This window comes from Lithobates pipiens, unplaced genomic scaffold (assembly GCF_037356315.1).
Source record: "Lithobates pipiens isolate NorthernLeopardFrog02 unplaced genomic scaffold, aLitPip1_a1.2 Scaffold_13, whole genome shotgun sequence".
NCBI classification, from domain to species: Eukaryota; Metazoa; Chordata; class Amphibia; order Anura; family Ranidae; genus Lithobates; species Lithobates pipiens.
Window position 1 is genome coordinate 25,193,425 of NW_027507718.1, and position 72,089 is coordinate 25,265,513.

The window sequence follows — 72,089 nt, forward strand, 5'->3', positions numbered from 1 at the left end:
TCTACGCTGCATTCACACTACAGAGTTTGGAATCGCGGGCAGATTTGCTGCGAATTTTTCTGCGATTTGACAGCTGATATATGAATGACAAATCGTGGAACTCACATTTGAGATGCTATTCATTTGAATGACACCTCAAATCGTGGTGCGGATCTGTCGCGATTGATGCACGATAAAACATGCTGTAATCGCAGCAATCGGCAGTGCGGGGAGCATGTTGCCCAAAAGAAGCTCCAGAACTTTTTTTGGGTGACATGCTTCCTGCAATGCAGATTGCCACACGTCTTATCGCAAGAGTCAATTGGATGTTCCCTAGATCAACTTTATCTATAAATATTAGTATTCAGATTTATATTGTGTAATGTGTATGTGCTCTTGTCATTGTTGGCTCCAAAGGGGGGGCGTTGACATTGCCCTTCTCACTTCAACCAGTTGAGTATGCCCATAGAGACGCACTGTTTGTTTAAAAGTGGGAAGGGTGTTTGCATCTGGTTAGGAAAAAGGGAAAGACTCAAAATAAATGGAGCTAACAGATTGGATGAATGAGGTGTTGGATGTATTCCAAAGTGACTATACCCCCTCCTTTGCTTAGGCAGCACATTCCATTCATGGGGTTATCACTTTTTAGGGTTTTGTCACACCACCATGTAATTAAATCACTAAATATCTACAATACATTTTTGCCAACCTGTTTGTATTGTTTTGTAGTAGTGAAGGATTAGGCCAGCCTTTCTCAACCTCTTCAGCACAGAGGAACTCTTGAAATAACTTTCCAGTCTCAGGGAACATCTGCTAAATATATATATATATATCTCTATATATCTATATCTGCATCTTATGATGATGCGATGGTCAGTGGGATAAATGCTCCTTACACTTGTGGTCATGGTGAAGAACTACCCACCTTACAGATAGCTAAAAAGGTCAATGGGCTTAGTGGGAACTTATCTGAGAGACAGAAATCACTCTTTGCTCAATAAATCCCTAGCAACCTCTGGAGAAACAGAGTTCCATGGAACCCTGGCTGAAAAACCCCAGATTAAACCCTCCATCAAATTCCTATTGCTGTGAATAAATAATTCTGCACAACAGCCCCAAAAATCAACACGCTGTATGCATCATGTGACCAAAATCATGTGTGTGAATCAGAGCTGTCCTCAAACCACTTATTGAATTCTCAATTCAATACATAAAAACACCAGAAAATTACACAACAGTGTATATATTGCAACTACAATACATAAAGTGTTTACCTGTAAGTACTAAAAACATGGAAATATGTTTATAAACTCCATGAATCAAAAAGTGAAATAAACAGTGTACTATATCTAAACAGGGCAAAATCAAAAAGTCTGTGCTATATGTGTAAAGTCCAAACAATCCCAAACTCTGTTTCATGGTACCCTCCAGGTGAATAGTTGCCAACGCCCCCTTGAGGGTAAACATTCATGTTAAGATTTTGACCCTCTTTGCAAAGGTCAAAACGCCTCACTTTAATATACCAAGATCCAACAAGGTGCTTAGAAATGGACACAGAAATCACAACTCTCAGTCTGCTTCATCCAACATGTATTAACAGCATGACCCCATTAGGCCCACAAGGAACAGCTTCAGTAATTGTTCAGCCAGGTAAACCATCCAGGGAGAGACTCCCAGTAATAACGCTCAAAAAAGCAGGGGAGACATTAGGTATGTAATAGACCCCTGATGTATCCATAAAGAGGGTCTGTCACCTGCCCAATGCTAACACATAGAAGCTTGTTAGAGCCCTTTTGATAGCAATAATGTTAGTGTTCACTGCTTAAAAAAAATATTTTATTAAAAATGAATAAAAATACATGCACATTTAAAACAAGGAGAAACTGCTTTCATGAATTACAGACATAAGACAGAGGAACAGCGCTGTCTGGGAGAAGTACAGACCCAAACCACCATGCAGTGCTGCAGTCCTTCCAGCTCACATCCAGCTGATTTACTCCAGGATCACTAAGCTCCATCCTTTTATGAGCTGGAAGGACTGCAGCACTGCATGGTAGTTTGGCTCTGTACTTCACCTGGACAGCACTGTTCCTCTGCCTTGTGTCAGTAATTCATGAAAGTGGTTTCTCCATGTTTTAAATATGAGTGCACTTTTATAAATTTTTAATAACATTGTTTTTAAGCAGTAAAGACTATAGTCCTTTTTCTGCTTCTTTGAGCCATATCACTGGGGGTCTCTCCCTGGATGATTTACCCTTCTTTATAATTACTCAAGCCTAATGGAGGCATGCTGTTAGTACATGTTGGGTGAAGCAGACAGGGAGGTTGACATTTCTGTGTCCATTGCTAAGCATCTTGCCGGATCATGGTATAATAAAGATGTGTGTGTTGACCTTTGCAGAGAAGGTCAAATTTAACCTTGAGCGTTTACCCTCAAGGGGATGATGTTGACTATTCACCTGGAGTGCATCCATGACACAAGGTTTGGATATTTTGGATTTTTCACATATTGCACAGACTTTAATTTGCACCAATTTGATATTATAGTACACTGTTTATTTCACCTTTTCATTCATGGAGTTTATAAACATATTTCTTACATATTTATGTACTGTGTGGTGATTGCAATATTTAAACTTTTGTTACATTTGCATACACAAGTCCCAATTACTGTCTATTTCTCACCACAAATAAAACACCTCACATTGGTCCTGGTGAGTCATGTCTGCAAGAGAGAATGTTAGAGGAAATATAAACTTTTGAGTTGCCACATAAACAAGGGTTCTGGGTAAATCCTACAATGAAACACCCGTTCCTGTAACAAAACTCTAATGCCGCGTGCACACAATCGGAATTTTCGGCCAGAAAAAGACAGATGAGAGCTTTTCATCGGAAAATGCGTCCGTGTGTATGCTCCATCGGAATTTAGCTGGCTGAATTCCCGCCAGCAAAAATTTGAGAGCATGTTCTCAATTTTCCAGACGGAAAAACTCAGAGAAATTCAGATCATGTGTTCCGATCAAAAATTCACGCATGCTCAGATTCAACTACGAGACAGAAGCTATTGGCTACTGGCTATTGAGCTTCCTTTTTCTTGTCCTGTCGTACGTGTTGTACGTCACCACATTCTTGATGGTCGGAATTTGGTGTGACCGTGTGTAAGCAAGACAGCTTGAGCGGAATTCCATTGGGAAAACCATTAGACCTTTTTCCGACCATAATTCTGAGCGTGTGTACGTGGCATAAGATATAATTCCTTACTTTGGAGAGATTTCCTCTTATTTATCTCCCAGTGGGACACAGGGAGCAAAAAATAACCCTCTAGGGGTTATAATCCTGCTCTACAATTTAAGCTCAGAATTACAAAGTAAACATACAGTACATGGGGAAGAGACACATATTATCTATAGCTAGTTTTGAGTATTTATTTTATTTATTTTTCCTGTTACCAATAATACTTTTTTTTTGTGTAGCCAGGTGCTTGGCCAAGAATGGAGATGAGAGAAGCATTGTTTCTGTGTTTAATTAGTAGTGTTTTGATATGTACAGTTTTTATTGCTGTTTCTGAACATCATAATACCTACTCAGGCCAACACATCAGCATCTGTCTATATAGTCTACGCACATGTTCTGACTTATTCATACCTTCAGTAACTGAAGTTTGGACAATTTTGGTGATATTTGTAATAGGTTGGACCCACTGCAGACACAGCTTAGAGCCCTTAGCGTTTTCTCGACAGTAATACAAGCTTTCCTGCATAAAAGACATGCTGCATTTTTCTCTATGGATGGGTGAAGCTCCTTATTTATAATTTAGAATCGGTGTTCCCCAAACATTAGTGGTCATCAATAAAGCATACCTGTAATGTTAAAGCCTGTGCTAACCCCTGTTTGAATGTCCATTTTACTCCAAAGGAAGTATGGTGGAAAGATACAGCTTCTTTGAATGAGTACTGAAAGTTGAAAATGTGGCTGGGCAGGTGCAGCTGTTTGATTGGATAACACATTCCAATGTTCTTTGTTCAGATTCGAGAATAGGCATTTTTGTGCATACTGTGGGTTACAGAAGTTATAAATGCTGTTAGTTTTCTTGCAAGTAAAAAGATCATACATGATTGGACCACTACAGCTAAAAATCATTTTGCATGGAGACCATAGAGTATCTAGGTATTGGGTAAAAAAAAGTGTAATATATCAAATACTGTATATAATGAGAATGCTATAGATTTTAGTGAACAGTGTCACAGCCTCAACATAATTAGAAGCATATGATAACACTGGGAACAAAATATTTACATTTATATGTATTATCTTTGTTAGCCAGACCACACAAATATATTTATGTATTTAAATATTGCAGCATTGCATGTGGGTGTTACTACATGCCATCATAATCCGTATTTTATTTTCAAGCACCTTTAAGTGACTCATGTCATTCTGTTTACTATCCGATCTAACACTTTTTACTTACAATCACTTTTACTTCAGTTTCCTTAATCTCAGCAAAAACAACGGTAAAGCACTGCTAAATATAGCGCTGCTTTATCGCAGACTCTCCCGCGCTGGCAGTGTGAAGGGGCTCTAGGGCTCTATGCACACTATAAGCTAAAAAAAATGCCAGAAAAACGCTGGATGAAAAATGCTGATAACAGCATTTTTGTCCTAGCTTCTAGTAGCATTTTAGAAGCATTTCGAAGTTTTTAGGAGCCTTAGCATTTTATTGGTGTTTTATGCAGTACATAAAGAAAAAAATAAATAATAGTAGCATTTTAATAGGGTTTAGAAGCAGTTAGAAGCATTCAGCATATTTTTCTGCTGGAAAAATGCTCCAAGAACCTTTTTTTCTGCTCCTAGAAGCTGAAGCTAAAAACACGCTAATAGCCTAAAGTACGGTAGTGTGCATGGACACATAGGATAACACTATTTAGCTTCTAAGAGCAGAAAATGCTAACAGCTGCTTATAGGAACTTAAAAATATGCTAGTGTGCATGGAGCCTCGTGTCATGGCAGAAGTGCCAGCATTAGAAATCAGTCAGAATCTGCTATAGTGAATATGTGCTGTCAGTAAGTGTAAAGACAAAAGGAAAGAGGAGGTAGCAGAAGGATTATCTTATCAGTGTGCTGCTACTCCTTCTTTGTCCAGTCACTAACTTCAGCTGCACCGGAGGGTCAAAATATGGCTGTGCTGTACTCTAGATAAAAAAAACTGGAAGCACAAAATTACAAATCCTGGCAGGTAAACCGGTTTCAATGTCTGCATTTCAGAAGTGTCATAGCAGTATGCAAGGATTGCAGCTTCAAATTACATTGTGTTACTATATATGATTGCTGCACAAATCTTATTGAATTGCTTTTTAAAGTAGATATACAGTACATTCTAAGATAAAAAATAATAATAATAAGTTCAGTACAAAAACAAAAGCCCTTCCAGACAAATACTGTAGAGATTCATGCTACTCTTTGATAAAGTAACCTTCTTAATAGGTGTACCTTGTGAAAGGTTTTAACTAGGAGAACACGCTCCATATCTTTGTCCTCCCCTTGTCCCCATTGTGTCCACTTTTTTTTTTTGCCCTGCAACCATCATACTGTAAAATAAAATGGTTCTATACAATTACGTGTCAAGGGACAGAGCATGAGATGGGGAAGGAGAAGGGTAGGTGACATTGTGATTTAAAGTCAAGGGTACCATGTGCTTAATACTTAAAGGCTTCTCATAAGGGAAAAGGGTGGATAAATTGAACTAAACACCTGGAACCTTTCATTAGTTTACAATTCAATAAAATGTAGAACAAATTAAATTAAATAAAAATAACATACTAAGGGTGCATAGATATATGGAGTATATATATAGCGATAGATGGATAGATGGATAGAAGACAGATAATATTTCACATGTATACAAACTAGAGTTTGGAGGCCAGCATGCATTTGGTAAGGTTCTCTTACTTTTACTCTCTAAATGAGAGATAGGTAGAGGAGACTAATTTGGAGATCAGAGACCAGATCGACTGAAATTCACCCTCATTTGCAAGTGTACATGTTTTAAAGTTCAGTATAATTTTTCATCAAAGGCTGTGAGGGAAAGCATAACACATCTCAATAATCCAGTTCTGCTTTAAAACCTTTACTGGCAAATCCAGTGATGAGAGATAAGAAAATCGATTTTTAAAATCCCATGCACAGTTATGTATTTGCAGAATGTTCACTAAGTACGTAATCGTTGACACCTGGGGTATGATATAAATTGGATGTTACCTATACTGTATATCCTGTTCATGTGAACACCTGAATACACTACAAATGTTAAAAAGTCAAAGAAACCTTCACTGAATAACAGAGAATACTGCCTGTCCATCCATAAATGCAAATTTACATTTGTAACAAGATATAAAATTACTCATGGTTAAAATTTAACTAACTAAACACACTATAAATTAGGGGTCAATTCACACCACAAAAACACTGTCCGGGTGTGTTTTGGATGTGTTTCTCATGTGTGTTTTTTTATATGCATATTTTTTATGTGTCATTCCAGTGCAGTAAAAACAAAATGCAGCATGTTCTACTTTTGCTGACTTTCCTGTACTGCACTGCAATGGTGTGAACTATGCCATTGAATTACATGTAACCTACTGCCCATGTGTTTTTGATGCAAAAGAAAAATGCACTGGACTGCATGTGGTGTGAACCGGTCTTAAGTTAAGATGACAACAATGATTCCAACTTAACTTTTTATAAGTGAGATGGAGGAGGTGAGAGAAAGAAAAAGGGATGTGAGAGGTAAAGGGCAAAAGATTTTGTAATGTGGATGTTTATATACTTGATTCCCTAAATATCTTAATGAACACACACGCTAGTGAACCAATGGAAGTATTAATAATGATACGTCAATGAAAGGTGAATTCTAATTGGTTCTCATGAATCAGTGCACATTGCACATTATTCCTTGCTTAGCTTGAGTTTTCACGTGAATCAGTCAAATATTCATAGGGATTGAAGAATTGGGACTTTTAAGGCACAACTTTTTTATGCTTAAAATACAATGTTTATTAATTTCATATTAAAAATTGGAAAGATTTATATAAAAACATTTTCATATTGCAATAGATTGTTAGACATCGATCAACATTTAACAGTAGATGATATCTTTGTACATATCTGGTAATCATAAAGGCTATAGATATTTCCTGGACATGATCCACTTCCTCAGGAGCCAATGAAAATTGTTTTAAACAGCATACAATTGAGACGAAATTATAATTTATTTGTTAACTAAACATAGCTTATACAAATTTAATTTCAACACCATCACCCACTCACCCACTATAGAATCAAAGGTGTGTCCCAACAACTATGGGAACAAAAGTGGGTACATGTGAGTAGACCCTCTCGGGGGCAACCAAGGGGAAGGCCTCAGCCTGCTCATGGCCCTCAGCTGACCCTCCCATTCCCCCTGCCCACCCCAATAAAGGGGAACTACACAGAGGAAAAGCACTTATCCAGTCAAACATTACTTCCAACTGACACTTATTTCTTTCAAGTGTGCATAGACATACTACCTTGGTGATATATTGGGATCATTTTCATTCATAGAATTTTACCCCAGTTAGATGGCCCTTGCTTCATCCAATAAGGGGTGACACTCAGCATGCTCTAAAAGGGTAACACAAGACATGCTCAAATAATATGACAATACTGGGAAATGCTATATTTCAGGCTTAAAAGGCTTGTAATTACATGGCACGCTATACTGGCAGCTACTGATGTTTTAAGATGAAACACCCAACCTTTAAGCGACTAATTTAGATTGTATCCAAGATGTAAGTTTTTAAGTTGAGTCTTCAGGTGTGTGTGTTTTATTTTTGTAGTTGTTTTTATTTTCTAAAAATAAAAATGCTTCTCAGTCTCACATTTTAATTACCCATTACAAAAACCTAACTCTGCCCATCTGCGTGTGATTATTATTCATACCTTTGGAATACATTGTCTTGGAAAACCGAAGGTCAGGAGGCCAACTTTCTCCCAGCCATGTCATTTTCAGCGTTTAATCTTACAAGGCAATTATTTTGAGACTGCATTGCTTTATCATTTTTAATCAAGTCATATGTATTCATCATAACTACATTAAAGCTGAACCAAGTTGTGCTTAATGTAGTTGCTTCATTAAAAATGACTGAATATAAAGTAGTTGAGAAACAAATTGTGTCTGTATCATTTTTTAATCTCATCTGCCTCGAGCAGATAAAGTACCAATGCTATGCAAATCTTTGCAGTCCGAGAAGTAGCTATGGATTTCTAGAATGTCCTTCTTCCTTAGGGCAAAGCAGGCCTGTTCTTTTAACACTAGCTGGTATCATCTCAGGATATAAAGGCAAGGACAGAAATGGGTAAGCTGTTCAGTTATTTTCTAAGCACCAAAGAGGTTCCAAATAGGTGAGGACGCACACTTCATGTGCACATTCTATACAGGTTACCACTGGACTTAGTTTTGCTAAAAAATAAAAAAATTAATAAAAAAAAGTTACTTGTTGACTTTTTGTTATTAAAAGTGAAAATCGTAAGTGTAAAACATTTGTTTTTTTTCGTTTTGTATATTGTAAGGAATGGTTAAAACCCTTTTCTATCTGTGTACCACTGGGGACATTTTGTCGAATTTCCTGTCCCAGGGATGCAACAAGAAGTTAAAGAAAATATCACAAAGTAAGGTAAATTCCCTTTAAGGTTGGATTCACACCCATGCAGTTTTAGTGCTTTTTGCATTTTGCAGATATGCACTACAGGCCATTTAACATGTTTTTTTTATGGAACATGTTCTGTAGTGGAAATCTGCAAAATGCAAAAAGCACTAAAAATGCCTAGGTGAGAATCCAGCCTTAGACAGCTATACCCAGAATGGGTGTCCTCTTTGGAAAATGTGCCCTTGCCATTTATTCTGGGGACAACTTTATTTTTTTAGAGAGATTTTAGAGATTTGGGCACAGACAAAAAAAGAAAAGAAAAAAAAAAAAAATCAAACTTAACAGACAAAAAAAAATGTTGTCTAGTGATATATCGTATTTATCGGCATATAACACACACAGGCTTACAACACCACACACCTTCATTTTAGGACAGAAGTTTCAAGAAAAAAACTTAAATTTGAAATAAAGAACTTTGTAGCAAAATAAGGGTCAGTGACCATCAATGCAGCCTCACTATTGTCCATCTGCAGTCTCACCATTGCCCATCTGCAGCCTGATCAATGCCATCTGCAGCCTTGCAATTGCCCATCAATGCAGCCTGCTCAATGCCTGTCTGCAGCCTCATAATTGCCCATCAATGCAGTTTGATCAATGGCCATCTGAAACCTAATCAATGCCCATATGCAGCCTCACCATTGCCATGAATGCAGCCTGATCAATGCCCATCTGCAGCCTCACCTCAGATTACTGCTGCCTCGGAGGGGACAGGGAGGGGGAGCGTGACGAGCATCATCAGATTACATACAGCGAGAATCTCCTGTTTACTCAATGGCCTCTTTAATGCAAAGTTCTGCTTCCGGGACCGGCTTCTATGATAGACAGAACAGTGGTCCAATGCTGGTCCAGGAGATGGGACTTTCTATTACAGAGGCCACTGAGTAAACAGGAGATTCTCGCTGTATGTAATCTGATGATGCTCATCCTGCCCCCCTCCCCAGGCTGCCTCCTCCTAGGCAGCCCAAATTGCAGTATTAGCGTATAACACGCACATACTATTTGCACCCGATTTTGAGGGTGAAAATGTGTGTATTATACGCCAAAAAATACAGTACATTAAAACTGAACTCTAGACAGGTAGAAAACACACATTAATGCAGCTCTGTAATCATTAATGAATCTATGAATGGGTTTTTCTTAATGCAAGTGATATAAGTATAACATAAAAAGGTAGATATTTTGTCTTTCAGTCTTAAAAATCTCTTTTTCTCACCTAGTTTTTCAGGACAGCACCTGGAGAGAGTGCAGCTCCACCCACTTTCCCAGGAAATGCTGCAGTCAGTTTCTTTAAAGATGGGTTACTTCTACCATGGCCTCAATTGTAGTGTTTCTTCCACCATGGTGGAAGCGCTGCAGGGAACCAAGGGTATGCTACGCTCTCTCCAGGTGGGGATAGTATGAAGCATATCTGTAGTATAGTCTGTAGTACAGGCCAGCCCAGCATCCCCGCTTATGGGAGGGGGGTGCTCCGGTGTCTCCTCCTCTTCATGACCGGCGAGGGTCCAGGCTGCTGGGGGTCTCTGCTCCCTTCAGACCGGTGACTGCGGGCTGGATGGAGGGACGACAAGCTGCACAGCAGTGAGAGCAGCGTCTCCTCTTTTACCAGCCTTCATGCTTTCCAGGTCCCGAGTGGTGAGTGCATCATTTACAGCCAGGGTCAGAACTTCCGGTTAGTCCAACTGCTGGAACGCAGGGGGAGGAGGCGGCATTTTCTGGTGTCATTTCCGGTCCTCACAATGGCGAAAGGACTGGGAAAATCAAATAAAAAGCAACTGGACGCCACTAGGAACCTTGGCAGCAGCATGGATCCAGAGGAACAAGCGGTGGTGGCAGGAGCAGGAGCAACTAACATCAGCCAGACCCAGGTAAGCAGGGGCAGAGATCCCTGTATATTATCCTTTAAGGGTCTTGAGTTTTCCCTCCTACTCCCCTAGGGGGATCTTGCAGCACTCTCCTTGTACCATAGCAATAAGGAGAGTGTGTTTGTTTGTCTTAGCATGGTGACTCAGTGGGGGAGTCACTAGCGAGGTAAAGCAGACACAGGGGCTAAAGTGTTAGCTCTTCTGTTTGGCAGCTTGGGTATTTTACTAAAGGCTTTAAACTGTTTCTGTGTTTTTTGTTTGGATTTATGTATTTAATGGAGTGGGCTTTTGGTGTATTTCAGACAAAAGCCAAGGAAAAAGCCAAACATTCCTCCCCTGCCCCTAAGAGAAAACACCCATCTTGCAAAAATATACTTAGGGAGTCTTGGACCAAAGTGTTGTGCAGGACCTGTATAGCTGATTTAGTTAAAGAGGAGACATTCTCAGCTACATCCGCTACCCAACCTGGAACTCATTCCAGAAAGAACCTGGATACGTTTGAGACCTTTCCAGTCTCATCTGGATAAAGGCCAGGCTTCACAGCCTAACAGTAGTGGCAGCTCGTCCTCCTGTTCTCGTCCAACTATTTCTGCACCCAGAGGGGTCAGTGATTTAGAGGATGACGGGGGAAGTGTTTCCCCAGGGTCTGAGGAAGAACAGGATGAGGAGAAAGAAGCTTCTTCATGCTAAAGATTATCTCTTGAAGAGGTGGATGATCCATTAAAGACTATTCCTGCAACTTTAAACATTAAAGAAGACAAAGCCCAGCTGTCTTTACATGATAAAATGTTCCAAGGCATGGGGGAAGTGAAACATCGTGTATTCCCAGTGCAAAAATTTGTATCTGAAAACTGAAAAGAGAGTGGAAAGACCCAAAAAGGGTCCCTTTCTTCTCCAAATCTCTTAAACTGAGATTTTCTTTTGAGGAGGATAGCGCTCAAGTTTGGAACAAGAAACTAAACTTGGCCCAGCTTTTTCACAGGTGTCACAGAATACAGACCTGGCTTTTGAGGATATGGGCATCCTAAAAGACACCATGGATAAAAAGGCAGATTCTCTATTGAAAAAAGCCTAGGCTTTGACCTTAACCAATTTAAAACCAGCTATGGCTTCAACTGTGGTGGCCAGGAACCTAGAACACTGTCTTGAACAGCTGAAAACCCATATCAAAGCATGAACCTTCCGCAAAGACCTGTTAGACACACTGCCAGTAATACAGAAAGTGGTAGGGTACATGGCAGATGCCTCCGCTGAATCTATAAAAATGTCTGCTAGATCCTCTGCCCTGGTAAACTCAGCTCCTAGATTACTATGGGTTAAAAAATGGTCAGGAGATACTGCCTCAAAGGTGAAGTTATGTGGTATTCCCTTCAAGGGGAATTTAGTGTTTGGCCCTGACCTCGAAGCCATGAAGCCGTGAAAGAAGGCCTTCCCAGTAAAAAAGAAGGTAATCCCTCAGGGCAAGAACATTTTTAGTACTTTTTGGCAAACCCAGGACATGAAGGAGACAGGATACAAAAGACCTTGGAGGTCTCAAAGAGGAAGGGGCAAGTCAGGGGTACTATTCCGTCCTAGCCAAACCAAAAAAAATCTGTGGCAGTCCTAAGTGTCAGGGCTGGCTTAGCCCTTCCTTCTCTGGGCTGGCCGCTCAGCTGTCGGCTAATTGCCAGCTTTCTTCTCTCTCCACAGTTACCAGCTGTTCCCGATGATGCTTGTCTGACCTGCCTACTTAAAGCCTTCCAGCTCACTTCACCTCTGCTTTCGCATTGGTCACATCACAAGGAACCATCTCCTGCGGTTTGTTTCAAGACTGACTTGCTGACATCCCTCCTGGCTCCTTATCCTGCTTCCAGTTGCTCTACTTGGATCCCTGACTTCAGGCCTGGCTGATTACCCGATCTGGTTATTGAACTTTGGACTGGCTGACTACCCGATCTGGTTTCTGGACTCTGGCTATGCTTGACTACGCTTTTTGTATTTACTTTTTTATTTTTATTAATAAACAAGTGTGATTTAATTGTACTTCTTTCTCAGTCTGATTCATGGTTTCTGACAGTACGCGAAGGCCATGAATTCAGAAGATACAGTCAATCCACTTGTTGTTAATATTTTTTCCAGATTGGATGAGCAAGATCACCGCATGGATAAGTTTGCCTTGGCGTTACAAATCCCCCACGGTGGCTGCTCCGGTACAAACTGAATCGCAGGCCGTCCCTGCTGCTGAGCCAGTCTCTGTGCAGGCACCCGCCTCGTGTATTACCTCTATAAGAGGTATGTCTGGTTCTGCCCCACTTCCCCAGTGATTTGGGGGCGATCCAATTCAATGCAGAGGGTTTCTCAATCAGGTTGAGATATACTTTGAAATGCTGCCCCAGGCGTTTCCCACGGACAGAAGCAAAGTAGGTTTCGTGATATCTTTGCTTTCTAAGAGAGCCTTGGCCTGGGATAAACCTCTATGGGAGACCCAAAAACCTGTCTTGAGTTACTCTCAGTTTGTGGCCTCCTTTAAAAGGGTGTTTGACGTTCCCGCACGCTTCGCTTCTGCTGCCAAGTGCCTCATGTCCATCAAAGAAAGTACGAGAACTGTTGCCGACTACGCCATTGAATTCCTTACTCTGGTAGCAGAGGTTGCTTGGAACAATGAGGCCCTCGTGGCTGCTTTTTCTCATGGTCTCTCAGATTCCATCAAGGATGAGATAGCAGCCCGAGATATACCCACTGAGCTGGACAGCTTGATCTCGTTTGGCATCCTCATTGACTCCAGACTCAGAGAAAGACTTTCTCTTAAGAAGCCCTTGCGGAAGCCTCCTGTACTTTTGCCTCCAAGCTTTGTAGTCCCACCCATGCCTCCCTCACCTCCCATGCCTCCTGGTACTGAGTTGGTCAGTGAAGATGAACCCATGCACCTGGGCTTCACGCGTCTCTCTGCAGATGAGAGAGCCTTTAGGAGGAGGGAGAGATTGTGCCTTTATTGTGGCCAGGCAGGTCACTTTTTGAAGTCTTGTCCTACCCATCCAGGGACGCCCGAACCTTGAGGTCCTGTCATGGACAGACCTCAGATGGCATTGTTTTGTCCTCAGTTATCCTGAAGGATAAGCCCCTGGTTTTGGTCACCCTTTCTTGGGCTGAGTCGTCCATCGAGATACATGCTCTAATCGACTCTGGGGCTGCAGGCCTGTTTATTGATACTGCATTTGTTTCGCAGCACTCGATTCCGCTGCAGCTGCGTGACACTCCACTTGCCATTGAGGCACTTGACCTTTACAGCCTGCCCATGTGACTCATGAGACGGTTCCTTTGTCCATGGCCGTAGGGGCTCTTTACCATGAGATAATCGAATTTCAATTATTTCCTCAGCCAGGTTTCCGCTGGTTATTGGTTATCCTTGGTTACAGAGGCACAACCCCTCTTTTGATTGGCTCCGTGCTGAGGTTCTCTCCTGGTCACCACAATGCAGAGAGACATGCTTCCTGAAGGTATCCAAGGTCCTATGCACCTCTTCACTCCCCTCCCTGCAGGAGGAGTACCGTGATTTTAGCGATGTCTTTGATAAAGGTCAAGCCAGTAGTTTGCCTCCACACCAGTCTTATGATTGTGCAATTGACCTTCAACCTGGTGCCATACCTCCTCGTGGCCGGGTTTACCCTTTGTCGGTCTTGGAGGATAAGGCCATGGAGGAGTATGTTGCTGACACACTTTCTCGAGGTTTCATCCGTAAATCCTCGTCTCCTGCTGGTGCTGGTTTCTTCTTTGTGAAAAAGAAGAGCGGTGAACTGAGACCTTGTATAGATTATAGGGGTCTCAATCGTGTCACGATTAAGAATGCCTACCCGATTCCATTGATTACAGAGTTATTTGACCGCCTCAAAGGAGCAACAGTTTTCACAAAGCTTGACTTGAGAGGGGCATACAATCTCATGCGCATTAAGGAGGGCGACGAGTGGAAAACTGTGTTTAATACCAGAACAGGCCATTATGAATACTTGGTAATGCCTTTTGGCCTTTGTAACGCCCTGGCAGTTTTCCAGGAATTTATTAACAATGTCCTCCGAGATTTGTTGCAGTTGTGTGTGGTGGTTTATCTCGATGATATCCTCATATTTTCCAAGTCCCTGGAGAGCCACCACACAGATGTCGGTCGTGGGCTTCGGAAACTAAGAGAGAATAATCTCTACTGTAAACTGGAGAAGTGTGAGTTCCATCGTGAACAGGTTACATTCCTGGCCTATGTAATTTCCACTGCTGGTTTTTCGATGGACCCAGAGAAACTTTCGGCAGTCCTACAGTGGCCTCGACCCATAGGTTTACGTCCTCTGCAGCGTTTCCTGGGCTTTGCCAACTACTATCGGAAGTTTATTTATAACTTCTCGTCTCTGGTAAAGCCTCTGACTGATATGACCAGAAAGGACGGTAACTCACAGAGTTGGTCTTCGGAGTCCATTAAGGCCTTTGAGACTCTCAAGGCTGCCTTTGTTTCTGCTCCTGTGTTGGTACATCCTGATCCTATGTTGACTTTTATCTTAGAAGTTGATGCTTCTGAGACTGGAGTTGGTGCCCTTCTGTCTCAACGTCCTAACTCTGAGAGTGCTATGCATCCGTGTGGCTACTTTTCCAAGAAATTGTCACCTGCTGAGTGCAATTATGAGATTGGTGACAGAGAGCCGTTGGCGATCATTTTAGCCCTGAAAGAATGGAGACATCTCCTTGAAGGTACCACTGTGCCCGTTCTTATTCTTACTGACCATAAGAATCTTACATTCTTGTCTGAGCCTAAGCGACTCTCTCCCAGAAGGGCGCGATGGGCTCTTTACATTGTCTCATTCTTACCCGGTACTAAGAATGTAAGGGATGCAGAATCTTCTTTGAGAGAAGTCATATGACTGCACATAGTGCCTCCCTTTCTAGTTTTCATGAGCTGTACAACTAAAAAGTAATGTTCTTAAGTAGATAGCATGTTAGCTCTAGTAGTGCATTCTTGATAAAGCTTTTTCAAAAATAATCTGATAAAAAGGGAAAGTGTCTATAAAAGCCATCACAGACTTCTCAAGTCTTCTGCGACTTGCGGGAGTCTCTCGCATTTGACTGTAGGCTCCCGGACACCTGCAAGCGCCAGACAATCTCCCGGCTGAGCATGTCACTCAGGGGGCCACTGTCAGCAACTAGGAGCTTTGAAACTTTTTTTTATTTCCTCAACAGGGGCTGTGCTGTGAACAGGAAGAGGGGCTAGCTGAGGAAATGTTTAGGAGTGGAGGGCTGGAGGAGCAAGTGGCTACAGGTATATCGTGCAGAAGACGGAGTGTAACCCTCCCCCTCTCCAGGCTGCCACATTTGACTGATCATCACAGTACCTGAAGCCCAAGAACATAGCAGAAGGTATGACCAGAGCAAACAAATCCTGCAGCACTAAGCACACATCTCTAGCTGAATGTAAACAAGATAATGGGGAATGTTGCAGTCATAGAAATGTATACCTTCAGGCAGTGCAAAGTGATCAGCCTCCTCCTCTCTCCTTACTTTCTTTTTCTTTATAGCTGCACACTCTGATAAGATCTGTGGAAGACACTGCAGCCCACCAACAATCTGTGTCCAGTGACACATGGTTGGTTGTTAACCATTTCAGCTCAGCTATCTAGCCAAAGCTCTGTGTGTGCTGCATAGATTGATGTTTTTGTGAAGGATTTTCTCCTGACTCAGGCTAGAAGTTTCACAGACCCATTAACTGTTTACTGTCCTCCACTAATCCTGACCAGATCACTGTTTGTAAGAATTGTTTTATTTTGGAAATGAAATGTGCTGCTGCCTTGACACTTGGTTGTGCTTTTCAAAGAAGGATTACTGACATAAACACAGTTTCTGACCATCTCCTGTACCATGTCTGCAGTCTCTGACCCTCTCTTGTATCATGTCTGCAATCTCTGACCCTCTCTTGTATCATGTCTTCAGTCTCTGACCATCTCTTGTATCATGTCTGCAGTCTCTGAGCATCTCTTGTACCATGTCTGCAGTCTCTGACCCTCTCTTGTATCATGTCTGCAGTCTCTGACCATCTGTTGTATCATGTCTTCAGTCTCTGACCATCTCTTGTATCATGTCTGCAGTCTCTGAGCATCTCTTGTACCATGTCTGCAGTCTCTGACCATCTCTTGTACCATGTCTCCAGTCTCTGTCCATCTCCTGTACCATGTCTGCAGTCTCTGATCATCTCCTGTAACATGTCTGCAGTCTCTGTCCATCACCTGTACCATGCCTGCAGTCTCTGTCCAACTCCTGTACCATGTCTGCAGTCTCTGATCATCTCCTGTACCATGTCTGCAGTCTCTGTCCATCTCCTGTACCATGTCTGCAGTCTGTGACCATCTTGCAGCTATGTGGGAGTGATATGAGGTGTATATGTGTGACAGAGGCTGCATGTGAGTGACATTATAAACACACACAGAAAATGTTCACACATATACTGTTGCGTCGCATTGCGTTACCTCCCTGAAATGACTTTTCCCCCTCCCTGAAATACATTTTTGCAGGTTGGGATGTCTGCCATCAACATTCATACAGTATGTGGCCGTTATGTGCCCTATATGCAGGGCACCTTTTGTGACAATTCTGATTCTCTTTTCCTCACTTTCTGTAGCGATATGTGAATAAAGTAATTTTCCTTGTTTAGTGAGGTATTGCAGGAAATAAATATGTGGGGGTGGCAGATAAAACATAAGCAAGTTATACAAAACATGCTTTCATGTGACTTTTGTTTTCAAATGATGTATCTGAGGTTGTTATTTCCTTCTTTCATTGTGTCAAAACAAAAATAACATAGAATGTCCAGTTAAAAGTGACATGTAAAATGTAAAAGTCCCAATTTTAATTCTTTTTTTTTACATATAACAAAGCATCGAGCAAAACAGCTTGACTCATAACCCAAAGATATATCAAACAATATAACCTATTTATTATTTAACATCCAGAGCTTCAGCTTCACTTCAAACATTATTTTATTTGGTACATTTCAGAGGTTGAAGAAAATTCCAGATAAGAAAAGAGAAATTTCCCAACAGGCTCCATAAGTTGAGAAACTTTGGCTTAAAATTGTTCAGGTTACTGTTTGTTATGCCACAAAGACTATTTTATTTACATTGATAATTGATTTATTTACTGGTATGCAACTTTTGTTAAAGTGTCTATAAACCTCTAACATGAAAAATGAACTCAGCATATTGACAGAAACCATGAATCAGACCAAGACAGAAATACAGTTAAATCACACGTGTTTAATAATAAAAGTAAATAGAACAAACATAGTCAAAATATAGCCAAAGTTCGGTAATCGGAATGAATAGTCAGACAAGTCAGGGAACAGCGTAGAGGAACAGCAAGCAGGTTCGGAGCCAGAAGGAATGTCAGCCAAGCAAGTCTTTAACAGGTATGCAGGAGATAGTCTCTGTGATGTTGACCAAGATGAAGGCAGAGATCATCTGGGCTGAACAGCTAAAGTAGGCATGCTGACGAGCAGGATATCATCAACAGGTGAGTAACTGTGGAGAGATAGGAGCTGGCAATTAGCTGACAGCTGAATGAACAGCTCAGAGAAGGAAGGGCTGAGCCCAGCCCTGACAGTACCCTCTCCTCAATAACTCCTCCCCCTCGGAGGGCCACCAGGCTTGAGGGAAAACATCTATGGAAATCACAGAGGAGGACAGGGGCATGTACGTCCAAGGATGAGACCCAAGAGCATTCCTCCGGACAGTACCCCTTCCAATGCACCAGGTACTGTATGTGCCCACGGAACCTATGGGAGTCAACAATGGACTGTACTTCATACTCATCATGGATGACAGCCACACCCTGTTCCCAACCTGGTAGGAAGGCGCAGGCAGGCATCTGTGGTCAGCATGGAGTCTTTATCTATCATTAGCATGTCACAATGCCTCCTGGACTTGTGCCCAAGTGGAACAAAGACCATGGAGATGCTCCTCTAACATGGAAGGTTGGAAACCATGGGTCGCCATAAACGGAAATAATCGGGAAGCAAAATTCAAGGCACTATTGTGAGCAAACTCCACCTATGGTAAGAGGTCTGACCAGTTGTTATGATAGTCAGAAAAATAGCAATGTAAGAATTTCTCCAAAGACTGATTGGCTCATTCTGTGGCCCCTTTAGACTGCGGGTGATAGAGGAGAAAGTAAGCTGAATTTCCAACTGTGCACAAAAGCCTCGCCAGAAACTGGGACACAAACTGACTGCCTCTGTCCAAGACAATCACCTTGGGTAGCCCATGCAAGTGAAAGATCTCCCGAGCAAAAATGTAAGCCAGTTCCTAAGAAGTGGACAACTTCTTGAGTGGAATACAATGAGACATTTTTGAGAACCTTTCCTTTCTGGTCATATCAGTCAGTGGCTTGACCAGTGATGATAAGTTACAAATAAGCTTCCGATAATAGTTTGCAAAGCCAAGAAAACGCTGCAGAAGATGTAAATCCACGGGTCGGGGCCACTGTAGGACTGCTGAACGTTTCTCTGGGTCCATCGAAAAACCAACAGCGGAAATTACATAATCCAGGAATTTAACCTGTTCACAATGGAATTCGCACTTCTCCAATTTACAATAGAGATTTTTCTCTCTTAGTTTCTGAAGCACACGACAGACATCTGTGTGGTGGCTCTCCAGGGACTTGGAAAATATGAGTATATCGTCGAGATAAACCACCACACATGAAAAAACGGGGGAAAACACTGCGCTACTTAAGTGAACCTAGCAGCTAACACTCAAACAAACAAAGTTCAAAGCACATGTGAAAACCAAAAATGTAGCGCTGAAAAGTGGGTGTGTTCTGGAACCAGAGGACAAGTTCTAAATAGGTATAAACGTCCTATATTTCTAAATAGGAAAATTATAAGCTTATTATAAAGCACATTTAAACATCATAAACATAATATGGTAACTGTGATAATGTGAAAAAACAAAGCAACAAAAAAACAGTGCATGGATAATATAATAAAAATAGAATCACGTAGCATAGATCGTATCTGGATAAGCTTATTCCCAGTTCATCAGCATATCAATAAATCTCCTTATACACAAATGGCCAGTCCTTTCATATGAACCAAGGCAGGCACGGACACCAACGGTAACACTCTGTTTGTCTGTAGCAATCTCTGCAATACTTTATTGGTATAAGGTAGGCTCCGGATGGTGTAGGTCAAAAAAAACAATTGGTTTTATTAAAAACGGACATATTTTACAAAGCATAAAAAGTGATCACAAAAAACGAATTGGATAAGAGAAAAGCAATGTGGGGTGCAAGTAATGCTTCCCGACGCGTTTCGACACAAGCGGTCATCAACAGGAGCTTTGTTTTTTCACATTATCACAGTTACCATATTATGTTTATGATGTTTAAAGCGGGAGTCCACCGGGACTCCGCGTTTTTTTTTTTTTTTTTAAAAGCCAGCAGCTACAAATACTGCAGCTGCTGACTTTTAAAATAGTGACACTTACCTGTCCAGCGCGCCCGCGATGTCGGCACCCGAAGCCGATCTCTAGGTCGCCTGTCGGGTCCTGCCGCCGCCATCTTGGGTATGGGAATCAGGAAATGGAGCCTTTCGGCTTCATTTCCCGGTTCCCTACTGCGCATGCGCGAATCGCGCTGCGCAATAAGGACGCTCCCCGCTGCCTCTGGGATCTGTGTGTTTCCCAGCAGGCAGCGGGGCACTTGCGGAAAGGGGCGTACGTTACGCCCCTTTCTGCAGAGAGCTATCCCGGAAGTGGGTGCAGTTACCTGGATTATCCAGGTAACTGCACCCCCCTCCCCCCTGAAAGGTGCCGATTGTGGCACCGGAGGGGGGGAGGGTTCCGATGAGCGGAAGGTCCACTTTAGGGTGGACCTCCGCTTTAAATGTGCTTTATAATAAGCTTATAATTTTCCTATTTAGAAATATAGGACGTTTATACCTATTTAGAACTTGTCCTCTGGTTCCAGAACAAACCACCACACATAACTGAAACAAATCTTGGAGGACATCGTTAATAAATTCCAGGAAGACTGCCAGGGCGTTACAAAGGTCCAAATGCATTACTAAGTACTCATAATGGCCTGTACTGGTATTAAACACAGTTTTCCATTTGTTGCCCTCTTTAATCCTCATGAGATTGCATGACCCTCTCAAATCAAGCTTTGTAAAAACCGTTGCTCCCTTGAGGCGGTCAAATAACTCTGTAATCAACAGAATCGGATAGGCATTCTTAATCGTGAAATGATTGAGACCCTCTATAATCAATAAAAGGTCTCAGTTCGCCACTCCTCTTCACAAAGAAGAAACCAGCACCAGCAGGAGATGAGGATTAGCAGATGAAACTGAGAAAGTGTGTCTGCACCATTCTCCTCCATGGCCTTATACTCCAAGACTAGGGATGAGCTTCGTGTTCGAGTCGAACATACATTCGACTCGAACATCGGCTGTTCGCCCGTTCGGTGAATTTCGAACGTTATGCGCCAAATTCGTGTGGCGCTCACGGCCCACAATGCACTGCGCCATCGCAGTGCATTGCTGGCTCATGATTGGCCAAGCATGCACTGTGACCCCGCCAATCACAGCGCCGGCAGCGAGGAGAGCCATGATTGGCCACAGGCAGGATGCCTGTGGCCAATCATAGCTCAGGCTGTGTAGTACATGCCCCACACTATATAAGGCCGTCAGCACAGCGGCCTTGTGTAGTGTGTTGTCGTCTGTAGGAGTTAGTGGGTGTTCTGTGTACCTTCAACACAGTATACACCGATCGTTATCGGACGATTTTTCATTCTTGTGCTTCTGTAGTTGTTGTCTGCGTGCCCTGACCGCAGTATACACCGCTATATCCACCTATATAGCTATCTATATTTCTCTTTTTTAATAGAGCTTGCAGTCAGTTGTAGGAGATTGTGCATGCTGTCTGCGTGCCCTGACCCCAGTATACACCGCTATATCCACCTATATAGCTAGCTATCTTGCTCGTTTTAAATAGAGCTTGCAGTCAGTTGTAGGAGATTGTGCATGCTGTCTGCGTGCTCTGAACCCAGTATACACCGCTATATCCATCTATATAGCTAGCTATCTTGCTCGTTTTAAATAGAGCTTGCAGTCAGTTGTAGGAGATTGTGCGTGCTGTCTACGTGCTCTGAACCCAGTATACACCGCTATATCCATCTATATAGCTAGCTATCTTGCTAGTTTTAAATAGAGCTTGCAGTCAGTTGTAGGAGATGGTGCGTGCTGTCTGGGTGCTCTGAACCCAGTATACACCGCTATATCCACCTATATAGCCAACTATCTTGCTCTTTTTAAATAGAGCTTGCAGTCAGTTGTAGGAGATTGTGCGTGCTGTCTACGTGCTCTGAACCCAGTATACACCGCTATATCCATCTATATAGCTAGCTATCTTGCTAGTTTTAAATAGAGCTTGCAGTCAGTTGTAGGAGATGGTGCGTGCTGTCTGGGTGCTCTGAACCCAGTATACACCGCTATATCCACCTATATAGCTAACTATCTTGCTCTTTTTAAATAGAGCTTGCAGTCAGTTGTAGGAGATTGTGCGTGCTGTCTGCGTGCTCTGAACCCAGTATACACCGCTATATCCATCTATATAGCTAGCTATCTTGCTCGTTTTAAATAGAGCTTGCAGTCAGTTGTAGGAGATTGTGCGTGCTCTGAACCCACTATTCACCGCTATATCCACCTATATAGCTAACTATCTTGCTCTTTTTAAATAGAGCTTGCAGTCAGTTGTAGGAGATTGTGCATGCTGTCTGTGTGCTCTGAACCCAGTATACACCGCTATATCCACCTATATAGCTAACTATCTTGCTCTTTTTAAATAGAGCTTGCAGTCAGTTGTAGGAGATTGTGCATGCTGTCTGCGTGCTCTGAACCCAGTATACACCGCTATATCCATCTATATAGCTAGCTATCTTGCTCGTTTTAAATAGAGCTTGCAGTCAGTTGTAAGAGATTGTGCGCGCTGTCTGCGTGCTCTGAACCCAGTATACACCGCTATATCCACCTATATAGCTAGCTATCTTGCTAGTTTTAAATAGAGCTTGCAGTCAGTTGTAGGAGATTGTGCGCGCTGTCTGCGTGTTCTGAACCCAGTATACACCGTTATATCCACCTACATAGTTCTTCTCTAATTGAGCCATGTGCCATCTGCAGGAGTTAGTGGGTGTTGTGCGTGCCTCCAGCACAATATACACTACCCAATTGCTGGTTTTCCCAACTCCCTTCAGGCCATTACCATGTCTGGAAGGCCAGCAAGGAGAGGCAGACAGGCGCGAGCCGATAAAAGAGGGCAAGCAGGCTCTGTGTCTAGAGACAACAGTGTTAGTCGTAGACGCGGTGCATCGTCATCATCAGCACGTGGCCATGGGACACGCTTGTCCTTCTTTTCGGCAGCTGGACATGTTGAGCCGCAACATGCCAACGACGTGGTAGAGTGGATGACCAAGCCCTCTTCATCCTCCTCATCCTCTCTCACCCAGGCTCAGGGTACTAGCAAAGCAGCTGCCAACGCATTGTCTTTCCTCCTCTCAATGTCATAATCAGTGACTCCTTCCCTAGACCCACCACGTCCTCCTGAGGAGTCTCCTGAACTCTTAGAGCACAGTGTTGGGTACATGCTCCAGGAGGATGCCCAGTGTTTTGTAGGCTCTGATGATGATACTCAGCTAGAGGAAGGCAGTAGCGTGAATGCAGAGAGAGGGGATGCTCAAGAAGGGCAGCAATCTGGCAGTCATGTTCCACAAGCTGCAGCATACTGCCAGGTTTGCTCCAGCGATGAAGAGGGAGGGGATGATGAGGGCACTGACTCCACGTGAGTGCCTGGTAGGAGAGAGGAGGAGGAGGAGGCACATGTCCAACAAGGCAGGATGCCCTCCGGGGGCCAGCTTAGGGGCAGCACACCGACTGAATCACACCGCAGAGCTCCACCTGTGCAGGGCGCTGCCTCTGTGCGTTATTCTAAAAGTTCTTTGGTGTGGGCCTTTTTTGAGACGAGTGCATCAGATCGCACTGCTGCTATTTGTAACATATGTCTCAAGCGTATCTCGCGTGGCCAAAACATCAGCCGCTTGGGCACCACATGCTTAACCAGACATATGTTGACCTGCCATGCAGCTCGTTGGCAAGCGTACCTCAAAGACCCACACCAAAGAACAAAGCGGACCTCTCCTTGCTCCTCATCAGCTGGGACCTCCAACCCCACTAGACCTTCAGTCCTCTCTGAAACCTGCTCTGAGAGGAATGAAGGTGTAGAATTAGGTGTGTCACAGCCAAGTGCTTCCGGGCATTCTGCTAGCAGTACACCCACGTCCGATTATAGCAGGCAAATGTCCCTGCCCCAGCTGCTGGACTGGCGAAAGACGTTCACTCGCAGCCATCCACATGCCCAGCAGTTGAATGCTAGCTTGGCTAAATTGCTAGCACTTCAACTGCTGCCTTTTCAGTTGGTAGACTCGGCCCCCTTCGGTGAGTTTGTACAATGTGTGGTTCCTCAGTGGCAGGTCCCCAAACGCCACTTTTTCTCACGGAAGGCGATTCCGGCTCTCTACCCGCATGTGGAAGACAATGTCCTTGCCTCGCTGGACAGGGCGGTCAGCGGTAAGGTGCATATTACCGCTGACTCATGGTCCAGCAGGCATGGACAGGGACGTTACCTGTCTTTCACTGCCCATTGTGTCACTCTTCTGGCAGCTGGGAAGGATGCAGGACAAGGTGCAGTAGTGTTGGAGGTTGTTCCACCACCACGCCTCCAAAATGCTACTATTGGTTGTGACACAACTCTCTCCTCCACCCCCTCCTCTTCTTCTTCCTCCATAACCTCTTCCAGTGCTCTGTCCTCAGAACCAGCGGTGCTCCGTAGGCGTTCCAGGGGCTACGCAAGTACGCAGGCAAAACAATGCCATGCCGTGCTTGCGCTGGTTTGTTTGGGGGACAGGAGCCACACTGGGGCGGATGTTTTGTCAGCTCTGCAGGGGCAGGCCGAGAGGTGGTTGACACCACGCCAGCTTAAGCCAGGAATGGTGGTTTGCGACAATGGCACCAACCTCCTCTCTGCCCTCCGACAGGGACAACTGACCCATGTGCCCTGTGTGGCTCACGTCCTTAACCTGGTGGTGCAGCGGTCCTTGGGCAGGTACCCGGGCTTACAGGATGCCCTGAAGCAGGCCAGGAAAGTCTGTGTGCATTTCCGCCGATCATTTAATGCCTGTGCTCGGCTGGCTGAGCTCCAAAAGGAGTTGAACCTGCCCAAGAACCGCCTTATATGTGACATACCCACCAGGTGGAACTCAACGTTTGCCATGCTGCAGCGGCTACACACGCAGCAGAGGGCCATCAATGAGTACCTTTGTGACTACGGCACCAGGACAGGGTCAGGGGAGCTCAGTTTTTTCTCACCACGCCAGTGGGGCATGATCAGGGATGCATGCGCTGTCCTGTCACCGTTTGAGGAGGCCACGAGGATGGTGAGCAGTGACAGTGCATGCATCAGTGACACTGTACCTCTTGTCCACCTCTTGGAGCATACGCTGCGTGGAATAATGGACAGGGCACTTGAGGCAGAACAGAGGCAGGAGGAGGAGGACTTCCTTGCCTCTCAAGGCCCCCTTTATCCAGACAGTGTTCCTGCTGTGCCACCCATCACACAGGAAGAGGATGAGGAGGAGGAGGAGGAGGATGATTGTGTCAGCATCAGCAGCAGCAGTCTTGTAGGGAGGATTTACAGTCCCAAGAAACCCGTGGACTTGTACGTGGCTGGGAGGAGGTAGCTGCGGATCATGTTGTCCTTAGTGACCCAGAGGACCCTGGACCGAATGCCTCAGCTAACCTACGCTGTATGGACTCCCTGATCCTGCAAAGCCTGCGGAAGGATCCTCGTATTCTTCGGATCAAGGAGAGGGACCATTACTGGCTGGCCACTCTCCTTGATCAGGGAGGGCTACCCATGACATTTTTCTCAATGATTTTCAACCATATTGCAGGAACCAGATATAACATTAAAACCGCAAGCAGTTTTAAATGACGTTATTTCCATTAAATGTCATTTTGTGCAGGGACTGTTCTAAACACGGGAAACACGTGGCACTTCACAGGCATTCTATAGACACCCCCCAGGCACGATATTTAAAGGAATATTTCACTTTTTTTTTCACTTTAATCGTCATTAAAATCAGTGCTCCAGCAAAAAAGGGTTTTTTTTTAAAAAAAATTTGCATTGACCCATGTCCCCTGGGGCAGGAGCCAGGTCCCCAAACCCTTTTTATGACAGTATCTTGCATATTAGCAGTTAAAATTAGCACTTTTAATTTCGAACGTTCGAGTCCCATAGACTGCAATGGAGTTCTAACGTTCGTACGAATTTGGGGTCCGTTCGAAAGTTCTGGTGCGAACCGAACCAGGGGATGTTCGGCTCATCCCTATCCAAGACCGACAAAGAGTAAACCCAGCTACGAGGGAGTATGACACCAGGTTGAAGGTCAATTGCACAATCATACGACCGGTGTGGAGGCAAACTACCGGCTTGACCTTTGTCAAAGACATTGTGGTACTCCTCCAGCAGGGAGGAGGGGGAAGAGGTTCACAGGACCTTGGCTACCTTCTGGAAGCATGTCTTACTGCATTGTGGTGCCCAGGAGAGAACCTCAGCATGGAGCCAATCAAAAGAGGGGTTGTGCCTCTGTAACCAAGGATAACCAACCAGTGGAAACTTGAGGTGAGGAAATAACTATATCATCAACAGGTGAGTCACTGTGGAGAGATAGGAGCTGTATATATATGCTAGATGCCTATATAGATTTAAATGGTGATGCATTTGTAAAATTCTCTCTTTAGGATATGACATTCACTGTAGCAAACTTCTATTCCCCTAATGTGATTGAGACTCAATAGGCCATCTGCTAATTACAGACTCTATAGATACTAAGATCACTCCCTTGCAACAAACCATAAATTTGAATTTATAAACAAAAGGAACCATTGGGGCAGACTTTAAAAGGCAAATTGGACCACACCATTTATATATATATAAAAAAAACGATATTTTAATTATACATAGAAAATATAAAATATTTTGCATAGACTTAAAACAGAATTTGAGTTAAAAACATGTATTCACATATGTGCAGAATTCGGTGCACAATGGGCAGTTGTGGGCAGTAAGCATCGGGCGATGGCCCAGTTCAGCTTCTTTTCTGGCAGTGGGGGTATATAGGATGCTAGATATTTTTCTCCACACAACACTGTCCTCCTGGGTCACCCCCTGGCTACACGGATCGGTTTATGCTATCACAGGCTGTTTTACACTTCTATACATATTAACAACTTGGATGGGATGTAATTTACTGATCTATCAATGCTCTGTCCCCATTAGGGATGAGCCTCGTGTTCGAGTCGAACGTACGTTCGACTCGAACATTGGCCGTTCGGCCGTTTGGCGAATTCCGAACGTTTTGGCCGTTCGCGTCAAAATTCGAGTGACGCGCGCGCGGACCACAATGCACTGCGTTGGCGCAGTGCATTGCTGCCCGATGATTGGCCAAGCATGCACTGTGACCCCGCATGCTTGGCCAATCGCAGCGCCGGCAGCGAGGAGAGCCATGATTGGCCACAGGCATCCTGCCTGTGGCCAATCATAGCTCAGGCTGTGTAGTGCACGCCCCACACTATATAAGGCCGCCTTTAAGGCGGCCTCCTGTAGTGTGTTACTTTGCATCTGAAGCAGTGGGTGTTCTGTGTACCTTCAACACAGTACACACCAATCGTTTTTGGCTGATTTCCTATCTTGCTGCTGTGTAGTGGTTGTTGTCTGTGCCCTGACTGCAGTATACACCTATATAGCTAGTGATCTAGCTTTAACCACTTAACAACTGCCCATTGCCGATTAACGGCTTCAGGGCGGTTGTTTAACTCAGAGAGGCCGTTAATTAACGGCCTCCCAGAATTCTGCTCTCGCGTGCCCCGAGGTGTGCGCACTCGAGAGCATCCGTGACCGCCGGGTCCATAGGACCCGGCGCATCACGGTAAATGGCCGCTCATAGCGGCCGTTTACCACGTGATTGCTCCGTCAAATGACGGAGTGATCACTTGGAAACAAACCGGCGTCATGTTATGACGCCTGTTCCTACCTCCCCTTTCTGTACCGATCGGTACAGCGGAGGGGAAAGAGATCGGTGTCAGCAGCGATGTGGGCTGCATCTGCAGTGCCCACATCGCTGCTCACCGAATTTAACCCCTCAATTCCCTGCCAATACTCTGCAATACCAGTGCATACTCTGCAGTACCCTGCCATTACTCTGCAGTACCCCGCCATTACTCTGCAGTACCCCGCCATTACTCTGCAGTGCAGTACCCCGCCATTACTCTGCAGTGCAGTACCCTGCCATTACTCTGCAGTGCAGTACCCTGCTATTACTCTGTAGTACCCCGCCATTACTCTGCAGTGCAGTACCCCGCCATTACTCTGCAGTGCAGTACCCCGCCATTACTCTGCAGTGCAGTACCCTGCCATTACTCTGCAGTGCAGTACCCCGTCATTACTCTGCAGTACCCCGCCATTACTCTGCAGTGCAGTACCCCGCCATTACTCTGCAGTGCAGTACCCCGCCATTACTCTGCAGTGCAGTACCCTGCCATTACTCTGCAGTGCAGTACCCTGCTATTACTCTGTAGTACCCCGCCATTACTCTGCAGTGCAGTACCCCGCCATTACTCTGCAGTGCAGTACCCCGCCATTACTCTGCAGTGCAGTACCCCGCCATTACTCTGCAGTACCCCGCCATTACTCTGCAGTACCCCGCCATTACTCTGCAGTGCAGTACCCCGCCATTACTCTGCAGTGCAGTACCCCGCCATTACTCTGCAGTGCAGTACCCTGCCATTACTCTGCAGTGCAGTACCCTGCTATTACTCTGTAGTACCCCGCCAATACCCCGCCAATACTCTGTAATACCCTGCCATAAATTGCCATACCCAGCCATACTCAGAGATACCCAGCCATACTCGGTGATACCCTGAAATACCCAGCCATAGACGCCCCCCACCCCTCACCGCCCTCCGGTGCTTCTACCAACTCGCCAGTACGATCAAAGCCAGAATCTTTTTTTTATTTTTTATTTCAGGCTTCCCAGCCTAGAGGTTAGATGTGGGGTCATATTGACCCCCCAGATTTCACTGTAAAGAGGACCTGTCACCCCATATTCCTATTACAAGGGATGTTTACATTTCTTGTAATAGGAATAAAAGTGATCAAAAATATATTTTTGGGAAAAAAAATGTCAAACTAAAATAAATAAAGTAAAATGAACAATAAAAAAATAAAATAAAAATTAAAGCGCCCATGTCCCCATGTGCTCGCATGTGCCACACATGTGAGGTATCGCCGAGAATGTTAGAGCGAGAGCAATAATTCTAGTCCTAGACCTCCTCTGCAACTCAAAACATGTAACCAGTAAAAAAATATTTAAAGCGTCGCCTATGGGGATTTTTTAAGTAGCGACGTTTGGCGCCATTCCACGGGCATGTGCAATTTTGAAGAGTGACATGTTTGATATCTATTTACTCAGCATAACTTCATCTTTCACTTTATGCAAACATTGGGCTAACAAGTGGTTAATAATAGAGCTTGCAGTCAGTAGTGTTAGGAGATAGTGCGTGCTGTCTGCGTGCTCTGTACCCAGTACATACCGCTATAATATAGGGCAGGCCCCTACTTTCAAACATCCAACTTACAAACATCTCCTACTTGCAAACGCAAGGAGACAGCAGCAAGTGAGATGAAAAAAGATGGACGACAAAACAAATTATACAGGGGTGATAACCCTTCCCTATGTTTTCCAAAAAGCTTAAAGATAGTTTTTTTGACTGGAGCTACACTTTAAAAATGTACCGGTTGAAAATGACAAACAGATTCAACTTAACACAACAAACCTACACAGTCCCTGTCTTGTTTGCACCGCCTGTATACTGCTGTTCTGAGTATATAGGGCCTGGGGGCCACACGCATTTCCTTTTTTTAATATGGGTACGGGGTTCCCCTTAATATGCGTACAAGACCCAAATAGGCTGGTAATGGGCAGGGAGGGCTACCCATGCCATGTTTCTCAATGATTTTCAACCATATTGCAGGAACCAGATATAACATTAAAACCGCAAGCAGTTTTAAATGGTGTTATTTCCGTTTAATGTCATTTTGTGCAGGGACTGTTCTAAACACGGGAAACACGTGGCACTTCACAGGCATACTACAGACACCCCGCAGGCACCATATTTAAAGGAATATTTCACTTTTTTTTTTTCACTTTAATTGTCATTAAAATCAGTGCTCCCGCCAAAACGGTAGTTTTTAAAACTTTTTTTTGCAGTGACCCATGTCCCCTGAGGCAGGAGGCAGGTCGCCAAACCCTTTTTAGGACACTATCTTGCATATTAGCCGTTAAAATGAGCACTTTCCAATTCGAACGTTCGAGTCCCATAGACTTCAATGGGGTTCTAACGTTCGTACCGAACGCGGGGGTCGTTCGCAAGTTCTGGTGCGAACCGAACCGGGGGGTGTTCGGCTCATCCCTAGTCCCCATAGGCCTTGTTGGTCTGGTGGGACATCTGCACTTCATCCCCTCCAATCCAACTCTAAACTCAGGGATTTTTGCTATCAGCTCCCCAACTGATGTAAAGCTACTATAGCCTGATGATTGCTTTACCCTCTACAGTCATTATCTGTTGGAGCATATATAGCATTTTTTGTGCAGCTATGACCCTATGTTCTTTACTTTAGCTGATGGGACCCACCAAGTATACTCTTTTTCTAACATTAAGTAAGCCTTTTTTCCCTTGCGCTATGGATATATGTTTCTATTAAACAACGCATAGCCATACAATACTAAACTATTTACCCACATATAGATATTCACTATGTATTTATACGTTGATTATTGTCTATGGGGGTCACTTTTACCTATATGCACATTCTATGAATGTTCGTTTTATGAGCTATATGGAAACATATTTTAAACCTGTGGCTCTAAACATTGTCATACATTAGTGACTCTTGAAGGTTACTACTTCTTTTTAGTTTGTGACTAGTTATGGCCACCTTTCTTTATTCTTTAATAACCACTTGGCGCCCACACTACGTCATATGACGTCATGGGCTTTGTGGCGGTATATCTGAATGATGCCTGAGGCCACAGACATCATTCAGATATCAGCGTTTTCAGCCGGCGATTCCCTGCACCATAAGAATGATCATAGCGGCTGTTCCACTGCTTGATCGTTCTTACGGGCGGCGGGAGAGGACGCCCCCCCTCCCGCCGCCCTCCGGTGCTTGTACCGACTCACCGCTTCCATTGGTGAGTCGGTCACGGGATCTGCCGGCCCCTGGATAATACCATAGAGATTTCCGGTGGACCAGATCGTTTCCCGAGTCTCTATGATCGTTCGGAGGCCGGGCGCGATGTTATGACGCCACGCCCGGCCTCTGCATTCAAATTAATGGCGCCATTTTGGCTAGGAAGCCAGGATCATTTTTTTTTTATTATTTTAGGCTTCCCAGCCTAGGGGTGAGATATGGGGTCTTATTGACCCCATATCTCACTGAAAATAGGTCAGATAGTGCCATATTCCTAAGGGATATTTACATTCCTTGTAATAGGAATAAAAGTAATCAAAACAATTTTTTTTAAAGTGTCAAACTAAAAAAATTAAAATAAAATTAACAATAATAAAAAAAAAAATTAAAGCGCCCCTGTCCCCGTAAGCTCGTATGCAGAAGCGAATGCATACGTAAGTCCCGCCCACATATGAAAACGGTATTCAAACCACACATGTGAGGTATCCCCGCGAACGTTAGAGCGGGAGCAATAATTCTAGCCTTTGACCTCCTCTGTAAGCCAAAACATGTAACCAGTAAAAAAATATAAAGCGTTGCCTATGGGGATTTTTAAATACCAACGTTTGGCGCCATTCCACGAGCGCGTGCAATTTTAAAGTGTAACATGTTGGGTATCTATTTACTTGGTGTATCTTCCTCTTTCACATTATGCAAAAAAATTGGGCTAACTTTACTGTTTTTTTTTTAAAGCATGAAACTGTTTTTTTTCTGAAAAAAACATGTTCGAAAAATTGCTGTGCAAATACAGTGCGAGATAAAAAGTTGCAACGACCGCCATTGTATTCTCTAGGGTCTTTGCTAAAAAAACACATATAATGTTTGGGGGTTCTATGTAATTTTCTAGCAAAAAAATTATAAATTTTACATGTAGGAGAGAAATGTCAGAATTGGCCTGGATGCGAAGTGGTTAATTTTTCGATCATATTATGTGGGTTTAGGGTGCCTTGCTGTTCTTGTTGCACCGGTTCCGGCCCAAGGAGACTTTGTATGCATGCTTATTCACATTCAGACAATGTATACTGTTTTTCACATGTAACAAAAGATATACTGAAGTAGGATGTATTTCTTAATTTATACAGTAAGGCATGTATCACTTCTTTGTGTGTCCAGAGGAAGCGGATCAGAGAAACGTGTTGATGCACAGGATCTCATTTAACCTGTGTAACATTTTGAAAGTACCCAGCCGTTGTCGGCTGGATTCTGCACATATTTGAATACATATTTTTAACTCAAATTCTGTTTTCTGTCTATGCAGATCCTTTTATATGTTCTATGTAGAAATAAAGTATAGATTTTTTAAATAAATGGTGTGGTCCAATTTATATTTTAAGTCTGACCCAATGGTCCCTTCTGTTTTCAAATTTTTACTTACAGACTCTAATACACTGTGCAGAAGGTAAACTTATCCTAGGAGGAGACTTTTATCTTACACTTCAACCTCATTTAAGCTCCCCACATTCAAAAATGATGTACATGATAGTGACTTGATAGATATTTCCTCAACCCACCAATCCTATAGCTGTTTTCATTACATTTTGTAGACTATAGAGTTGTAAACTAATCTGCAATATTGATACTTCGATATAGTCAGATCATTCCCCAGTTATCCTGACTCTGGTGTTATCCAATCTTCCTAAGCTTGAGTGGACCTGGCATCTTAACTATTCTCTGATGACATCTGTTGCCGCCATATTACAGAAGCAATTAAAAACTTTGACTGACCACAATTTAGATATAACTTACCAACATACCAATGAGAGGCATTCAAAGTGGTCATTATTTAGCAAGTGGCCACAATAAAGAGAGAGGGAGCAGCGGACATAGACACTGCTTTGACTAAGCTCCGGGACCTAGATACCGCCCATAAATGCCCCCAATTGGTTTCTCTTCTTCCGGCTATATCTGTAGCAAGGTCACAACTACCTAAACTCTACTCTTTGAAACATTAGCAATATCATTTAATAACAAACTGGCAGTACATCATTGAATAAAAAACTGGCAGTACATCAGTATAAATGCTTTTGGCACAATCAACATCCTAGGATCCAATATAAAGTGCTTGCATTGCTGAAGACACGGGGAGGAGCAAGTGCTCCTAATATGGCTCTCTATCAGAAAGCAGCAGTTTTTACTAGAATCTTGACTGGTTTTATTATACTTCCACAAAGCAATGGATTCAGCTTGAAAACATTATAACCTCCTGCTGAGACAGGCCCATAACCAGACTCGACGCCTAATTGACATTATCTCCACTATACATTCAGACTGGGATAAACAGAACAAAGATGAGGCATGCTTTTATCCCTTGATTTACATAAAGCCTTTGATTCCCTGTCCTGGAATGATCTATTCCACAAAAATACAAATACGGGCCTAATTTCTTGACCCTTTACACGGCTAACCTGCTAGTAAAGGGTTACAGCTCTCCACGCATGATTATAGACAGAGGAACTTGCCAATGACTTTTTTCCCCATATATTGTTAATTTTGGTGCTAGAACCTTTAGTTATAACACTTAGGTGCAACATCGACATACAAGGTGTTTCGTGTGGGGGCTGTGAACATAAGTGCGCCCTGTTTGCAGATGACATATTATTGCTACTCTCCTCTCCGATCACATCTATAGCTAAATTTTATGCCAACTTGCAGCTCTTCTCCTCCATATCAGGACTCAGGGCAGGGGCGGATCCAGAGTCTAGTCTCAGGAGGTGCACTGCCAGAAAATAAGTTTTTTCGCAGGTAATTTTTTGGGGCAATGGTTTGTGTTGGCAACATGGTTGGTGTTGGCGCTTTAATCATCATGGCACCATGTTTGATATGGTGCCAGGATGATTGAAGCGCTTTATTTATATTATTACATTATAATATAAAATGAAACAGTTAAACTCACCAATGCAGAAATGTAGGAAGCCCATAGCCACCGTTACCTGCCACCAGATGAAGTGTGTTCTATGCCACGTCACCTGCCACCAGATGCAGCATGTACCTTACCACCGTTGCCTGCCACCACATGGAACTTGTCACTTGCCACATCACCTGCCACCCAGCTTTTTGAAGCTTTTCACTTGCCACCATTGCCTACCACCAGATACAGCTTGTCACTTGCCACTCTCGCCTGCCACCAGATGCGGATTGTCACTTTCCACCATTGCCTGCAACCAGATGCAGCTTCTCACATGCCACATCCCCTGCCACCCAGATGCAGCTTTTCACTTGCCACCGTCGACTGTCACCAGATGCAGCTTGTCACTTGCCACCATCGCCTGCCACCAGATGCAGCTTGTCATTTGCCACTGTCACCTGCCACCAGATGCAGCTTGTCACTTCCCAGCCACCTGCCACCAGATGCAGCTTGTCACTTGCCATGTCACCTGCCACCAGATGCAGCATGTCACTTGCCACGATTGCCTGCCACCAGATGCAGCTTGTCACTTGCCACTGTCACCTGCCACCAGATGTAACATGTCACTTGCTAGTCACCTATCACCAGATGCAACTTGTCACTTGCCAACCACCTGCCACCAGATACAGCTTGTCACTTGCCACATCACCTGCCACCAGATGTAGATTGTCACTTGTCACCAGATGCAGATTGTCACTTGCCACATCACCTGCCAGCAGATGCAGCTTGTCACATGCCAGTCACCTGCCTCCAGATGCATCTTGTCATTGGCCATATACCCTGCCACCAGATGTGGATTGTCACTTGTCACGTTACTCACCACCAGATGCAGATTGTCACTTGCCATGTCACCTGCCACCAAATGCAGCTTGTCACTTGCCACGTCACCTGCCACCAGATACGGATTGTCACTTACCATGTCCCCTGCCACCAAATGAGAAATGTCACTTGCCAGTGGCTGTTTCTCAGAGTCAGGGCGGGCAGCGAGGAATGATGTAATCCCTCTGCTATTCGCAGCTGCACAGTGAGGGTTGAACTGAGGTGATGCAGGGTGGGCGGTGAGAGATGTTGTGATCTCTGCACGCTCGCCCATCCGCTCACTGTCCTGCCTGCCCACTTACCCACTGGCCTGCTTACTGGCTGATCTGCCAGTTAACATGCCAATCTGCCCATTCACCCCCCAAACCGCCCCGCTCACCCACCGCTCATCTTGCCTTCAAGGAGCTTACAATTTAAAGTCCCTAACTCACATTCATATATACACATAAAAGCGATAATTTATACAGGAGCCAATCAACATGTCTTTGGATTGTCAGAGGAAACTGGAGTAACGAGAGGAAACCCATGCAGGCAGGGATAACCCACAGGGATAACGCACTGTACAGGCCCTTCAAAACTCCTTTCAATTTAAATGGCAAACTGCTGCCCTTCCTTGTTTGCATATAAATCTAACCCCGACTCTGCACACCCTGTACCACCAAAACTATCCTCCACTTTACAAAAAACTTGCAGAGGATTTGAGTAGGTGGGCTAAGAATCCCCCGTCCTGGTTCGGCAGACTCTACATGCTTAACATGAATATATTGCCATGGATTCTGTACCTATTCAGAACCTTACCAGTGACAATTAATGTGTCTCATCTTAAGAAATTTCAACAGAAAATGTGGAACTACATCTGGATAAAAAATAGGCCTAGGGTGAACAAACACACACTTTATATCCTTAGGCTGAGAGGAGTACTTGGGCCTCTAGACTTTCAGTGTTTACAAGCTGCCCAATTATCTCAACTTATTAGATTCCATTCTCAGGTATATTGCCCTACACAGGGATGCAGCTGGAATCTTCCATTTTATCCCCCAAGACAGGTTAACCAATTAATGAGGCTCCAAGCCAAAGATCGACCTACAATCCTGTGTACCACACTCTCCTTTTCCTTTGGCCTGTGGGACAGATTGGTGACTATAAATAAATTGAAACTTGCTCACACCCCCTTAGCTCCTCTACATAACATTTCCAGTTTTACTCCAGGCCTCATTCTTCAAAACTTATTTTCTTGATCATACATCACGGGACACAGGAGCTCATTACATAGTGGGTTATATAGGCACCTCTGGTGATTGGACACTGGTTAACCCCAATTAAGGAGAATTCCTCCCCTATATAACCCCTCCCATATGGGAGGCACCTCAGTTTTTTCGCCAGTGTCTATGGTGGTTGGTCACGTAAAACAGGTACTATGAAGAAAGCTCTGTGCAGGTCCCTAAGGGCTACAACAAACCAGATCCATATCTCGGGCCGATATTTTGACTCCCAAGATGGTATGGTACCCGGGCCTCGTCATCCGAAGAAACGAGGTTTGGCCTGTAAGTCCTCTCCTATTGGAAGACTGGGCTCTGGGAAAACCAGACTTGGTGTACTATTAACATAGTGGCACGAAAGTTTCTGGCAGAGTCTTTTACATGGTCCAGGTAGGAGGTTATTCTGAGAAAGAAGCCCAAAAAAACCTGAAGGTTGGCACAACTCTGCTCGCCGTGATGGGTGAAGGCTGGAACTGTCTGTTTTCAGCAATTCCTGCGGCGAGGACAGGTAAGGGAAGTTAATCCTATATATATTATGGATTTCTTCATTGAGTAGTAGTATGTCTTACCTGGTATCCACCACTAGAGGGAGTAAGAGCAGCCTGATGCATACTTACATGCCTTTTCCGTACACACGCTCAGTGAAGCCTGGTTCTCCAGCTGTCTCACGTCTCCACTGCAATCCCTGCCACAATAGAGGTAATACAGGGGTCCCACGTAGTCTGGGGGTCCCACACAGCTCCGATGGAGTTTCCCTTTCCCCCCCTGGATTCCGTGGTCCTCGTGCACGCGCACCGGGCGAGCTCCCAGCCTAATGGAGGAGGGGGGAGTGTGGTTGTGAGCCGCGCACGTCAGTGTGCACGGCGCTGTACTGCGCAGGTGCCAGGCGGCAGATTTAAAAAGCCCAAAGTGTCAGGGGGCTGTAAGTGGAGACACAGGAGCTGTGGGCAGTAAGCATCCCAAGGGATTGGATCCAGGCAAACCTTAGACACCTACTCAGCATCAGGTTTTGCAGTATTAAGCATATATATTTATTGTGAGACTTTAAGCACAACAGTGATTGCACTTTGTACTAGTACCTCTGCTTTGTAGCTTAGGACTATGTCTCCTCGTAAGAGGGTCTCAGGGGGAGGTAACAAGGGCACTGGTAAATCACTGCCTAGGTCCAGGGGCTCTAAAAATGCCTGTAAGTTACCACCCCCCCCTGCAAGACTGGAGCCAGCCTCACAGGATGAGTCAGTGCCCCTGTCAGGTTTTGCAGCCTCTCCTAATGTGTCAGCCCCGGTATATGTCACTGAGGACTCCCTTAGGGCTACATTGGAGGGTTTTGAAGGGAGAATAATGAATTTTATTTCTGCTTCCCTGAAAGATAGCAGGAAAAGGGGTAGATCCCTTCCCTCTGTTGAGATTCCTCTTTCAGATGACTCTTCTGACAATGAGGAGAGATCCCTATCTTGGGATAGGGATCTTGAGCAGTCGGAGGAATCAGAGGAAGAGGAGAGAGTCTCCTCCTCCCAGGCACTCAGAAAACAGGTGCAGTATTATACTGAATTGGTGCATACCACATTCAGAATGCCTGCTGCTGAAGTCGCTACGTCCTCTGTTTCTTCCCTGGGAGTCAGGAAAGTCCCACAGACTGCCTATTCCTTCCCAATTCATCCCTTAATGGATAAATTGTTGTATGAGGATTAGGGACATCCCGATAAACTGTTTGCTCCTCCTAAAAGGTTTTCTATGCATTATCCTCTGGAGGAAAGTTTCACCAAGAAGTGGGGGGTCCCATCTGTCGATGCAGCTGTTTGTTGCGTGAATAAAAATCTGACTTGTCCTTTGGATAATGCTCAGGTATTTAAAGATCCAACTGATAAGAAGCTGGAAACATTATTAAAAGCCTCCTTTTCCATGACTGGCGCTGTAGTGCAACCTACAGTCGCAGCCGTGGGGTTGTGTCAGTTCCTCAAGGAACAGGTTAAGCAGATGCTTGGCCTCCTTCCCAGTGAGGAAGTAGAGAATTATGCAGAAATACCTCAAATTCTGTGTTTCATGATTGATGCAATTTTGGATTCTCTCCAACAAGCATCTCGTTTGTCTCTCCTGTTGGTACACATGCGAAGGGCCCTATGGCTAAAGAATTGGGCAGCTGAGCTGTCATGCAAGAAGCATTTGATTGGGTTCCCGTTTAAAGGGGAACGTTTGTTTGGAGAAGAATTAGACAAATTCGTCAAAAAAATTTCAGGGGGTAAGTCTACTCTCCTTCCAGTCAAAAGGAGAAAACGTCCATCGTTTAGGTGTGCTCTCTCTCCCGGAGCATCAAGCTCTAAGCAGTGGCGAAGGCCTTCTCAACCCTCCTCTACAGGAAAGGCTCGGGGCCGGGCCCAGGGGCAAAAAAAGACTTGGGGGCGAAAGCCTGCCAAGCAGAACCAAAAAGTTTCCTTGTGAAGGGGCGCCCCCGCTCGGCCGAGTGGGGGGAAGGCTCCTGCAGTTTGCAGGAGCCTGGCGGGAAGAGATTCGGGACAAGTGGGTGATCTCTTCGGTATCTCTGGGCTACAGGCTAGAGTTTCAGGAGATTCCACCTTCTCGCTTTCTAAGGTCAAGGATCCCCAGGGATCCAGTAAAGCAAAAACCGCTATTTCTGGCCTTAGATCACTTACTATCCCAGGGGGTGATAGTAGAAGTGGACCCAAAAGAACAGGGTTCAGGGTTTTACTCTAATCTCTTCACCGTTCCGAAGCCAAATGGAAGTGTCAGACCTATCCTGGATCTGAAGGATCTGAACCGGTTTTTACGCATCCGGTCCTTCCGAATGCAGTCAATTCGCACTGTGGTCTCCTCCCTGCAAGGGGGAGAGTTTATGGCATCAATAGACATCAAGGATGCATATCTCCATGTGCCAATTTTTCCCGCACACCAAAAATATCTAAGATTCGCGGTAGAGTGGCGCCATTTTCAATTTGTGGCCTTGCTGTTCAGGCTTGCTACGGCCCCTCGAGTCTTCACAAAGATTCTGGACCCTCTCTTGGCAAACCTAAGAGTTCAGGGTATAGCCGTCATGGCTTATCTAGACGATTTGCTTCTCATGGAGAACAGTAGCGTTCCTGAACCACAGCGTTACCAGAACGCTAGAACACCTGGAACGCCTAGGTTGGATTATAAACCTAGAAAAGTGGTCCCTACAGCCTGCCACCAGGTTGGAATACCTGGGTATGATTATCGACACCGCTCAGGGCAAGGTGTTTCTTCCAAGGCCAAAAGCCTTGGCCATTGGGGATCTGGTGCGCCTAATTCTGGGCAGGAGATCTTCCCCCATTCGGTTGTGCATGAGGCTGTTAGGGAAAATGGTCGCCTCCTTCGAGGCCGTCCCATTCGCCCAGTTCCACTCAAGGCCTCTGCAAAGATGCATCCTTGCGGCTTGGAACAGGAAGCCCCAATCCTTGGATCTTCCTATGCGTCTATCCCCAGGGACACGCAAAAAACTCGTCTGGTGGTTACAAACCAAGAATTTGCTGAAGGGCAAAACTTTTCTTCCTCTTCCATGGAAGATTATCACGACAGATGCCAGCCTGACAGGCTGGGGAGCTGTGTTGGAGGAGACATGCTCGCAGGGGAAATGGTCTGCGATCGAGAAGCTATTGCCCATAAATGTCTTGGAGATCCGGGCAGTTTATATGGCTCTCATAAAGTGGTCTTACAGACTACGGGGTCTCCTTGTTCGGGTTCATTCCGACAATGCCACAGCAGTGGCCTATATCAATCACCAGGGCGGTACCAGGAGTCTGGTTGCGCAAAAAGAGGTGAATCGCATACTTGTCTGGGCAGAAAATCATGTTCCATGTCTTTCTGCAGTCTTCATTCCAGGAGTGGAAAATTGGCAGGCGGATTTTCTGAGCCACCAGCAGTTGTGCCCAGGAGAATGGGCTCTGCACCCCGACGTGTTTCGGAACATATGTCACAGGTGGGGTACTCCAGACGTAGATCTGTTTGTGTCCAGGTTCAACAGAAAACTGGACAATTTTGTGTCAAGGACAAGAGATGCACTTGCTCAGGGGTCAGATGCTCTGAAAGTTCCCTGGAATCAGTACAATCTGATTTATGCCTTCCCCCGGTGCCCACTTCTGTCGCGGTTCCTGGGAAGAGTCAAGAGGGAGACAAAATCGGTCCTTTTGGTATCCCCGGCTTGGCCCAGGCGACCGTGGTAAGCAGAGATCATGAAGTTGGCAGTAGGCAGGCCGTGGATCCTCCCTCCCTGGCCAGATCTGCTCTCACAGGGTCCAATTTACCATCCTGCTTTACACAGTCTGAATTTGACGGTTTGGCTGCTGAGACCCACATTCTGAGAGACCGTGGCCTTTCGGGGCCAGTCCTTTCTACTCTGGTCAATGCCAGAAAGCCAGCCTCCAGGCTTATTTATTACAAAATCTGGAGGGCATATGTTTCCTGGTGTGAACTCAGAGAATGGCATCCTAGAAAGTATGTCATTAGCAAGATCTTGGCCTTTCTCCAGTCAGGCTTAGAAATGAATTTGGCCATAAGCACTATCAAGGTGCAGATTTCGGCCTTGTCAGTGTTTTTTCAGAAGCCACTTGCATCGCATTCCCTGGTGCGGGCTTTCATCCAGGGGGCCATGCGGATAAGACCGCCAGTCAAACCTCCTGACTAAAAAATTGGTTTTCTTGGTAGCCATATCCACGGCTAGAAGAGTATCAGAACTAGCAGCTCTTTTCAGCAAAAAGCCGTATCTAATTATTCATAAGGACAGGGTGGTCATGCGTCCCAACAGGTCCTTTCTACCTAAGGTGGTTTCGGGATTCCATTTGAATCAAGATGTAATCCTACCATCCTTTTTTCCGGACCCACAGTCTGCAGAAGAAGAATCTTTGCACACTTTGGATGTGGTTAGAGCAATCAGTATATATCTTCAAGCAACTGCTCAGATAAGGAAAACTGATTGCTTATTTATTTTGCCGGAAGGCCCTAGGAAGGGCCAGGCGGCATCAAAATCAACTCTCTCAAGGTGGATTAGACAGGTTATTTCTCAAGCCTATAGTGTTAAAGGGAAAATCCCTCCTTTTCAAGTGAAAGTGCACTTTACTAGGGCTGTAAGTGCTTCTTGGGCAGTGCATCACCAGGCCTCCCTGGCTCAGATCTGTAAGGCTGCAACTTGGTCATCAGTCCACACATTCACCAGATTCTATCAGGTGGATGTCAGAGGGCAAGAGGATATCGCCTTTGGGCGCAGTGTACTGCAGGCTGCAGTTTAGGTCCTCTGGTCCCTGGTGGTCTATAGTTATGATCTGTGTCTCCCTCCCCTCAATCTGAGCATTGCTTTGGGACATCCCACTATGTAATGAAGCTCCTGTGTCCCGTGATGTATGATCAAGAAAATAGGATTTTTATATACAGCTTACCTGTAAATTCATTTTCTTGAGAGTACATCATGGGACACAGGGCTCCCACCCCTCTTGGGTTTTACGTGGTTTCTTATTGCTTTGCTACAAAACTGAGGTGCCTCCCATATGGGAGGGGTTATATAGGGAAGAAATTCTCCTTAATTGGGGTTAACCAGTGTCCAATCACCAGAGGTGCCTATATAACCCACTATGTAATGAGCTCCTGTGTCCTGTGATGTACTCTCAAGAAAAGGATTTTACAGGTAAGTTGTATATAAAAATCCCATCATGATGGACTAGTGAGGGTCTCTTGTGCTTGGAGGACTTCTATGACCACAAGTTGTCTTGTCAACTTCTGTGAAACAGAGGTCTGATCTTTCCACTATGACTCTTACGGAGCATTTATGCAGGAGAGGTGACAAACACTCAGGTTTGAATTGCTGAAATAAATAAACTTTGTGATGATATAAAGAGTGATCAGTACAACTTACTTGCGTTTACGTATATTTATATATACTTTTTTGATACTTTGTTGCACATAAGCACTTTTTGCACTCTTGCACCTTTATTCCAGAGCTAATGCACTATTATATGGCTATCATCTTCTGATTATATGGAATTGATTATTTCATTACTCATATACTGAGAATAGCAATTATTAACCTTATATATAGGATTTGTTATTGCACTGCGTTTACGCATATTTACCCATACAGGATTATTAGCATATCATTGTTTATTGAAGCTGCACATAGTTATTTATTTGCACAGCAATATTTACAGAGCAATATTTAGACATTCATTTTAAGATATACACAACTGTTAATAAGTTGCACCGATCACTCTTTATATCATACCCACTTTAAGTGCACTGAATACACTTTTCCGTTCTAGCAGCAATTTATTATTTACTATAAACATACTCACTCATCATGCACTTTACTGGGATCCCCCCCCCCTTATTTTTACACCCACTGTATATTAAACTTTTTGATGAGATTCTAATTTTATGAGATGCACCTGTATAAGCCAAGTCTGTGGAAGCCAAGCTTCCTTACTTGGAAATATAGGAGCGGGATACTGGGGAACCATTTGAAATAGGAGCATGGCATAGGTTGGCACAATATACAATGAAAGCAATAATAAACACCTCATTAATAGATGGCAACCACAAGGTGTTGCTATGGTGGCATATGGTTCCAACAAGAGTTGCCAAGTGGGCCCCGATGCTTCCCCCCCTCTGTTTTAGAGGCTGTGGTCACGGTACAGCTTACCACATATGGTGGACATGTCCAAAAGGTTTCCTCACAACAGGTATTACTTGGCCACTCAGTGGAGGAAACACAGGCCCACAAAAAGATTGATAGATTTCATTTTTATGGCTGTGAGAATCACTATTGCTAGATCATGGAAGTCTCCTACGATCCACCTAGAGTTACTAAAGGCCAATATGTCTTGTATTTTGATCAATGAAGGCCTCTCCACTATATCACAACATAAGATGCCTTTATTTGAGCAAACATAGAACCCTCGGATCAAATACTTGATTTGTACTATCAGTTAACTCAGTATGGACCTCTGCCAAATTGGTAAAGGTGCTGCCTAATACTACCCTGTTTTTTTTTCTTTTTTTCTCCTCTTTACTTTGGCTCCTCCAAGAGTCTCTTCGGAGCCTTCAAGACTAATCACTGGCTGCTTTGATCTTTGTACCCTTTGAACACTACATGTATTTATCATTTACAGTTACATATCTATTATATGTAAAAAAAAAAAATCATGTTACATTTCTTTTTTAGGAGACAATATAGAGTTCTAATTATCTATGTTCATTCTTTAATCATACTAAACTATTATGCAATTCTAATCCTACTCAGCACATTGGCATAGTGGTCTGCACTCATGAACAAAAAGCAGTTAGGTCATGAGCTCAAATCCCAACCATGCTAATACCCTGCGTGTTCACTTATTTTATTTTTACACGATAATATTTTTTCTAAATAACATACCATTGTATGCAACTGAGAATGCAAATTATGGAAACAACTATGCTGATGTGGCAGGGGCAATTATGCTTTTGCCTACGCACATCCATTTAATGAGATGGTAGGTAGAATAGGTGGGATTTGAACCCATGACCTACTTGTTGCTAGAAGTCAACATTCTAAAAAAATTATATTTAGACATTAACAATTATTTATCATATAATAGAGACCTAAGAGCCTTGTTTGGATTGGGGGGACCCACATGCTGATTTTTTTTTCCCGATCAAATTCAGGCAGCATAACACCACTCCACAAAGCTCCACAAAACTACCCAGAGTTCCCTGGATACAATTAAGAGCTACTCCTAACTTTCTAAATGTTACTGAGGTGGATTTTTATTTTGGAAATGTTGTTGCAAAGCAAACAAGGATTAGAAGTAGTTACCAACTAGTTAATTTTGGGTGGCTAAAGGTGGCCCTACACTATACAATCTAAATTGCACAGGCTTTGTACAATCTCCTTTAGATTTACCTAAACTATATAATAGGAGGACAAACAAGCTATCCAATAACTCTGTATCTAATCAGGCAGGCCCTTGCACTACATAATTGATGGCAGATCTAAAGGAGATTCTACATTCAGATTGTATAGTGTATACTGAGCTTTACAGAACCCAGGACACGTTTCTCCTGTTTTCAATACTACAGCTCTATCCATATATGCTGTTATCTGATCTCTTATTTCCTGCACTCTCCAAATGAAGAGATCTCTATGCAAGATGAATTTAAGACAAAAAACTAAAAAAACATTGTCTGTATTTAGTGAGACCAGTGATCATTGATTAATTGTATTAGAATATCATGCACTTAGCTAGGGGTGGTTGGAAGGAACACAGCCACAGGTGTGTGCTAATGGGGTCAGCTGATGAATGCCTTCCTGTGTCTAATGCCGCATACACACAACCAGACTTTCTGGCAGAAAGGGTCCGATGGTCTTCCTGACAGACTTTTGATGGAGTTACAATGGACTTGCGAATGAACGGACTTGCCCACACACGAATGAACAAAAGTCTGACGTACGACGTACGGGACTAAAAAAGGAAGTTCAATAGCCAGTAGCCAATAGTTGCCCTTGCGTCGTATTTGGTCCGCTGCACCAGCATACAGACAAACGGTTTTCCCGCTAGGAATGGAGTTCCGTTGAACATATTTGAACTGTATTCTATTTCTAGGTCCGTCTGAATTTTTTAAAGAAAAACGATCGGACTATCCCACACTCGATCGGACTATCTAACGGAATGATTCCATTGGACCTATTTTGCCGGTCATGTGTACGCAGCATTACTGGCTTCTATGTCTATGACTTCATGTACAAATGCAGGAAGTCTACTGTGCATAGATTCAGGAAGTGACGTGTCTTCTGATGATCACTAAACACAAAATTCCAAACACTACATACCCTTAAGCCCTGGGAATACCAAGACATCTCCAACACTTACCTTGCAAATCAGCATGATAACAAAAAAAGTGATCTTACCATGTTAACTTGCTGACAATTCTGAGCAGCACTAACACTTGCAAGTGCATCCAAACATCCTTACATACACATGAGGATGCATTTCCAGGTTGTTCAATATGCTTATTTCGCTAATAATAAATAATTATTTAAAAAGAAATTGTGGTTATGGGGTGGGAAACTGGGGATTAGAGAAAATTAATACTTAATTTGAAATGTAGAAATAGTTTACCTAGGCCATGGCAAGAGTCATTGGAACCTTGTTTACACTTTTTTCTCTATATAATGACTTGCATGTTTGCAGAATAAAATTATTTTGTAGCAAAGTAGATTTACTAGAGATTGGATGTGTTTTAACAATACATTCCACTTATAAAATATTTTATGAATCCTCCAAAAAAAAAAATCAAAACCGATTCTACATTTTATTTGGAACACTATTGGAATAGGAACACTATTTTGTACATTCAGTTACATTGGCTGGCCTTTAGACCCCTTTCACACACACTGCCCATAGCTTCAGCGGTAAAACACTGCTATTTTTAGCAGCGTTTTACCACCGGATTTGCAGTGCATTTCAGCCACTAGCGGGGCGCTTTTACCCCCGCTAGCGGCCGAGAAAGGGTTAAAAGTGCCGGCAATACGCCGCAATAGCGGCATTTTGCCGGCGGTATTACAGTGCTGCCCCATTGATTTCAATGGGGAGCAGCGATGGAGGAGTGGTAAACACACCGCTCCTTCACCACTCCAAAGAAGCTGCTGGCAGGAATTTTCCTGACGTCCTGCCAGCGCACCGCTGCAGTGTGAAAGCCCACGGGGGTTTCACACTACAGACAATGGTGCAGCAGTTTTAGGGCGGATTGCAGGCAATACTTCTATTGCTATAGCGCCTGCAAAACGCCCTTGGTGGGAAAGGGGTCTAAGTTTTGAAACATTTTTTACAGACCTTTACAATATGGTTAGAAGGGTGCTGCTCTAAAGAGCTTAAATCTAAAAGAAACACTTAAATTGGACACACCTTAAATGTCATAGTGTACAGCAGGGTCAAAAATAAGGTGAACACTAACCATGTCAAACATTTTAGGGTATAACAACTCTCACCACCCCACCCCCATCAAAAGTTTATGTGCAGGATTAACCAAACAAAACAGACAAGATATAAAATTTGACAAAATAAAAGACAGCACAATAACTACACTCCTCTAAACTCACACACACATTTCTGGTTAGCGTTAGCAGAAAGCTTAATTTTTATAAAAACAATTTAGGAAACTAGATCAACATTGGGAGTAGGGATGAGCCAAACACCCTCTGGTTCAGTTCGCAGCAGAACATGCGAACAGGCAAAAAATTTCTCAGAACACCGGCACGAGTATGAATAATCAAAAGTGTTCATTTTAAAGGCTTATATGTAAGTTATTGTCATAAAAAGTGTTTGGGGACCTGGGTCCTGCCCCAGGGAACATGTATCAATGCTTAAAGTGAAACAATAAAAATGAAATATTCCTTTGAACATCATGCCTGGGGGGTGTCTATAATATGCTTGCAAAGTGGCACATTTTTCCCATGTTTAGAACAGTACCACAGCAAAATTACATTTCTAAAGGAAAAATTGTCATTTAAAACTGATTGCGGCTGTAATGAATTGTTGGGTCTCAGCAATATAGATAAAACTCATTAAAAAAAAAACATGGGGTTCCCCCCCATGGTCCATTACTAGGCCTTTTGGGTCTGGTATGAGTATTAATGGGAACCCCGAACCAAAATGTAAAAAAAAAATTGCGTGGGGGTCCACCTAAAATCCATACCAGGCCCTTCAGGTCTGATATGGAAATTAAGGAGAACCCTATGCCAAATAAAAAAAAATGGCATAGGAATCCCCCCAAAATCCATACCGGACCCTACAGGTCCGGTGTGGATTTTAAGGGGAACTGTGTGCCAAAATTTTACAAAAAATGGCGTAGGGGTCCCCCGAAAATCCATGGCAGACCCTTATCCGCGCACATAACCTGGCAGGCGACAGGAAAAGAGGAGGGGACGAGAGAGTGCCCCCCTCCTGAACCGTACCAGTCCACATGCCCTCAACATGGGGAAGGTGCTTTTGGGTCTAACGTCAAAGTACCTTGTCCCCATGTTGATGGGGACAAGGGCCTCATCCCCACAACCTGGTGGTTGTGGGGGTATGCGGGCAGGGGCTTACTGGAATCTGGAAGCCCCTTTAACAAGAGGACCCCCAGATCCCAGCCTCCCCCTGTGTGAATTGGTAATGGGGTACATCATTCCTCTACCATTTCATAGGAAAAGTGTCAAAAATGGTTAAAAAGACAAGAGACAGTCCTTTATTAAAAAATAAAAAAATAAAAAATGTTCAGCAATGTCCATTCATCTTCTTCTATCACGCTGCTGACGAGCCGAAAAATAAAATAAAAATAAAAAAGAAGCTGGAACCATGGGAGGCTCCCGCCGACTGACCCATCTTCTCTGTGACAGTTCTTATATAACTGAGGGCTGGGCCACCCGGTAACGTAAACAGGTGACCCCGCCCCCTTTGATGCCATGGGGAAGCCGCGGGGAGAGGATACCAATTTTTTACAGTGATATGATTGAGATCCCTGAAATCAACACAGGGCCTAAGTCCTTCATCTTTTTTCTCCACAAAAAAGAACCCTGCCCCCACAGGAGAGGTGGAAGGGCAAATTAAACCCTTCCTTAGACTGTCTTTAATGTACTCTTCCATCGCCTTAGTCTCCGCGAGGCTGAGAGGATAGGTTCTCCCCTTAGGTAGGGAAGCCCCAGGTAGTAAATCAATAGTGCCGTCGTAAGGGCGATGGGGAGGGAGGACCTCTGCTTCCTTTTCAGAGAACACATCCTAAAAATTGGTATAGACTCCAGGTAATTCAGGGTCAGTAGTCACCATATGAATGGTGTAAAAGTAAAGAAAAACTTCACAGACACGTATAATGTCAAAAGTGTCTTTTTAGGCATTTTGTTCAATAGTTCAATAGCCAGGCTGTCTTAAAACAAAGTGTGAGTTTATTTGATCACACTTGGCATCAACTTGAAAATAAATACAAAGTTAAAACTTCAAACAGCTTGATGTAGTAAAACAAAAGATATTAGGATATTAGACCATAACGCAGGAGATGACCCGGCATTCCACAATATAGACAGAGGCCTAGGGTTCTGGGACGCTCATTGTCAGACAAATGCACAGCCCCTACATGCATGGGTTCTTCCCTCAGACCCAATAGTAGAAGGGACAGAAGGGACTAGTAATTGATAAGGAGGAGATTTAGCACCAAACCTATGAGTAATAAATTGTCTCTGGTGCCCTCTCTCTAACTGGTGATCAGAGAAGCGAATGCCCACCAGGATACACAAATTGATAAAAATCTCCAGGGCCATTGGGACCTCACGGTAAGTTAATTTGTGCTTTATGCATTCTGCAAGCCCTTTGTGGAAGGCAGCCTCAAGGGCACAATTATCCCAGCTAGTCTCTGCCACAAGCGTGCAGAATTCAATGGCATAAGATTCTACCGTGCGTTTAACCTGATGTAAATCGAGAATACAGGACTCGGCTGCAGATACTCAGACTTGAACGTCAAAGATTTTCTCAAAGATTTTCATGAATGTGGGGTAGTCGGTAAGTATAGGAGAATCTTTCTCAAGAAGAGGTGACACCCAGGACAAAGCTCTGCCCTTTAATAAGGAAATAATAAATGTCACCTTGGCTTGAGCAGAGGCAAACACCAAAGGTTGGTTTCTAAAATGCAACTGGCAGTGGTTGAGAAACCCCCTGCAATCCAAAGGTAACCATCATAATTCTCAAGGAGAGGCATCTTAGGAGTGGGAGAACCCTGGGGGGGTTAAACACAACAACAGGTTCCCTAGCCCCGGTCTATTGGTTACTAGATGTAGCAGGAGTAGAACCATGTGCCGTAGACAAAGAGGATAACATAGCCGTGATACCTTCTAATTTCTCCTCTAATGACTGCACATGATTGGCCTGCTCTCCCAACAGATGTCCCTAAAGAGAGACTGCCTGCACCAACGCGCTGAGATCCATCTGGCCCTAGTATAATGTCAGGTCTGCCAGGAGGCTCTAACCGAGCCAGCACCCAAACACAAGAAGTAGAACATAACAAGGAAAAAACCCTTCGCACTGCACTGAAAGTGCACTTGGAAGTAGAGTCGCTGTAGATCTGAGGGGGACATGCAAGGAAAATAAAAAACAGCATTTTAGCTTGCACATGATTGGATGATAAAATCAGCAGAGCTTCCACTCATTTCAGATCTACCCCTTAGATTTAGAGCGACTGCATTGCAAAGTGCACTTGCAGTGCAAAGTGGATTTGCCTTTCGTAAATAACCCCCACTGAGTGGTATATTTTTTAGAGGTGGGCCAAATGCACAAACCACAAAAGATTCCTCTTAATTCAGAACTGGGGGTTGATAAATACAAACCATGTGAGGCATACATCAGAAACGTCATTAAATTGTCTATGTCATAGTTTGTAAATAAAGGATTGATTGTATACAGTCAAAAGAAATCCAAGAGAAAAATAGATTAAAATATATCTGACAGACAATCAATATAGGACACCATAGCATGGTTGTAAACTTAATCTCACCCACGCCTTTGGCAGGCTCACTCCTGCATGTCAGGGCTGGTGCCGGGGGTGGCCAAAAGGTGTTATGAGGCCCAATGTCACAAAGGCATCTAACCAATGGAATGGGTGATATACTGCTAGTGGAACTCATGGGAGTCAATGGTGTGAAGAGGCCCCCAATAGACCGGGTAAAGGACTTCAGGCAGCCGGATGGTGCAGCTGGTGCAGTCGGGTGGTTGTGACATCATCAACACAGAGCAATGTAAAACCGACTCACTAAAATGAGGATTGTGATGGAACGCAGATGCAGTGGTAGAACAGATGGAAGGCCGTCAGCAGGCTGTAGTCATGACAACACATTTTGGGCATGGCCCTTTATCAAATCATGTGACTTGGACAGCCTGGAATGTTTAAATAGGAACTAGGGAGGCATGGAAACTTAATTTTAAAAGCACAGAACAATCTTTTAACTTAAAGAGGAAGTAAACTCTCCCACTCTGATGCTTCTTTTCATTTAGTCCATTATAATACGTAATTATCAAACTATAGCCACTGTAATCCATCTCAAATCACATATTACTTACTGTTTAAAGAAACTTTAAAAAACTTGTTTCCAGGGGTAAGGCAGCGCCATCTTAAGTATTGTTTTCTAAATCCACAGTAGAGTGTATTTCTGCCCTTACATTGAGCACTTCCTGTACTATTAACCAAGCCTCCTTCTCAATCCAACATCTCTATGGCAACCCTGCTTCCCTGCTCATAGCTGTTTTATTTCATAGTATTTACTTGTGCCGATTATCTAGTGTTTGCATATGTCAGTCTTATCAGCTTCAGCTGATAAGACTGAAGTAATGCTGTCCTGTGCCCAGGTTTACACTCCATGTGATGTCACATGGTCACATAGGGGGTGTAGTAGGGAGCTCTGAGTGATTATGCAGTCTCCTGGGATTTCAGTGTTGTGCTGTAGAAAGTCCTGGTAATAGACAGACAAGCATACAGAGTGTGCTGTAAATCAGGGGAGATATGGGCATGCTCCAGCGATGTAATCCCTTTTGTTCTTTAGAATGACAACAATACTAAGAAAGTAAGGAGATATCTACAAGCAGTGTTTATTAGGGTTTTTTATGTTGATTTACATGGGATAAAGTTTTGGGGGAGAGTTTACAACCACTTCAAAAGTTATCTAATAATATTAAATTATTGAAAAAATAAATAAAATTTAAATAAAAAGATGGTCACAAGTCTTCATTAATTATGATGTATATTGTAGATTAGGGCACCGCATTATACATTTGCCCTAGGCTTTACATTTTACTGAGATGTGTCTGATAGTATGTCAGTTGTATTGCTCTGCAGCAATTGTCACAACCAAAACATTTGTGCTGTTATTTTGTTATCACTAATATAAGCGTATTTTTGGGTGCAGAAATATAATCTGAGATGCCACAATACACTGTGAATTTCCAACTGATACTTTGGGTAAACACCGTCATACTGGTATTTGTGTAACCATTATCATAATAATACTTGGATAACCACCAATTATTAATGATCTATTGCAATAGAAAGGCAGTTTTTCCAAAATGTCCTTTCCAATATCTAGGACCCAATTATCACTAGATTTGAGTTTATTTTTGACCCACAAACAAAATTACTACATACATAGTGTATATATTTGGGTTGGCTTTTTCTGAGCTTTTTTTTTTCACCAACCACTGTTCAGCATGTCTAGCTTGTGACCAGCATTATCTGAAACTATAAAACGTCATGCAGGCATATCAGGTTCTCTCATTAGCATCATGCTAGTACGTCAGGTGTACAAAATTGAATTTTAGGTGAGTTATTGATTGGTTTACATAATTCTATAATTGAGATTGTAGGGTAAAATGTACCTGGCTGTTTGAAACCATTTGATAAGAAACATTTCCCTGAAGTAAATGGGTGGAGAATACTTTTATCTTTATAGAGCAACTGCCTCGGGTACATGATGAACTTTACTTGTATAACACTTGTATATACTGTATATATGTACTGTAGATAAGACAAGCAGTCCTTTTTTGCAGAGTGTGAACCACATCTTCATATTTAGAAATTTTTTGGTTAATATTAAAATACTTACAGTATTTAAATGTGAAAACCTATAGTATATCCTGGCAAAAAAGACAAAAAACAAAAAACAGGCAGCTCAGGATAGCAAACACAGAGCAAGGCTGAGAACATTACAGTTGCTATTATTGTGGATTAAGGCCCACCACAGTATTGTTCATGCAATAATGCAGGTTTTGTCATGTGTAGATGAATGTTTCATTAAGGCAATGCAGTACCTTGGAATGGGTTTTAAATTACTTTCAACTTTTGAAAAAAAAATTGTGATTTAGCAATGCAGCACACTATGCCAAAGTTTAAAGGAGTTGTAAAGTCAGAAGTTTTTCTCTATCTCAATGCATTCTATGCATTAAGATAAAAAGCCTTCTGTGTGTAGCAGTCTCCCCAGCACCCCCTAATACTTACCTGAGCCCCATCTCTGTCCAGCGATGTCCACGATTCCCTCTGACATCAGGAGCTCTCCTTCTGATTGGCTGAGACCAGCAACGGCGCCATTGGCCCCCAGCGCTGCCAATGAAAGGCAGTTAGCCAATCAGGAGAGAGAGGGGGCGGGGACAAATGGCAGCTCTGTGTCTGAATGGACACACAGAGCTGTGACTCAGTTTGGTTGCCCCCATAGCAAGCTGCTTAATGTGGAGGCGCTCAACAGGAGGGAGGGGCCAGAAGAGCCGAAGAGGAATCCGAGAAGAGGAGGATCCGGGCTGCTATGTGCAAACCCAATGCATAGAGCAGGTAAGTATAACATGTTTGTTATTTATATCGTAAATACATAAAACATGAAACAAAAACTAAAAAGTCCACTTTTTATGTATAGCAGCGCATGTACATTTTTTTAGAATATGCGTAAAAGTTCAGTTCAGTGTTCAGAAGATAGGGTGCTTTGTTCAATCGACTTGCGTTTGTGATTAAAACACAGCTTCCACCATACAGATCACCACTTGTGGTACCAAGGCCGACCCCCTATGGGAATGCACTCACCAAACGTATGAAACCAATAAGCCTTCAGAATGCCATTGCAGTTTTCTCCTTTTACCACCAGTTATCTCCTTTGTGGGAAACGTTATTTTGTTATTTAAAAAACAAAAAAAAATAGACTTTACAGTTAGTGAATGTATCTTCCTAATATACAGCTGACTTGCTAATTTTAAATTTGATTGGCAATTTGTCAAAAATGTAACATGTATTTGTTAATCTGCTCTCTAATCCCATTATCCGTTTCCTAGGAGGAAATTCAAACTGACTATCAATGTATATGACCAGGACAGAACTCATCCTGGCTCTGGGTAAAAAACACTAGTGATTTTCAAAAATGAAGTTTTTAAAGTGTGGTTTGAATGCAAAATTAAGGAGATGAGGAGGCTGTCTACCATAACGATGCATGTAAAGCAGTGATTCTCAACCCTGTCCTCAAGTACCCCCAACAGGCCGTGCTTTGGGACTTTATCTTCAATAAAATAGCTGTCCAAAATACCAAGCCATTGACACTGATTTAAAGCACCTGTGCAAGATAAAGGAAAACCTGCAAACATGGCCTGCTGGAGGACAGGATTGAGAACCACTCCTGTACAGCACTCCTAAAATGCTGCATACAGAAGTTTAGCAACGCACTGCCAAGGCCACTGTGTTGAACCACATAGAAATTACCTACAATATCTGCACAGTACCTACTTACCTACACACATAGAACTTACCTACAAATGGTTTTGGCGTGAATGTCTTAGCCCTTGAACACACGGTCGGACATTCCGACAACCAAATCCATCGGATTTTGTCCGACGGATTTTGTCCGAAACTGGTGTTGCATACACACAGTCGGACAAAGTTGTCGGAAAATCCGATCGTTCAGAACGTGATGACGTTATTTCGTTACGACGGGACTACATTCAGGCTAGTAGCCAATAGCTTTGGTCTAGGAATTTGATCTGAGCATGCGTGGCACTTTGTCCGATCGGAATTCTCTACAAACGATCGGACAAAGTCCTCTCAGTTCATGTTGTCGGAAAATTTTACAGCCCAGCTCTAAAACTTTGTCGGTCAGATATTCCGACAGAAACAGTCCGATGGAGCCCACACACGGTTCGGATTATCCGACAACACGGTCCGATTGGACATTTTCTGACGGAATGTCCGACCGTGTGTACAAGAGCTAAAAGACATGCTGGTCGGTTAATTGGATCCTGTCTAAAATGGCCCTAGTATGTATAAATGTGAGTTGGGGACCTTAGGTTGTAAGGTCCTTGAGGGTAGGCACTGATGTGAATGTAAAATGTATATGTAAAGCGCTGCGTCATCTGACGGTGCTATATAAGTACCTGAAATAAATAAATAAAATGAGCTATTAAAAATTATTATAAATCCTGTATAATAATTATTGAATTATACATTTCCCAAATCAATAAATACCAGTTGGAATGTGTGGTGTATTTTCAGAGAACACAGATTTTGAGCTGTTATTGCCATCTTTACCTTGGGGATTTTTGAAGTTTGAATGTTTTTGGTTCTTGTTTTGTTGTATTAACTGTAGAGATTGGTAGACTAGCCACTAGTGGCAGGCTACATTGCTCCTATAATTCAATGGATTGGACAGCTACTTGACTTTCTGAACAATTTTTGGCACTCTTATTCACACTGTATGGTCTATTGCTTGAGAAAGTATAATAAATCAAAACTATTGTGTAGTACTGCAAAGCAGAAAACAGGACTTGCATATGGTGAGTTACTAAAAACAAAATATTGTTGCTGCGTCTGTTCCTTTAAACGTGCATAATTACTAATACGTGCATAATTACTGATACATGGGTATCTCTGAATAAGTCACGTGACTGCGACCACACGCATTGGGTGGAGCCGGGTGATGCTGCCGATACCAAAAGTGATGTGGAAGCCCTGGAGCCCTGCTGTCATCCAGAAACAGATGCTGTTTTTTTTTGGTTTTTTTTCGAATTAAGTGTTAAAAATTTGAGTAAACGTCTACTTTTATACCCACTACACTATGAGGATGCCCTTTGTCATATGAGTTTGTTTAGAGCGGAGGTATCGCCAATTAAAAGGGCCACACACTTGATTGGAGGAAACGATCCAGGGTTCAGAGAGTACACAGGAGAAGTACAGTGTTTGCACGGCTTATATTTTGGACGTTAAGACGGATAATCATATCTATTATACATACATTTTCACTGAGCACAAAGAAAAGTTTTTTGATTGCATGTTCTTTATTAGTATAAGACATGTATGAAGTTTCACATAAGGAATTATCTATTATATTCATGTATCAATTTTTATGCATGTTTAGTCAAATAGGCAGAGCAACAATATTTTGATTTTTATTATATCACATTGTGGGAACGCAATTGGGTTGCTTGCAGCCACTCTTAAAGATTTGACCTACACTACATTATTAGCTCAGGTAGCGCGGGATAATACAATCCTTTGTTAAAGTCTATATGTGATGAGTTATTATGGCTCCCCCGATGTACATATGTAATTACAAAATATACGTAGAAACATGTTCTATTTTTAAAGGGTAACAAATATTGATGCGGTTATTTACAGATTGCTGATCTCTTTTATACGGATGTATAAAACATTATTTCAAAGTCAATACACATTTATTTATACCATCTTTCTTCTACAATTTACCACATATGCATATGTTACATTGAGCCATGTAGGTTTTCAACTCAATGAACACATACAGTTCAAAATTAATCAGTGCGCACTATGGACACTTGCATGAATTTATGTGATGCACAGTCACATACTATTATATTTTGTCGGCAAATTATTAATGATTCTATGTTTTACTTTCAATATGAGCAATAAAAAGTCAGGGCACAAGGGAAGTAAGAGTTGCAAATGTTGACAGCACCTTTGCCATGAGGCCTATATAATTAACCACTTGACCTCTGGAAGATTTATGTCCTTCATGACCAGGCCATTTTTTGTGATGCTGCACTGCATTACTGACAATTGCACGGTTATGCAATGCTGTACATAAATTAAATGTATGTCCTTTTTCCCACAAATAGAGCTTTCTGCGGTTTATATTTTTTGCACTATAGACAAAAAACATTTTTCGGGAAAAAAACAAAAATACTATATTTTTTACTTTCGCCATAAAACATATCCAATAAAAATAAATAAATAAATAAATAAAATTGAAAATTTAGACCAATATGTATTCTGTTACATTTTGGTAAAACAATCCCAATAAGTGTATATTGATTGGTTTGCGCAACAGTTATAGTGTTTACCAACTATGGTATATATACTGGATTTTTTTTTAAACTAGTAATGGCAGCAATCAGTGACTGTGTTATTGAACCAGTGACACTAATACAGTGATCAGAGCTAAAAATATGCATTGTCACTGTACTAATGACCCTGGCTGAGAAGGGGTTAAACATCTAGGGGAAGCAAAGGGTAAACTTGGTGCCTAGCCAGTGTGTTTGTGACGTGTGTGCTGCTTTCACTAGGGGAAGGGGTGGATTTTATTCCCTGTGCAGAGACACAAAAGCCATCCCTTCACTCCTGTCAGAACAGAGATCTGCCTTGTTTACATAGGCAGAGCTCAGTTGTGAATCTCTGCCCAATGATCGGTGGGTGCTGGCAGAAATCCAGTGTTTAGCACCCACAGATTGGCATCTGTTGTGAATAATCACAGCAGACATGGCTGGCCAGCAGCGAGCACACCCCCCCCCCTTGTAGACAGAAGTGCAGAATCACATATATATACATGATCCTGCACAGGAGAGCTGCCCTGTAGCAATAAATCTACTATGGGGCGGTCAGTAAGTGGTTAATAGTTCCTTTATTTTTATAATCAGCAGGAATAGGATGGATATCTCTACTGTGCAATCTTATGTATGATATGGAAACTAAATTTCTATGCTGCGATTGGGTAAGTTTATAGTATCCAGCTTTCCCAAATAAGAGAGCGCTCTGTGGGTGCTTTTAACCTTTTTTCAGCTGCTAGCAGAGGCTAAAAGCATCTCAATAGCGGCTGAAAAGTGACGCACAAATGACAGTAAAGCGCAGCTAAAAAGTGGTGCTTTACCGCCGACACCCCCCAGCGCCCCAGTGTGAGAGTGCCCTTAGTGTTTTCTTGTATATATGTGGTGACCATTCATAGCTACCTGTATGGCTAATGCTGCCTTCTGACACATAAAGAAAAATAAATTTCTGATCATAGATCAGACTGGATTTTTTTACCCATCCAGCTAACTACATTAAGCCCAAGTTCTCACTGATGCGGATTATAAATCGTGTGGGTTCAACTGAACTCACACAATTTCAAACTGACAATGCAGTCCAACTTCAGGAGCGATTTGACAGACATCTGTGCGGGTTCATGCACAGATGTCTATACAAATCGCACCCGTAGTCACCAAAAGTAGTACAGGAAGTACTTTTGGGAATCATTGCAGTGCCGTAAAGTCGGCGTCGCACCAATTCAGATGGTGCTATTGCTGCCAAATTGGCCCGATGCGAACAGGTGCTTAAAGGGGAACTGCTCCCATAATTTGGTATGATTAGAATGCAATTGGAGACCCTTATTGGGCACTGATAAGGCTGCGCTGATGGACACTGGTGATGCTGCATTGATGGGCACTGATGAGGCTGCTTTGATGGGCACTGATGAGACTGCACTTAGTACCCACTTTTAATGTACAGTGAGGAAGCAGTGGGGATTTAAGAGGAAAAAGTGGAGCCTAAATGGGAATGCTGGTTTACAGTTGACAGGGAGTGCACAAGTTTAGCCAGGCCTAGGGCAACACAAAACCTAAATACACCACTGTATGTGTGGGCATCCCTCGTGGCCCTGGGTGAGCATCCTTGATGGGTCTGCCGTGATAATCAATGCACTAATTGAATGTTGCAGTCCCGCTAAAAATCGCAGATCACCGTCATTACTAGTAATAAATAAATAAATAAATAAAATAAATAATAATAAAAATGCCAGAAATCTATCCCCTACTTTGTAGACGCAATAACTTTTGCACAAACCAATCAATATACGCTAATTGGGATTTTTGTTTACCAGAAAATATGTAGATAACAGATTTTGGTCTAAAATGAGAAAGAAATTAGTTTTTTTACACTTTTTTGGAATATTTATTATATCAAAAAGTCAAAAAAATTTTTTTTCCAAAATTGCCGCTCTTTTTTTGTTTATATCGCAAAACAAAAATCCACAGAGGGAAAAAAAAGCACATCAATTTCGTTTGGGTACAACTTCATATGACCACGCAATTGTCAGTTAAGAAATGCAGTGGCGTATCGCATAAAATAGCCTGGGCAGGCAGTGGGTAAATCCTTCCCGGGGTGAAGTGATTAAACGCTAATAATCTAGAAAATGCTAAACACACTATCCCACAAAAAATCAAATCATCATTTTCCAATTAATAACACAACCATGGGAAAAAATGTGATGTCAAGTCTACATAAACCAGGTAAAAAAATGGAGAAACCTATATATAACTTGGAGCCATTTGGAGGGGCCTATTAACATTGTTTATATGTCCTCCTTACAGTCCGTGAGAATATCCTTTAATGTACTTGTACTGTATGTGCAGTACTTGTGTGTACTGTAATATACAGCTATAGACCAGTCCATGAATATATTCTCCTAAGGGATTCTTTTAGTAATTCTGAACCAAAGCATCCTTGGAGGGATGAGACTGTGTGTGAAAAGGTTTTAGTCCGTTTGACCCAAATATAGCAAACTTATGCCGCATACACATGAGCGGAATGTCTGACAGAAAAAGTCAGACGGAAGCTTTTCATTGTATATTCCGATCGTGTGTATGGCTCATCGGGTGTTTTTTTACTAAAATTCTGACGGACCTAGAAATAGAACATGTTTTAAATCTTTCCGAAGGCACCAATTCCTATCGGGAAAACCGTTTGTCTGTATGCTGTTTCGACGGACCAAAAACTACACATGCAAGCAAGTATGAGACAGAAGCGCTCGGTGTGGTAAAACTAACGTTCGTAACGTTCCACACACTGCTCATTCTGCGATATTTTAATGCAGCGCATTCTTTTCTTCTTTAGAATGCTGGAAGAATTAAGTTGTTTTGCTGCTCATATTCTCACAAATTTCTTTCTTCATTATTTATCCTCATCTCATGACTAATATTCTATTTTTTAAAAGCCCGATATCCATAATAATGTTTACAATTATTTTTTTTACTCATCGTTTAATTTTTTTTATCTCATCAAGATTGTCAAGTTACCACAATAACATTATTATCTTGTATTTTTTATTAACCTCAAGGAGGTTGGTGTTCCTTGTTAATTTGACATTGTCTTTTCGAAATGTACCTGCCTACTCACAAACAAACTGTCCTTTTTGAAGAAAAACACATAGGAAAGTATTTTGTGCAAAGAAAATATCCATTTATTCTGGGTAACAAAATAAAGAGGAAGTTCATACTGGACACACTTTTGGAATATGCAAAGCCTTTTGGCCCCCATGGCACACATCAACAAGTCTGTGGAAAAGAAAATTGGTAGCTTGAGGAGTCCATATAACAGGGAGCAAAATCTGGTCCAGGAATCCCAGAGATCAGGACCAGCAGCAGGTGACATATCTGTCCCTAGTTTGTGGTACTACAACAGCCTGCATCTTCTGTCAGACCAGACCGAGCCAAGGCCATCACTTTCTTCTCTTCCCTGCAGCCTTCCTTGGAGGCTTTGGCTCTAGTGGTGGACTTGTGGTAAGAGGAGGAGGAGGATGGGCGAGCTCACATATGTGGCTGTTGTCAGTCAGCTGGCCCCTCAAACCCTTCTGAAGGGCATCATAAATAAATGCCTCACAAAGGAGGCATTGTCCCTTCTCCATTTCCAGCAACCTGGTGGCTAGATAGCAGCCATAGGCCTCTTCAGCGTTGGGGGGGGGGGGTCCTGAGGAAATGGCTGGCTTCCTTAATGAGGCCCAGTGCTGCGTCCTCCATCATTGTCCCCTTCCTGAGCCTTTTGGGGGTAAGGCAAAGGGGAGGCACCTGGGATTGTGTGAGGCTCCTAGTGGGCCTAGCCACCTGCTGGCTGAAACCGGGCACTGCCTCCTCCTGGCTGACACCGGGCACTGTCTCCTCCTGGCTCCCTCTGGGCACGGGCTCCTCCTGGCTGACGCTTGACACGGCCTCCTCTTGGCTGACGCTTTCCAGACCCTCCTCCTGGCTGAGCTCATCCTGTGTATAAAAAAGGGACATAGTTGTAGTTTTTGCTTCATCAATCACACACAATTTTCAGCTCATGACTTGCAAATTGAATGTTAATAAATAGAAAAGGCTATCATTCTGATCCCAGCATTTTTCAAGCTGGTCACCAACATTTTTGGCCACTACTGTCTAGTGATATGTATACATTATTTGTGGTATAAAATCATTGATTTGTAAGCAATTATAACATCTAGTTAACATCATTAACCACTTTCATACCGGACCATTTTGTTGGCTTAAGACCAGACCACTTTTTGTGATTGGGCACTGCGTCGCTTTAACTGACAATTGCGCAGTCATGCGACAAAATTGACTTCATTTTTTTCCCACAAATAGAGCTTTCTTTTGGTGGTATTTGATCACCCCTGCGGTTTTTATTTTTTGCGCTATAAACAAAAATAGAGCGACAATTTAGAAAAAACCTCATAATTTTTTACTTTTTGTTATAAAAAATATCCCCCAAAAATATATATAAAAAACATTTTTCCCCTCAGTTTAGGCTGATACATATTCCTCTACATATTTTTGGTAAAAAAATTGCAATAAGCGATTATTGATTGGTTTGCGCAAATGTTATAGTGTTTACAAAATAGGGGATAGTTTTATGGCATTTTTATTAATAATTTTTTTTTTACTAGTAATGGCGGCGATCAGCGATTTTTATTGTGACTGCGACATTGTAGCGGACACATCGGACATTTTTGACACATTTTTGGGACCATTGTCATTTATACAGCAATCAATGCTATACAAATACATTGATTCCTGTGTAAATGACACTGGCAGTGAAGGGGTTAACCAGGGGGTGGCAGTGTAGGGGTTAAGTGTTCCTAGGGGCATGTTACTAACTGTGGGGGACTGGGCTTTGTGTTAGTGAACACTGATCTCTGCTCCAATCACATGGAGCAGAGATCAGCGTCACTTGTTGCTAGGCAGAACGGGGAGATGTTGTTTACAATGGCATCTCCCAGTTCAGCCGCCCTGTGAGACTATCGCGGGTATCCCCATGGCGATCAAGTCTATCTATCTATCTATCTATATATATATATATATATATATATATATATATATATATATATATATATATATATACTTTATACCATTTATAGCAGCAATGGTCCAGTTCTGGTGACTGACAACTCTATGCTCCACCATGTTTGAGTCCTCGTAGTGAAGCAAGCCCCGGTCTTTCATGTGGTCTGGCTGCCTTGTGGACTTGAGGGATACATGCCCTATTGACCAATGAGTTTTCCTGACCAAGTCAATTCCTTCAGATATTTGCTTAATGTGAATTGTTTGCCATGTAAGTAAACAAATTGCTGTTCTATATCACGTCATGTTGATACAGTGCAGGTTTTGTTATTTAGCTGAACAATTATGGATATGATGACTTTGCACTAATGTTGAATTTATTTGTATACTTCCTTTTTTGTAGAAATTCTATACCCATCTGAATCAATAACATAAAACCTCTCAAGAAGGACTTGTGTAAATCACTGCCAGTCCTTGCACCAGGATGGTGACCAACCTATACAATTGTATCAATCAGGGTATTAGATATGACTTTTATGCTTCATATGTATTGTCTGTACATGTATATTGTTGATATTTTGTAATACATCTGTCTATCAACGACCCTAAGGGGTCCCTCACCATACCTCTGGAACTAGATGTTTTCTCTATGTTTAGTAATTCTGAAGAACTTCATGTGTCGGACTACTTTGCTAGGCCCCTCATATTCTACACATTTATCTAGGGATACATTGCACATTTTTTCATATTGAGGTTGAGCTCAGTCTGATTTTTATTCCTTTTTTTTTTCTTTTTTCATGTACTGTATGTATGCACCAACAGTTCCTTCATAATAGAATTTAAACTAAGTTCATCATTTATTCAAAAAATATATATATATATATTTTATTTCTCTGTCTTGAGGACACATTTTATCCCTTTTTCTTGTCAGATTGTAATGTGTATGATGACCCTAAGGATTACGTTTGGAAATAGTTTATGCACTATTTACTATTGTATTTTTGTAACCAATGAACATACTCTTACATTTTTATAAACTTTTAATAAGTGCACAGTATATCCAGGCTAAGAGGCAACAAAATATTCATGTGCACTGTATACATTTTATAGATCGTCCTCCATCTTTAAATAAATATTGTTAAGATTAATCCGATTTATAAATGAATGTATGACAACCCTCCAAGCTGATTTGGTGATCAAGGAAATTTGCAGTTAAAATTATTGCTAAATCTGAAGAACAACATTTTTTGTCTAACCAGACAGGCATTTTCAGAATGATAATTTAGTTGTGTTATAATGTTATATTGCTAATATATTGTTATCCTGGGGCCTGGGCTGAGAATTGTGTTGTTATGGAAGAGATCAGTTTCTTTAACGCCTTCATGGCCACAATCTATTTAGGTCCAGTTAACTGGATCATTTTGCTGCAGAACTTTAAGTATACACAGGGAGGCTTTTTTCACTCAACCAGTGGGATGAATGAAAAAAACTCACAGATCCTCGCATCCACACAATCGATGTGGATGCAGGGATCTCTTCCGCTGCGCTATGTATTCTGACAGCAGGGACTCCTTGCTCCATCTGAATGCACAGATCAGCGCTGCAGCCATTGGCTGCATGCACTGATCAAATTCTGGTTTTCCAGTAGGACAGTTCTTCAGAAGCCGGTCTAACAATCAGCTTCTGTTGAACATACAGCAGGGCACACTGAGCAAAATTTTCCAGCTTTTAAACATTAAAAAAATAAACAGTACAAGGGACATGCTTACTATCAATTAGAAGTTCCCCTTGTGTATTTTTTGCCTCCATCCATAGCTGTGCTAGCTTGATACTGGCTTTACAAGCCAGCAAAAGACTTTCTCAAATAAATGCTGCCCCATGACTTTTATGGGGCTATCAAAGTGTGAAACCGCACCCTCTGTGGTTCCTGGGCTCTCCCGTTCCACAGAATCACAGAAAACAGCTTCCCCAGAGTCAGCAAGAGGAACTCAGGGAACATCTATTCCTCAATCCCTTCTGAGACTAATGGCCCTGGAAGTAACCTTTATTATATCACTTCCCGAGTCACAGCTGTCCTTCTTCAGCTAGTGTAACCGAGCAGCTATTCAGACATGATCTGTGTTTGAAGTGTAGCATTGGAGGGAAGGGGAGATATTGTGGGTTCAGTAGAGCCCCAGAGTCTCCATAAAGAGTACCTTTCCCCTTGCCCATGGTGGCTTGTTATAGCACTTGTGATAGCATTAGCAATAATGTTGAAAAAAGTTTAAAGAAAAGAATTCGATAAAATAAATAAAATGTATTTTATGAAATTATATTAACCCAAAAAATGTAAAGGACCCACCGTCACCCCCACACACACCCTATATAAAAAGCTCAGCCTAGGGAAAGCATGTTATTATAAACATCATATGCACTACACATGTGGTATCTTGTGAGTGTTGAAGTGAAAGCAATATGTCAAGTCAATTCTAATCTGATGATCTGTAAAGGATATTAAAGTGCCCCTTAATAAAGAATTTTAAGTGCCATTGTTTTTTTTGTGATTCTGTGGGAGTACCCTAATGTAAGACTTGCTATTTTTGGTATCTATTTACTCAACACAACCAAATCCTTTATACTTTAACCAAAAACGTGAGTATTAATATTGTGTTTGTTTGAAATGTTGAGGACGGTAGACTCTCCACCTCCTTGTTCAGAAAAGAAACAGCAGGCAACAGTATTTTTAGAACAGATGGTGCCCACCCCAAGGATTTTGAAAGAGATTCTTTGCCTCTAAGCCCTTGTACACATGGTCGGAGATTCCGACGGAATGTGTCCGATCGGACCGTTTTGTCGGATATTCTGACTGTGTGTGGTCTACATCGGACTGTTTCCGTCGGAGTATCCAACGGACCAAGTTTTCCAACTTGTTGGTAAAATTGTACAACAAAATGCTCTGATCGGACATACTCTGATCATGTGTAGAGAATTCCTATCGGACAAAGTGCCACGCATGCTCAGATCAAATTCCTACACCAAAGCTATTGGCTACTAACGTGAACGTTGTCCCGTCGTAACAAAATAACGTCATCACGTCGCATTTTCCGACAACTTTGTCCGACCGTGTGTATGCAACAGTTTCGGACAAAATCCGACGGATTTGGTTGTCGGAATCTCCAACCGTGTGTACAAGGGCTTAGAGACTGTCTATTTTTGTGAGGGTATAGTAAAAAATGTTTAAAGAAATCTTATGCAAGGGCCTGTGAATGCTCAAGGTTTGAGCTATTATTTGAACGTAAAAATGGTGGAGGTTCCATTAAAAGATACAGTTACATTTATAACCACCTATTTCAATGATCATCATCAAGTTAGAGAAGCTCTCTCTAAATATTGGTACTCATTGAGCATGGATGAAACTGTGAGTAAATATGTAAGATCTAACACGCTGAGTCTACAGATGCAGTACATCTCTGAGACAAACTGGTATACAGTTATAACATTGACAAAGCAGGGGATGATGAGGGTCCACAAGGTACTTTCAAGTGTGGCCACTGTTCTGAGTGTTCATTCATCAGGGAATGCACAGTTGTGTGCTTCCTAATGGTGAATGTTTTGGACCACAGATCCATGTAGATTGTGCCATGATAGATACGGTCTACTTAATGACTTGCACCTGTGGCGCTTTCTAAATGGGAAAGACAAAATAACATTTTCCCAAGTGTATACATAATCACCTTTATTATATTTTCTGAGAGTTCAGCTTTAAGGTCTAAAAGTACCAGATAAACCATCATATGATGTAGAAATAATTACAGCTGAACTCCAAGTAGACATAAAATGCATCTAATGGGGAGGCGCATGCGCGGCAGCTCGATGGACGGACGCATCCCCTGAGAGCTCCGCTCCGCTCCAGCCTTATCCACCCGCCATAGCGACAATCAGCGGAAGATGGCCGATCTATCCACCCCACCGCCTGCACGAAGCTTTGGGGGTCTCGTCCATATGCCCGGTGGCTCCGCCAGACGGGATTTATGCCGCCAACTCGACCCCGGAGCTCCGGCCTCAGATCGAGCTAAGATGGCGGCCGCCATTTCTCCGCGAGGCCTACCTCAGAATCCGGGCCAATCCATCGCGGATACGCCGAGCTGGGACCCAATAACGGAGGGACATCATCCCCAGACAGTGAGTGAACACCAGGCTCCGCCATTTCTGTCCCCTGCGTCCACAGAGTCGCTGTTGAGCAGAGTGATGGATGGGCCCCCCTCTCTCCCATGGAGGACATCATCAATACGCCTGAGCATCATGGTACTCGCCCTAGTACTACCCCACATTCTCCTACTGATCTCTCTTCTCTGATGAACACCTTTTCTGAAATGTTAGCCAGAGGACTTGCCCAAACTGCAGCTCAAATTACATCTACCATTCAGGCTGACCTACTCCACTTGGGAACCAGAATTGAAGCAATTGAATTTAAAACAGACCAAATGGCAGCCGTGGCTAATCAAAATACTGACAGGATCCAGGATTTACATGAACAACTGGACATTGCATATGCAAAATTAGATGATCTCGAAAATAGATCTCGCAGATACAATTTTAGGCTCAGAGGCCTCCCTGAATCATTTAAAGACACAGACAAGGTTGTTCGTGCGTTTATCAAAACTCTGATCCCTGATATTCCTGACCACCGCCTGGAGCTTGACCGAGCCCATAGAGCTCTCCAACCCCCACGACAAGATGGCCTTCCCAGGGACATTGTGGTGAAACCCAACTTTTTTGGTGTCAAGGAGGAGGTCATGTGCAAAGCCAGAGTTACCGAAAACCTCTCCATTCAGGGTCACCCGATACAACTATTCGCTGACCTCTCACCATACACGATACAACAACGGAGATCACTCAAGCCCCTCTTACAAGTCCTGATGCAAAAATCAATCGCTTACAGATGGTCTTTTCCATTGCGTCTGAACTTCTCCTTTCAGAACAAACCCTACAGCTTCTCCAACTTCGTGGACGGGGAACGCCTTTTACTTCAACTGGGCCTCATATCTCATTCTCCAGCCTCGACACCTGATGCAAGGAACCCGATGTCAGCCAAGAGACCCCCTCCTTCTAGCCCCATCCAGCCACTATGGCAAAAGCAGCAAGCAAAACGCTCTAAAGATGGACGTCCACCTTAAGGCGAACTCAAAAACTTTTCTTTTTGGTTCTATTGTCAGGGCATGCTCATTTTTCAGCCCTAGTTTCTCCTGTGGTCCATTATGGTTTCTTTAGCTTTTCTTCCTTTTTGTTTTTCTTAATATGGTTCAGGCCCCTCTCTTCCCATTCCTTCCTGTTTTAGGCGGAATGGCTGGAGCGGCTGCACTTCGCCTCTCTGTGCTCCGGAGTGAATCCCTGATTATTTTTCTGGGCCCACCTGGAGACCACACTTGACCCTCCCTTGGGTAGATCCCAGGGTAGGGATATCCTAGGGGCAGGGACGGCGGCTGTCCTGCCCCGTATGGGATCTTGGATACCACCTAAGCGGCACTTTTTCCTTTGGTGCGTTTCAGTTTTTATTTTTTTTATTTTTATTTTTATTTTCTTAACATTTTTTTCTCACTACTATAGCTCATTCAGGAATGATTTACTCATACCCTTTGCTTGATCTCACAGTTTTATATTGTGCTACTATATGTGTGATTGACCAAATTGTCAAAACTAATCTATGTTGTTCTTCTCTCATAGATTCAGCTTCTTCTTCCCTCTTCTTCACCCTCTCCTCTTTCCTTTCTGTGGAACACCCTGTGCCGTGGTCAGTGACCACCAGATGATCCTTGACAGCCCGTGGTCTACACCTTTTGAGCTCTCCCGTTGCCTACAGTCGAGTTGGGTAAGGTCCCTAATATTTATGTTGCGTATTGCTTTCCATCTGATCAATGCACTCTGACACCACTAATCTTGCCCCACTAAAAATTGCCTCTCATAATGTCCAAGGGATGAACTCCCCCATTAAGAGACGCAAACTATTCAACCACTACAGTTCCCAGGGACTTGATATACTCTTATTGCAGGAAACTCATTTCCCATCTTCCTATAACCCCCCCTTCCAGCATGGCTTATACCCCAGTTTTTTTTGTCCAATGCACAGAATAAGACGAAGGGAGTGGCCATCTGTTTCAGAAAACATCTAAAATTTTCCCCTTCAGAAGTGGTGAGGGATCAATTAGGCAGATACATTATGGTTAAGGGCACGATTGACGGCGTGCGCTATTCTGTGGTCTCGTACTATACCCCCAATAAAGGCCAGGCTTCTTTCTTTGCTTCCATGATGTCCTCCATTGGCCCTCAGCTGGAAGGTAAAATCATTATGGGAGGTGACACGAACATTCCTTTCGATCACTCTCTGGATAAATCAGGCTCCGGCAGCCCTAGTACAAGGAGGCCCCCAAAGCAAAGTACCAAAATAGCCTCTACTCTTCGGGCACAGGGCCTGGTGGACATTTGGAGGGAATTAAATCCAAGATCTAAAGATTACACACATTACTCTGCCCCTCACCGCCTCTATTCCAGAATAGACCATATCTTTATTCAATCACAAGGCATACCTGAGGCCCAGAAAGCAGTCATCAGGGACACCACCCTTTCTGACCACTCTTTAGTTGTTCTGTTTTTACTCCGTTCACACAACTCTCCTAAGCATTTCACGTGGAGGCTAAATGAGAGCATTTTAAGCGATCCGGCTCAATGTGAAATCCTTGCACACGAAATCCTAGAATACTTCCGCATCAATAATACAGCCTCAATGTCCCCAGACACCCTCTGGGCCGCCCACAAGGCGTTGCTTAGGGGGAAAATTATTCAGGTCACCTCAAGACTAAAGAAAGAGAGAGCAGCGGTCGTTTCCAATCTCCAAAGGTCATTTCAAGCCCTCAGTAAATCTCACAAACAAAACCCCACAAAGGAATCTTTGGAATCCCTAGAATCCACTCGGGTAGCCTTAAATCTGGCCCTAACCACGGAGGCTGAAAAACAGCTTTGATGGTCTGGTGCTCGTTTTTACTCCCAAAAAGACAAAATTGGTGCCAAACTGGCGGCGAAATTGTCCCCTAGGCCTTGCTCTTATCACTTCCCTAAGATACATATGCCAACTGGAGACCTAACCCAAAACCCATGCAGGATCATGAAAGCGTTTCAGGAATACTACACATCACTTTATAAAGCAGACACCATAGAATCTAATGCCCCATACACACGAGCAGACTTAAGTCCGACAGACTTCCAAAGGAGTTCCGTCGGAGTTCTGCTGGAATTCCGACGGAGTTCTGACAGACTTTTCGGCCGAACGGACTTGGCCACACACAATCACACTAAACTCCGACGGATTCGAACATGATGACGTACGACTGGACTCGAATAAGGAAGTTCATAGCCAGTAGCCAATAGCTGCCCTAGCGTCGGTTTTAGTCTGTCGGAGTAGCATACACACGAGCGAAGTTTTCGAAGGGGACCGGGTCCGGCGGAGTTCCTTCGGGAAAATTTGAAGCATGTTCCATATTCTAAAGTCCGTCAGACTTTGGTGAATCAAAAGTCCGTTGCAGCCCACACACGATCGGATAGTCTGACGGACTCGGTCCTTCGGACTTTAGATGTTGAAAAGTCCGCTCGTGTGTACGCGGCATAATTCTCACCTAGAAGAATTTCTGCGTACTGTTCCTCTTCCGAAACTCTCTATGGAACACTCTGATCTCCTGGATAGCCCCGTTACGGAAGCTGAAGTTATACAGGTTATTAAGCAGCTTAAAACACACACGGCTCCAGGTCCCGATGGTTTCTCGGTAGCATATTATAAAAAAAATTCAACTCAACTGATCCCATATATGGTCCGGTTCTTCAACCATATCAGACCCGAATCTCCCCTGGATGGAGCCCTAAACCTGGCCTATATCTCAGTTATACCCAAACCGGGCAAAGATGCGTCTCTAGTATCTAATTATCGTCCGATCTCTTTGATTAATAATGATCTCAAAATCTTGACGAAAGTTTTAGCCAATAGGCTCTCTTCCTACATCGCACTTTACATCCACAAAGACCAGGCGGGCTTCATCCCGGGGAGACAGGGACCAGACCAAATTCGGAGAGCAATTGATATTATCTCCCTCCTCAATTCACAATGGGAGGGTGGCCCTCCACAAGCAGGGTATCTCTTCTCAATTGACCTTCAAAAGGCATTTGACACAGTGACCTGGCTCTATCTTTTCAAGGTCCTTGAGTGCTGGGGTTTTGGTCCACGATTCCTGGGGATTTTACGTGCTTTGTACTCGAACCTCCTTGCCCGGGTTCGTTTGCAAGGCTGTTATTCTGACCCTTTCCCCATAGAAAAGGGGACAAGACAGGGTTGCCCACTTTCCCCCCTCCTTTTCGCTATCGCCATTGAGACTTTGGCCATTGCAATTAGGCATAACCCTAATATTAAAGGTGTCCTTTGCGGGGGGCAAGAACACAAATGCGCGCTATTTGCGGACGATATCCTCTTATTCGTTACTTCCCCACTAATCTCAACGCCCAACATACTCTCCCTGCTAGACCGGTTTGGTAAAGCTTCAGGACTCCTTGTTAATGTCTCCAAATCCACAGCCTTGAATATCACGGTTCCTCCCGAGTCACTGCAGAATATTCAGAGCCACTTCCCAATTCACTGGTGCACATCACACTTCCCATACCTAGGAATCAATCTCACACCTAAATTCGAAACCCTCTTCTCTGCGAACTTCCCAGCTGCTTTTAAAACACTCACTGCTGACCTGACTTCCTGGTCCAAGTACGAGCATTCTTGGCTGGGCCGCATTAATTCAATAAAGATGACTCTCCTTCCACGTATCCTATACTTATTTAGGGCTCTCCCTATCCCGATACACAAATCACAATTACATAAAATCCAATCCAGCATACTACAATTTATATGGGGTACCAAAGGTAGGAGATGCTCTAAACATATTTTATATCGTCTCAAATCACAAGGAGGACTTGCCTTACCTAATATTTGGTGGTACTATCAAGCAGCGAGGCTGGCTCAGTTTTCCATTGTCTATGCCCGGGGTACAAAACCTGATTGGGTGGCTATAGAGAGACAAGCAGTCCCTAGACACACGATAGACTACCTCATTTGGGTCCCCCCCAAAATGAGACCTCCAATTTTGGCCCCCACTCTCTCTCACTCCTTGTCCCTGTGTGACTTCATTTATAAAAATTCTGCCCTGATCTCATCATTACGCCCACTGACGCATATCTTCCACAATCCTAAATTCCCTCCCGGATCGAACATACTTGCCTTCAAGTGGTGGCTCAATAAAGGTTTATTTAGAATAGGGAATTACTTCACCCCCTCAGGCCCCTTCTCCCTATCATATTGCCTCAAGAAATTGGAAATGCCAAATGAGGAAAGGTTCCGCTTTTCTCAGATTTCCCACTTCCTCCATTCTTTATGGCCGGATAAATCGGTGCCCCTAAAAGTTACAACTTATGAAGCATGGTGCTCAGATGTCATTGATCAGAGGGGAGGAATATCCATCATCTATTCCTCCTTGGCTTCGACTTTGTCTAAACTGCCTTATGCCCAGGCATGGGAGAAGGACCTAGACCTGCAATGGGAGAGTGACAAATAGTTTTCCTGCCTCCAACGGTCCTATAGGGGCATAATGAATGTGTCTCTGATTGAAGCTAGTCTCAAAATACTTCTCCGATGGTATAGAGTTCCCTATCTTATTGCAAAAATCTATCCTGATGTATCCCCGATGTGCTTTCGACAGTGCAATCATATTGGTACCCTACTCCACACCTGGTGGTCATGCCCACGTTTGAGGGGTCTCTGGAACAAGGTCTTTGCTTTACTACGCAAACTTACAGATGCCCAGATCCCTCAGACGCCGGACATCGCGCTACTAAACCTCAAAATTGAAGGTATATCCAAGCATTCTCAAACACTGAACTTTTCATCCTCTTAGGCACAAAAATTACAATAGCAGCCCACTGGAAAAAAATGACAGTCCCGTTCTCTGTGGTAAATAATAAAATTTCTTGGATCATGGCACAAGAGAAAATAGTCGGTATTATACAGGACAAGAAGCGTAGGTTTGAACTTATATGGGAATCATGGGCCAAATATTGTCACATCCCACTATACCCGGGTTATTCCTTCTCTAGTTGATTGTTCTACTGGGTGTCCCACACTTTCTCCTATTCCTTATCTTTTTCTTTCTTTATCTTACTTTCCCCCACTTTCTCTTCTTTTATGATTTCTCTATCTTTCTTCTATTCTTGCTACTGTTTGGTTTAAACCGTTTAGGTTTTAGTATTGTTAGTAACACATTCTATTGGGGGGGAGGGAGGGGTATATCCCCCTGTCTCCCTCCTCCATTGTTATTTGGTTTTCGTTACTGAGGCATTTACATGTTTAGTACTGCTGCACTTTAACTGGAGATAATTAAGCGGGATAACCCTCTGTCTCTCTGGCTGGGGGGGGACACTGGGGATCCCATCTATTTTGCCTACCATATTGGGGTGGAGCCTGGGAAGCTCGCGGGAGAGGGAGGACGGGGGGAGCCCCTGGTCGCAGCAAGATCCCTTTAGGGGCGGCTGGGGAGGTCTCCTGTCATTTGCTCTGCCGTGCTGCATAGGGGGAGGGTGGGGAGGGTTGTTTCTCCCCTGGCTATACCACCTCCTTGTTCCCCTTCACCCTGATCACTTGTACGGTCCGGTAACTAGCTCTTATGACATGGGATTCTCCGGATTACCTGCTCAAGCAGTCTACTTCTAAATCCACTCTTGCCTCATTCATGTGCTATTTTCTTGATGTACTGAGTTACTTTTGGCCTCATGGCACGATATGTATATCTATGTACCCTTTTTCGTTTACCAAATTCACTCTGTACTTTACTGTATCTTATATTGCTTTGTACTATTGTGCTCAAAAAATAATAAAAATATTTGAAAGAGAAAAATGCATCTAATGCCGTTCTGTATAACCACTTAACTCCTGGAAGATTTACTCCCCTTCATAACCAGGCCATTTTTAGCGATATGGTACTTAAAACTGACAATTGCGCGGTCACAAGACTCTGTTCCCAAAATAATCATTTATGTCCTTTTTTCCCACAAATATAGCTTTCTTTAGGTGGTATTTGATCATCTCTGTGTTTTTTTTTATTTTTTGCGCTATATTTTTTTATAGCGCAATTTTGAAAACCAAAGACAGTATTTTTTACTTTCTGCTATAAAACCTATCCAAAAAAAAATAAAAAAAATAAAATG